This window comes from Bombus vosnesenskii, unplaced genomic scaffold, assembly GCF_011952255.1.
Source record: "Bombus vosnesenskii isolate JDL3184/JDL3185 unplaced genomic scaffold, Bvos_JDL3184-5_v1.1 scf7180000013991, whole genome shotgun sequence".
NCBI lineage: Eukaryota > Metazoa > Arthropoda > Insecta > Hymenoptera > Apidae > Bombus > Bombus vosnesenskii.
This window is the reverse complement of record NW_022883317.1, coordinates 598,710-670,798: the sequence shown is the minus strand read 5'-3', so window position 1 is coordinate 670,798 and position 72,089 is coordinate 598,710. Positions and strand designations below refer to the sequence as shown.

Here is a 72,089-nt window from a genome sequence, read left to right as displayed (position 1 = left end):
CGTCTGCACGCTTCGGCACTCCGTAGCGAACTGAAATAAGAAACTTGAAGGAGAAAAAAGCAACGGGAGGAGATGGTTTGGAAAACGAGGTATGGAAGTATGCGCCGAAGGAAGTGGTGGGGGGCGTTATGGGAGATGTTAAGGAAAATATGGAATGGAGAGGGGATACCCGAAGATTGGAGAAAAGGCGTAATATGTCCGATTTACAAGAGGGGAGACAAGGGAGCAGTGAAGAGCTACAGAGGGGTCACGTTAATGGACACGGCATATAAGATTTATGCAGGTATACTGGACGAGTGGCTGAATGTAGAGATCGAAGACAAGCTGGGAGAGAGCCAATTCGGGTTTAGGAAAGGAAGAGGAGTGATAGACGCAGTGTATGTATTGAACCACATAATAGACAAACAATTGAGCGGGGGAAGAGGGAAGCTATAGGCATGCTTCGCGGATTTAAAGGCAACATTTGATAGGGTTAGCAGGAAAAAGCTGGGGGAGATAATGAGGAGAATGGGGGTTAACGAGAAGTTAACCAGAAGGATAGAGGAGATATACGAGGAAACAAGGAACGTAGTGAGGACCAGGAACCATAACACAAAAGAGTTTTGGACAGTAAGGGGAGTAAGATAAGGGTGCCCGTTGAGCCTGACACTATTTATCATCTATGTGGGAGGGTTGGAAGAGGAAATAAGGAAAGCTCAAATGGGAGGCATAGTGGTAGGAGACAATAAGGTATGGTCACTATGACATGCGGATGACATCGTATTGATAGCGGACAGAGAAGAGGAGTTAAAGGAAACGATGAAGAGATTTAAGACATTTTTAAAGGATGTGGAACTGGAATTGAGCACGGAAAAGACGAAAGTAGTAGTGTTTGAAAAGAGAAGGAATATGAGGAGGTAAAGGAAATGGAGATGGGGTGAGCAAGAACTAGATGAAAATAGGTATCTAGGGTACATACTGCAGAAAAATGGGAGCGACGAGAAGCATATTCAAGACAGGAAAAAGAGGACAGCAATTGCGATGAAGGAGACATGGAGCGTAGGAGAAAGGATATTTAAAAGGGACTACAAGAGGAGAATGAGGATGTTTGGAGCACTGGTAGAGAGTGTAGCGTTATTTGGAGCGGAGGTGTGGGGATGGAACATAGAGGAGAGACTGGACAGGGTAAAAAGGAGATACTTGAGATGGATTCTAGGTGTTACGTCGGGCGACATTCTACATAGACCAGGCCACACACCGCAGACAGGATGGCAACCAGATGTCCGAACGCCTTCACTGCGTACCTTCAATAGTCTTAAGAGCCGATCATAAATCTTAGGAATTTCTAAGGTCCTTCAGACCGAACCAAACATCTGCACTAAGTCACTGTCTAAAGGTTATTGTTTATTACGGAAAGAGAGGAGAAGTTCGTTTTTCTCATGTACGATGTTTCACACTAGCAACTTTCTCTCGGGGGGCGGTTAACACCCTTCCTCCACCCTTCCACACCAATCCAGAAAATTAACCAATTACCAGAGAAGTACTTCCCTCACTCTCCCAACAAGAACTTGGTCTTAACAAATCAGCTTTTCTCGCATCATTAGACCCACTCATCGGACAAGTGTCCTCCGCTGCATCATCGTTACAGAAAGTCAGTCTTTATACGTTTCTTGAATCTTCAATATCTAAGCGTGCGTCGCGTACAACACCTTGTTACTCTAGCTATCGAATTTAATTGTATATTTCTAGTCAAGAAGTTGTTAGAATCAACATTAATTATATCCGTTAATTCAGTGTAAAGTCAATACAACCAGCCCTATTATCGCAACAGAAATCAGGGGATCGATCATTTCGTGGCGTCGATTATCCAATCGTAGTGGGAATTTACGACTCCCGTTGACGTGCTTCCTCGCGGTCACATCTCCCCGCGAATGGTCGAAACACTAGGCTTAGACACAACAACGCCAAACTACATTTTGAAAGAGGAGTGCAAGATAGAGGAAATAAGAGAAAAGGCACTGAAAAGAGCAGTAAGGTGTGAGGAGAAAGCCTTGGAATCGAAGAAGGAATTAGTAAAGGAATGTATAAAGGAGAGAGAAAGGAATTGGGGAAAGGTTCAGGAAGGGGAACGAGCAAGGAAAAGAAAGATGAGGTTAGAGGAGGCGAGAGAGGGAAGGACACAAGGGGAGGCAGGAGATAGACAAAAAAGGATGACGGCTAACCAAATCATAGAAGAAAGAAGGAAAAGAGAAACAGAGGAGAGAGAGAGAAAAGGATGAGGGAATCCAAATACAACGGATACTACAGAAACATAGCAAAAGAAGGACTACCAAAGTATCTAGAAGGAAGGATGAAATGGGAGGACAGAAGTATGTTAACAAGATTTAGATGTGGTAACGAAACCAGGGCAAGGGAACACTGGAAAGAGGAAGGAGAAAGAGGATGCACATTATGCAAAAAAGGAGAGGAGGACCTGAAGCACGCAGTAGAGGAATGTGAGATAACAGGAGGAGCAAGGAGAATTGTAGAAGTGCTGGTGTAGAAGTGAGACTGGAGGAGGACTGGCAGAACTGAAAGCGATAATAGCAGCAGTGGAGGGGGAGGAACGAGACGGAGGGAGCACAGCAATGAAGCAAAAGCCAAAGAAGGATAAGCGTTAGAAGGCGTGAGGGCATTAGAAGAGATGTAATCCGGAAGTCGTCCAAAGCCGAAAGGCACGGACTAAGAATAAATAAATAAAAATAAAATATTTATGTATTTGCTATAGAAGTAAAAATTTTTAATGTCCTTGATGTTTTTTCGATTCTTCTCAATTATATTTTTTTGTATTATCCGCGAATATTAATGTTATGGTCATCCGTCACTTCTTCTTCCATATTTTTGTTTATAGTGTGGCGGATGAAAAGAGAGTTTTACGTTTCGTCCCGGGACTACCGATACTCGTCAGTAAGGCTATGCCCGGTAGTCCCTGCCTTAGCCGTAGAGGGAGTCTCGCTAGGTGTGGTATTTGTATCGTTCGCCCGTATATTCGACCGCTAGCGAGGTAAGACAAACTCGTTGTCGTCGTAGCCCTCTGGTGTTGGCGGTTGGTACCCGCGGATCGCCCGGGAGGTGCTGGGCCGCGTTGATGCCTCGACCTGTCGGCGTCCTGTTGGTACCGATCCGCCACAATACATTCAAGAACGTTTATATGCTTCTTATAAATCATTGTGTAGCAAATAAGCATAATTTCTTAAACATTATACACAGAACTGTGAGCTATAATTTGGGAACTGTGTAACAGATATAGCGCATCTGTTACGTCGCGTAACACTCTACCTAGCCCAGGCCACACACCGCGGGCAAGATGGCAACCAGATGTCTTCGGATACTCACTGCGTACCCTCAATAGTCTCAAGTATCTTCCAGAAATCTCAGGAATTTCCTAGTAAAGGTCCTTTAAACCAAACAAACGTCTGTTTCCGAAGAATTTCTAAAGACTATTGTCTACCACGGCTTGACAAGGGAAAGTTAGTTTTTCTCACGTATGCTGCAACTTTCCTCCCACTAAGCACTTTCTCTCGAGGGCGGTTAAGACCCTTCGTTTAACCAATTAACAACGAAGCCTACTCCCTCACTCTCCTAACTAAAATCGTCACCAACAAATTCGATGGTCCCGTGCGCTAGACACACCCATCCTTAGCTTTCCTCCGACGCAGCATCGTCATTCAACTTCACTTCTTCTACATCGTTGGAAAAGTCAACTACTAAGTCTAAAAACTAACGCCTAACGCGGCAGTCCACACATAGCGCGAGAGTCACATACTTCACGCAAACCTTTTGTCGGTTCTCGCTGTTGTCGAACATACATCTCCCCTCCTAAATATATTATAGTGCTACGTCCATTAATACATTAACTTCCATTATAAGAGCCCTGCTCTAGCGTACATATCTATCGCATTTTCGTGCGACAAGTTGTTATCTATTTATCTCTCTTCGACAGTGTAATCTAAGTGTTGGAAATATATAATTTATAATTCTGTGAATCACAGTGTTATACAAACTCAATCACCCCTATTATCTCAACGGAAATCAGGGGATCGATCAATTCGTGGTGTCGATTGTTATAATCGTAACAGGAATTTACGACTCCCGTTAACGTCTCTCCTCGCGATTACGTCTCTCCGCAATTGGTCGAACAAACAGCATCATTAAAAGAAAATCATGCCTATGTTCTGTTTTAAAGTAGTGTATAAGATAATTTGAATAAGTTTTAAGCAAAAATTGATGCGTATAATAGAATTAGTTAGAGAAATAAAAATGCTATAGAACAAACAGAACTAGATTTCAAGCGTTTTATTAATATACGAACCTTTGGTATTGTTACATATTGTTATCGACATTGCAGCCCTTTATTCGTTTGCTTGGTGTCTTCTTTGACATGTGGCGTTCGTTGCGATATTTATAAATTTGAATGCCTTGTGAAAATAATATCCTGATACAGGAAAGGCAATGACAGATGCTCTTCGGCTTGAAGTTAGAGGATATGGTTATATCGCAAAAATTCTAAATCGATGCAAGAATGCAATTGCTGATTATATCAAAGAAGACGTAATCATGGAGAAAAAAGGGGCTAGGTCGGCCGAGAAAAGTATTTCCACGAGACGAACAATTGATGCTGAGAATAATATCTACTTCATCTGCGCTTGATAGATATTAACACTTTAAGTACTATGGACACATATATGCGAAAGCTATCTATGTCAACTGAGGATGCATGTATGCGTTTATCAATTTTTTCGACCTGCCTCGCGTTTGAGATACTTCCATCAGCGTATGAAATGGCACATGCGTACTCGTTAGCAACGGCAATAAACAAAAAGAATGAAAGTCCGTTCATCGTAATTCCTATCACACCGCGAGAGTTGCGATTGCGAATAATATTATAATAGTTGTTGAAGTGGTCACCACTTCTAAGAAAACTCTACATCTGGTCTTTTTAGTTTTCTCAAGCACTGAAGCCATCGACAGCGCGTAGACAAAAGACTGCGACGAAGTCAGGCCATATACGGTAGACAGGCGACATTGACTTCGGGGTTCTCAGTTATTGGGTAACAGAGCTAGTGTGCGGATCTGGACCAGCTCAAATTGTATTCTTACTTATTACACTTGTATTTAAATATATCTTCTGCCTTACAATTTATCCACGTGTTTTCTCTGTTTACACATCGAATAACCTCAACAGTTCGGATTTCTCGAAATCCATGGATGGGCCTTGATGACTCGGCGCTGAGGGCACGTTATCCTCTCGGAGGATGACGATTGTGCCTTCCTGGATGCTGTGTCCACCCATGTTCCCATTTACTACGGTTGATCAACTCGTTCAGATATTCCTTTGCCAGCGGTTCCAAAAATGCTGTTTGAGTGGTTCAAGATACTGCCATCTAGAGAGGCGGCTGGATGGAGTGTCCCTGAAATCTGGCTCACGCAAACTCATTAATGAATCGCCAATGAGGAAATGGCCAAGAGTGAGGACTAGGAGACCGTTTGTATCAGTGGATATTAGCGTTAGCGGTCGTGAATTGAGGATTGATTCTATTTCGATGATGAGGATGTTAAATTGTTTAAAGGTGAGTAACTCGTTGCCGACAACGCGTCTAAGGTGGCGTTTAAATGACTTCACCGCTGCTTTCCATAGCTCACCGAAATGCGGGGAATGAGGGGGGATGGAGTGCTAATTCGATTTGCTTATCTGCTAGCAATGCGTTTACTTTTTTCTTGTGCTCGTTCGACTGTAGTAGGTTATGAAGCTCCTTCAATTCGTTGTTTGAGCCAATGAAACTTATGCCGTTATCGGAGTGGATGGTTGAGCAAAACTCTTGCCGAGCGATGAATCTGCAAAGAGCGGCGATGAAGGTTTCGCTCGTGAGATCTCCAACGAGCTCAATATGTACCTCCTTAACTGCTAGGCGTACGAAGATGGTTACGTATACTTGATCTGACGCAGGTGACGATCTCGTTTCTCTTTGTTGCGAAATGCAATCGACGCCGACGTTTGTGAATGGGGGAGATTCCGTTACTCGAGCTTCCGGCAAATCACCCATTATGTAATCCACCGGTAGTGGTTGAGCGCGACAGCAATGGACGCAATCTTTTATGGTACGCCTGACTTGACTTCGGCCGTCGACGGGCCAATATCGTTGTCTTATTGCATATAACGTTTGTTTTTTATTATTTAATTTGTACTTTACAATTTGTCCAACTGGATATTTGGTAAATGTTTCTAACTTAATTGCTAAATAACATGTGGATGGCTACCCCCAGTGGCATACCATCTTCGAATTTGATTATTTTATTTCTTTAGTGATGTGAGTGTTTGTTTGTTAGGTTATGTCCTTTGTGAGATCTGTTGGGTGTTTCCTTTTTAATCTTCTTTTTATGCTTGATGTGTCGACCGTTTCCGCTGCCAGCCGGTTCGGGTGCGTTGCTATTCTTACTCTGTACCTTCTTGCAAATCTGCTAATCTCTTCCTTGGTCGTTGGTATTCCAAGGTCTTTCCGTATGTCCTCGTTTCTAACGTACCATGGCGCTTTTACTATTGTTCCAAGAATTTTAGCTTGCATTGCCTCTATTTTGGTTATATGGCTCATTGCTGCTGTTCCCCATAGTGGTATTCCGTATATTCAGATTGGTTTTATGATCATTTTATATATTTTTAGTTTCCTTTCTATACTTAGTTTGGATTTTCGACGTGTTAGCCAATACATTTGTCTCCTTGCTATCTGTTTTTTGTCTATTATTGATTTAATATGCTGTTTCCATGTGAATCGTGTATCTAAGTGGAGTCCTAGGTATTTGACTTGCCTTGCTTGTATTATGTGTATGCCGTTTAATATAATGTTTGGTGGTTTCTGTTTTCGCAGTGTGAATGTAATGTGTTTGATTTTATCGGGGTTTGCTTTAATTTGTTTTACTTGGAGCCACTTTTCTATTTTTGTGACATGTTCTTGTAGTAATGTAACAGCTGTTGCAGGGTTAGTGTGCCTGACTAGTACAGCTGTGTCATCCGCGAATGTCAGTATTTTGCTATTGTTAGTGGTTGGTATGTTGGCTGCGTATAATGTGTATGGAATTGGTCCTAAGACGCTTCCTTGCGGATCCCCTGCCTTGATGTCTTTAACTTCAGAGTATGTGTCTTTAATTTTTACGAAGGTTCTGGTGCTTAAGTAAGATTTAATTAAATGGTATATCTGCTCCGGAAATTGCTTTCTGATTGATTGAAGTAGGCTATTGTGGTTTATCTTGTCAAATGCTTTCTCGATGCCCATAAAGAGGGCTGTGCAGTATTATTTGTTTTTTAGTGCTAGTCTTATTTCATTGACCAGTCCGTGCATTTGCTCTATAGCGGAGTGTTTGTTTCTGAATCCGAATTGGCGATTCAATATTAATTTTTCCATCTGTATTATTGGTTTTATGCGGTCGTAAATTACTTTGTCTAGTATTTTAGAGAACGCAGGAAGTAATGAAATTGGTCTATATGATTTAGTTTCGTGTGGGTCTTTGCCTGATTTAGGTAACATTATGATCTGTGCCAGTTTTCATACATTTGGAAAGTATTGTATTCTCAGTATTGCGTTAACTATTATTGTCATTTGTCTTATCGCTTTTGGCGGAAGGTTTTTCAAGGTTTTGCCATTAATTAGGTCGATTCCTGGTGCTTTATTATTATTTGTTTTCTCGATTATATTTCTAATTTCTTGTGCTGTTGTTTTGGGTATGGTGTAGTGTTTGTCAGTTGATGTACTACTGGTTAGCGCATCCTCGACCGTATGCCTATTGTGGTTGCTGTTGTTGATATTATGTGGTGTAAATGTGTTGTAAAGATGGTTGGAAAATTCTTCAGCTAGCTCTTAGTTGCTTCTTGCACATGTGCAGTCTGCCTTTCTGATTGCTGGGACTAGTTTTGTTGGCTTCTTTATTTTTTTCGTGGCTTCCCATAGGGAATAGGTGAAGTTTTCGTGTGCAGAGAGTGACTCTATGAATTTTGTGAATTCGATATTGTTGTGCTCCTTTATTTTGTTTCTTATTTCCTTCGCAAGTTTGTTTAGGTGTTTTTTGTTTTCTTTTGTTCTATGTTTTTGCCATTTTGCTTTCGCTTTTCTTTCTTTCTCTAATTTTTTCGAGGATGTCTAATGGAATTATTTTTGTTTGTCTATTGGTTGATTCAGGTATAGTGGTTGCCCTTGCTGCTTCTTGAATAGTTTCTGTGAATGTTGTTACTGCTTGATCGATGTGTTCAGATGTTTTCAATGGGATGTTGCAGTTGAATTTGTTCTCAATTATTTCTTTAAATGTTTGCCATTTGGTGGTTTTATTACATAGCGTCTCTGAATTGCTGTAAAGTATTGGTTTGTTTCTGTATGTAATTATTATGGGTGTATGGTCGGAGGTAATCTCGAGGCTGGGTGCTGTGTTTAGTTTATTTGCATTTAATCCCTTTGTAACTGCAAAATCAAGTAGGTCAGGTATTTTGCTCAGGTCTGTCGGCCAGTATGTCGCTCTTCCCGTGGATAATATATTGAGGTTATTGTTTCTAGTGTAGTTTTCCAAAGTTCTACCTCGTGGTGCTGTGATTCTTGATCCCCATAGTGTGTGCTTTGAGTTGTAGTCACCAGCTGCAATATACTTGTCACCTAAGTGTCGAAAGTACTCTTCCCACATTTGTGATGAGATTTTGTGTCGCGGTGGTACATATACTGCTGACAACTGTAAATGGTTCCTGCTAGTTTGTACAGTAACGGTGGTTGCTTGTATATGTTCCTTAGTAACCTGGATGTGTAAGTGATGTTTAATGTCGTTTTTTATTACTATTTCGGCCCCTCCGTGTGCTTTTCCTGAGGGATGCTTGGTGTCATATATGGTGTAGTACGGTATTTTTATGTAACTTTTTGTAGTAAAGTGTGTTTCTGATACGAGTATTATGTCTATATTATTGTTGTACAGGAATGTTTTAGTTTCTAGGGCCCTTTGTTGTAGGCCGTTATAGTTCCAGGCGGCTATTTTAAACATGTCCATTTTTATTTTTTGCTCAGCATGTTAGTAAGTAGTTGTAGCATGACTGTTATTTGTTGTGTTTGCTTTCTGAGGACTGCGTTTTGTTCGCTTATCATTTTTGTAAGTATTTGGGTGTTTTTTATGGATTGTTTTAGTAGTTCTTTGATTTCTGTAGTGTCGTTGCTATGATTGTTCTGATTTTGATTGTCTGAGGGTGGCGACTGGTTGACTACTTGCGCGTAGCTTCGGCTACCACCGGTGTTGGTGTTACTGTGGTTATTGTTCATTACGTGCTGTGGATTTGATGTTGTCATAGATTCTGTGTTATCCTGTTACGTGTGGAAATTGTTGTGTGTCCTGTTTCGATGCGGCGGAAGAAATTTGAAGTTGTTTTCTGACTAAACAGCCTTTGTAGCTACCTGGGCGATTTCCACCGCAATTGTAACATTTTATATCATTTATTTTTCCCGTGTGTGGACAGTTCATTGTTAGATGCTTTCCTGCGCATTTGATGCACGCCGGGTTTCTGTTGCAGTAATTTTTTGTGTGTCCATATTGTTAAAACCATACATTGCGGTATGTTTTTTTTGTGTCTGGGTGGCTCGACTGTAATTATTGTATTTAGAACTTTTTCAAGTTCGAAAATTTCCTTGTTATTATTGTTAGGTTCAAGCTCTATTAAAAATAGCGGTAATGGTTGTTTAGTATCAAATCTGGTTATATTATTTATTGTTCTTACCTGATGTCCGATCTTGGCTAATTCCTCGCATATGTTAGTTGTATTTGCCTTAGGGTGTAAACCTCTGATTACTGCTTTGTAGCTTTTATCAGTTTTGGGTTGGTAAGTATGATACCCAACGTTTCTTTCTTTTAGTGCTTTTGTCACTTTCCTATAAATTTCTGGGGTATTAGTTTGTACTTTTACCTGATCCAATCTAAGTTGCTTAATGGTGTTATTTTCTTTTCCTGCAGTGCTGTTTAGCAGATCAATGAGGGGGTCTATTATTTTAGCATCTATGTAGATTGGTGGTGGTTTGGGAATGTGTGTTATTGGTTTTACAGCTGGGTCTGAATCCATCTCTTCTGGCAGTGAGCTGAAAGAGTTTTGTAGAGGAATTTCCTATAGCCATTGTTGTCTTTCTGTTTCTATAGCCCTCCTAGCATTTGTGTTTGTAGTTAGTTTTCATTTTCTGCTGGGAGTTAGTCTTTCAGCTTTCGTTCTGATGTGGTAGATCATTGTTGATATTATTCTTTTCGTCATTATTTTGTGTAATTTCCATTTCTATTTCATTTATAGCTGAGCAATCCTGAACTTCGCTTGTTGGTTTATTTGGATTTGTTTTGTCTACAGCTCTGTTTATAGAATATGTTTCGCCTTTATTTAGAATTTTTATTGGTGGTATTTTTTTGCATGTTTTCCATCATTTAGCGATTGGTTCTATTATAAGCCACTTTGTTTTCCCATTTGTCGCATTTACGGAGGCGCTGGTTCTCACGTCCGCATAGATCGACTGCTCGGGTAGAACTGCATATAACGTGGAGTGTGTTCCGGAGTGCATGTGGACCTTGTGTTCATGTTCGATAATGCGTGCTGTAACGGATGACTTGAGTAATATTACAGGATGTTTCTGAGTGAAAGTCATCGACGACTGACTGAGTCGACCCCCTACTCGCAGTATTCCTTCCTTATCTATGAAAGGGTTGAGTCGCGTAAGCATCCCCTTTTACGTCGTATTTCGATCCCTTCGGAGTTTACGGACTTCCTCGGAGAAGTGGATGCTTTGTAATAGTCTTATCAGCTTGTCGTACGTTATGTTTAATTCTTTGTTCTTCTTATGTTTAATACTTTTGCAATAGGCTGTAATCGACGGGAGCCGCGGACAGACGAATCGCCCTTTTCTGTCCTATTAATTCCATTTGTGTTGTTAGTATCCATGTCAGCCAGCAGTCTTTCGACTGTTGCAGCCATTCAGGACCGTGCTGCCAAATGGTCGGGCGTAGAAACTCTTCAGGTATTTGGCCTTTGAGGGTGTTGAGCTCGTCGAACTTCTTCTCCAGGGCATCGATACGCGCACTGTCGCTTTTACCCTCCCGCGGAGGACGGCCGGGCACGGACGCCGGGCCAATGTACTGCGGGCACTCGTGAGCGCAAGCAGCCCTTCTAGATAATTCTTGGCGAAGGGCTGCGTTTTCCTCCTCCAACGCTGACAGCCTTGTTGCTTCCACGAACCTCGTGGCTCCGGTGTTGCTGCTGTGCACTGGTCCTGTCCTTTTCGGCGATTCGTTCTTCCATGCGGCGGTGATATAACTCACCGCGTCCTTCAAGGCTTTTATATACGTCCCCTTGAGGTTGGACGATGCCGTCGCAATCCGCATAATCTCGGAGACGTACCTTGTTAGCCCGGCGCTGACATCCGTGGCCGAGCTCGTCCTTATTTGGATGGTCAGTTCCTCGGAAACGTCCGGGGTTGTGCTCATAATCCTCTTCTTCTTTCTCCTGAACGCTGTCGAAACCAGCGATTAGCGCGACGCGAACGAAGCAACCGACTCTTCGTCGTCGGACCTCTCTCGCGTCCGCAATCCTCCCGCTATCGATGACGTGGCATCGGCTACCATGGCCGGAGCGAGAAAAACACTCTCTGCGAACCCCTCGTAGTTCTCCTTGGAGGCTCTTTGTCCTCCTCTGATACCTCCACCCTGCTGTTTACCGCCTCGCCAAGCGCAGAAACGCGTCGGGCGGCTTAGTGGTCCACCCTCGAACGGCCGTGGTCATGAGATGACTCAGTGGGGTCCACTGGACTACCCACAACTGCGCCGGTACTGCGGTCTCCCTCCCCTGCACCGTAAACGTGCTTCTTTTTGTAGACTGAATCCATCACTTTTATGTAATTGTTTGTCGCCAAGTCGTCAACAAAAATTTTCATCCTGGTGCCACTCACTCTTTCGCACCTTACCCCGGTCAAGGCCGGTGCGGGGTGACAGGGAGCTCCACGAGAATGCGAGGTGAGTGGTCTTGACAGTTATGGGCCCACCAACTTCTCCGAAATTCTCCGCACCGGATCAGCGAACTGACGGGTGCCAAAGGCACCGACCAGCCGCCATCCGACTATAGGAGAATATCAGGTCCATCGGGGTTTCCCAGGGCGTGGGACCTGAGGAAACCAGGATTTCCTACGCCCTGAGAACCCATACCCGCCTCCTACTCCCCAGTGGGGTGTGTACCTGCACATTTAACGCAGCGGAAATTGTGATTGCAGTATTTTTGCGTATGACCGTACCTTTGGCACATTTTACATTGCACTATCTCATTTTTTATTAAAGGAGATTTTTACCACCGAGTTCATTAGTCGAGTTATGTTATAGATTTGTTTGTTATTAGATTTTTGTTTTAAGTCGATGAAGAATAGGATTAGTGGGTTTTTTGAGATTCTGTGTCTTATGTTGCTGATGTTAATTACTTCATGACCAAGTTTAAGGAGTTCGAATTTCAGTTCGTCTAAGTTAACCGAGTGGTGGATGTTGCGTAGTACCACACGATAGGGTCTTTCTTGTTTAAGTTGGTAGGTGTGATAGCATGTGGCGGAGGTGTAATTGCTGCCAAGTGAAAAGAGAATGCGCGTTTCGTCCCGGGACTACCAGTGGACTCGTCAGTAAGGCTATACGCGATAGTCCCTGCCTTTGACGTAGAGGGAGTCTCGCTAGGTGCGGTATTTGTATATTCGACCGCTAGCGAGACAGACAGACTCGTTGTCGTCGTAGTAGTCCTCCGGTGTTGGCGGTTGGTACCCGAGGATTGCCCGGGAGGTGTTACGACCGCGTTGATGCCTCGACCTGTCGGCGTCCTGTTGGTACCGATCCGCCACAGGCCTCGCGATATTAGATCCGCTGGATTGTTGTTGGTAGGAACATGACGCCAATTGCGGATGCTGATTTTTCTTTGGATCTCGGAGACTTTATTAGCAACAAATGTTTTAAGTGTGTGGTAACCTCCTCCAATGGAGGTCGATGGTGCAGTCGGTCCAATGGACAGTGCGAGTTATATTGTGTAATAAAGCCTACTGTATTGTCGACATCAGGGACATAAGTAGGAGGGCTCCGCTCAGCTGGTGCCGAGGGATGGTTCGGGATTTAAGCGGGGCTCCCTCTGATTTCGCGGTTAGCAGCTGTGTCCATACGCGGCCGTCAGGGTTAACGGGTCGGAGATAAATACAGGCGCCGTAGGCCTTCTCGCTGGCGTATCAGAAACCATGCATTTCGATCTCCATTGCTGACTCAATCATTGCCTTGTGTGGGAACGTGATATTGTTTAAGAGTGACAATTGAGAATAATACCTGTTCCATTCTGAGTGTAAATCTGAGGGGAGAGACTCATCCCAATCGACTTTCAATGCCCAGACTCGTTCAAGCAAGATTTTTGCTCGAACGGTCACTGGCGAACCCCAGAGGATCGTGGATTCTAGCGATTACGGAGTTGATCGATCGCTTCGTAACGCGAGAAATGTCAGTTTTGGCTTCGACCAAGTGTTTTTAAAGGTTGAGACTCACCCAGTTGTAAATTCTGGTTTATATCATGTTCAGATTATCCGTTAAGTAGTTCCCGGCTCTTGGATGCCCATTTTCTTATTTTTAGACCGGCCAGTTGGAAAAGTTCGGTGAGTTCTGTTCGGATGGTCAGCGCTCCGATATCGTGTCAGCCCCGGTGAGGGCGTCGCCGACGTAGAAATCTCGTTGCAATACTGATGAAGCTCGCGGTAATCGGTGTCCTTCGTCGGCTGCTAATTGTTTGAGATACCGGATAGCTAGATAGGATGCCGCTGACAGTTCAAACGTAACAGTGTTGATTTGATATGTTTCCAACTCGCCGTTGGAATTGCGCCATAAAATTTACTGATACTTTCGATCTTCCGGCCGCATGAGGAATTGTCGATACATTTTCTCGATATCGGCGATGAAAACGTATTGGTGAGATCGGAATCTCAAGAGGATATCGAACAAATCCTCTTGCAATTTCGGGCCTGTATAAAGGGTGTCGTTTACACCCACACACACAACGCGAAGTTTTGTAGATGTGCTCGAGTCTTTGATTACGCCGTGATGTGGCAGGTAGTATTCGTTATCCGATTGGTGGTGTGATGCGACCTTACTCATGTGGCCCAATTCCAAATATTCCTGAATGATCGCCCGATACGCTGTTTCAAATCGTTGATCTCGTTGGAATTGGTGATGGAGAGAGGCGTGTCGTTTCATCGCAGTTGTTTTAGATGATCTGAGTGAAGAAAGTATTTCGTTAAAGGGGAGTGCGACGATGTATCGCCCTTCGCTGGTGCGTTGGACGTGATTTTGAAAATGTTCCTCAAATCGTCGATCCACCTCTGATATATGTTTTGTCCGTAATCCCTCGTTGAGTTCCCAAAAGTAGGTGAGGTCCGTTTCTAGATCCGTTGTGGAGGCATGGAAGACCCTTGCAGTTAATGGGAAAGGTGGGCTCCCCCCGATAACCCATCCGAATCGCGTTATTGCAGGCGCAGATCGGGACCTGTTTATGGATTAAGGTTGATTTGACCGACACACAATGAAGCAACTGTGGGCCCTGAGTTCAACAAAATATCAATGGAGGCTGGTAGATGGAATGCTGGATCGGCTAGCTGGATATTTTTAGGTATCGGGATTGCGGATCAATCTGTGGGTTGATCTGAGATTGATGTCGAAATTGTTGGTATGATCAGGAACGTCAATGTGCGTTGGTAGGTTTTGTTAGTGGATGTGATCATGGCTGTAATAGAACGGTTTGAAGTTATTGATAAGTTAAATATATCTGATGTTCGACTACTGGAGCCAAAAATAATCTATTTCTCTTACTCGGGATACTACTGTCACCTACTGTGAAGATTTTAAGATCACTGATGTCGAGTATAAACTGAAAATGTTTGATTTTCGCAGAGATTGCGGTGTTGTACATCTGGTTGCCTATTGCCTTGGCGTAGTTTTCTATAAATTCATCGGGGTCGAGTATTTGTGGACTAATTATTCCCTGTTTGTCGTCTAGTGCCGCCGTTACGCCTTCGGACTTAGAGTCCTCGTTCGTATAACAATACGCCGCTGGACTTGGCCTCTGCGATCGTGAAACAGTTGCTGCCGAACTGAAAAATGCCATCAACGTATAAGAACACACGTTCTCTTCGTACACAAAACCTACCGCACGCTTTATGGCTAAAATAACAGCTTAGATCATCTAGTTGTAAAAACGACAGTAAACTCCACCTTTCTGTCACTCTATCTACTCTTAAGCACTCCGCTCACGTCGCCGTATGAATCTAATAAAATCTTCTGTAGAAAGGTGTTGAGGTGGTCACCACTTATAAAAAAACTCTTTTTAGTTTTCTCAAGCACTGAAGCCATCGACAGCGCGTAGACAAAAGACTGCGACGAAGTCAGACCATAAACGGTAGACTGGCGACGTTGGCTTCGGGGTTTTCAGTTATTGGGTAACAGCTAGCGTGCGGATCTAGACCAGCTCAAATTGTATTCTTACTTATAATTACACTTCTATTTAAATATATTTTCTGCCTTACAATTTATCCACGTGTTTTCTCTGTTTACACATCGAATAACCTCAACAAAACGAAATCTTCGGAAGAAAATCTTCATGTACATGTTTTACGATATCCCCTGGTTAATTAATTAGCATAAAATGTTATATTGAGTAGCTTTCATTTCCTAAATGATATTACTACTATCTTTGAAAGATAGTTCCAACCGTTTACAGTCTTGCAGGATTTTAACTGCTTGAAACACTACAAAGTTGGTGGTTGAACGCTTTGTTCAAGAAGAAACATTCACGATTTCTGTTGCCAATGATCTTATGATCAGATGGATTATTATTACCAGATGGATTTTTTAAATAATTCGTTACTAGCAGGACGCCCTTGCTATCTTTAGTTCTGCACAATATTCTGAAATACTTAGGTATTTCATCATAACAATTTTACATCGCCAGGTATTGCCTGTTCGAACTATTTGCCGATTTATTTAGTTTATTGCGCTGCATAATTATTTCAGCTCTGAAAACTGAAGATATTATTACATTCTGACAATTTTAGATATCACGTAAATAACATCATACAATCATAGTAATCGCGTTCCTCTGCTCACTGTGCTCACTCCATTGTACTGCATTGTCACGTAAATCTTTCACTACATATAATTAAAAAATACGTGCTTTGTAATTTGTCCAGCTAGACACTCGGTAGATTCTTCTAGCTTTATTGCTAATTAACATGTGGATGGCTACCCCAAGCGGGATACTGTTTTTCAGTTGCTCTATTTTATCTCTTCAGTGAGGTCAATGAGGTGTTTTCTCTTTAGTATCCTTTTTGTGAGAGTTTTGCTCGCTTCAATAGCCAGCTGGTTTGGATTTGTTGCCGTCCTTTCCTTATATTTTTTTACATGTCTGTCGATTTCTTCTTTGACCGTTGATATTTTTAGGTCTTTGAAATTCGTTTCGAGAAGCTCTCGATACAGGAAGTTTTCTGTAACGCATTATTTTTTCGTTAATAGTATACTACGTTATTTCCTAACATTTGAGATCATATTTAAAATAATTAAAAATAATATTTAGTTTCGGTAAAGTGCAGCACATTGCTTCTATTTTCATATTCAAAACTGGCAATCCTCTTCTCTCACTTTCTCAACTCTCACGCACAGAAAATGGTTTTCTGCCGAATTTCATTCCCCGACAAAGATACGCAGGAATGAAATTAGGAACGTGTTTATCAGAAAGACATCCGACTATATATGGCAATAAGTTTTGAAATGACGTGGGAGAAGAAAGGTGAGTTAGTCGCACCTCGTGTTTCAGATAGTACTGTGGCAGCACTTGATAGCACAAATACCATCACTCGACACTAACTAACACCGGACAACGGCAGCGCAGTGGTTAGCGCCTTTGTTTCTATTACTATTCTTTTTTATCTCCAATCAGTCGAAACTCGTGCTTAGTAAACAACAGTGGTGTAACCGATATCGTAACGTTTTATAGCATATAAAAAAGTATTAACTTATTTACGTCGAAAAATTGTTAATTTAGATTATACCTTACGTTTAATTTGTCGTATGAAAGATAAACATAGAACACGAAGCGGCATTGTGTTTACGCTGGAACAAACGAAAGACAAGAAGAACGTAAACACAAAAGTACCGTTTCGCGTCCTTATCTAGCTTTTATACGACGAATTCAAGTTAAGATATCTGGTGAGCTAACAGTACTTTTTAATTTTTTGATAACGAATACAAAGATAGATTAATGAATGTATTAAACAAAATATGGTTCCATTTGCAAAAATGAAGTTGAAATGGAACCCTACTACTGATCTACAAAAAAGTAATTTGTACCGTATGTGATGTCTTCTTTCGAACTAAACAATTTTTGTTAAAACTTTTTCCGATAATATAAATCTCACGTGAGATATTCTACCGCTTATTGTTTCGCCATTGGTTAAATATTGAGGTTAGGTTTCTATGTATAATAAAATATCTACATATAAAATACATATAAGAATTGAAAATTTTAGACGATTTTGTAGATATCAGACCCGGTACATTATTCAAATCATATCCATATCTAATTGTAATGACATGCAACAGAATCTGAGAACTGGGGTTTGTTTTTTTACATTCATAATTTTAGGTTGATAAATAGGAAAGATAACGAATGAATATACTGAATCATTTTTCTTAAATGAAACAATGAATTTTGCGATCAAAATGCAGACATTATAGCAAATAATACAGCAATAGTAGATAATCAAAAATAAGTAGGGAAAAAAACTTACCATAACAGCATGGAAAGGAATTTATGAAGAATTGTGTTACTGGCAGAAGCTTCTTTGTGTATCACGAAGTGGATCAGGGGAGGATTCTTAAACAAATTTCGTAAAAAATTACTATCTGTCAAATAAATACAATACGAGATTCGAAGAATAATTAATATTAACGAAAACATCATTATTTTATATGAATATTCAATTATAGAAATATTTATACGTTAAGTTCTGTTATTAGTAACCATTATCGATGACCGACTTTATTTTTGGTTCTGAATAAGCATTATCTTTGACGAAAACATTTTATAGCGAGAGAAAATAAAATAGGAAGAACGATCTAACATTTATATAAAAAATTACAATCAATATGTTTAATTAAAACTAAAATATAACTATGTATAACAACACTCTTGCGTTAATATAAATGTATGAATGCAAGTAGTACATGAGAGACGAAAAATATAATAAAAATAACAAAAAAGAAAAATAAATAAGAAAACTGTATTGGTTTCTACGACTTACTTTCACATGTGGAATAATCTATCTGGTTGCCGTGTGACCCACCCTAGAGACAGAACAAAGTTATTAGATTAAAATAATTCACAGAAAGTTTTTAATTCATAAAATTTACAAGTATAAAGTATTTATCCTGAATAAATCCTTTTTATAGAAAATTTGCAAGTCAACTTTCGAATAACCAGGTTTTATATTTTATATAGCAACTAGCACTTCTTACCAATTGCTCAAACACTTGCCAAACACAAAAATTGTAACGTTTAAATAGGTAATTATTCCGTAGCATGACCGCATTACCGCGTCCCAAATATGAAAGACTGTCGAACAATACCGTCCCCAATAAAGACAAATTCGTACTGCTTGTTCATTGGCTACGCTTCTGGACTATAAGCGAATCCTATACGCTGCGCAAATGTCTCTACGCCGATTATATTCAATTTTACTACAATACAATAACGACTTTACATCTTGAAAATTGTCACTATTACGCTGCTGATTTTTATATAAATATTATATATCAATGTGCATAAAATATGTAAGTGCAAAATATATTCAAACTATGTAACAATTGTACAATATTTTACATTGTAAATACGATCTTAATTGTTCATCATGATCTTCTATTATAGTTTGTTTACTGACTGTCAAATTCAATGTAAATAAAAATCTCAATTATTCGTAGGCCTTTGTTCCTCTTTTTAGTATGACATGCTGGTGGTGATGCCCATGAACTTTGCAATGGCTACATCATTCCTGGCTTGGTCATCGTCTCGTATCCAGTCACCGGCTTGCGTGAGTCGGCGGTGAGGTGTCGAGTTTTGCTAAAGGAAGGACCGAAGATGTCGCTGCTGGGGTAGTGTTATTTTTGTTCTAATTTAGATGCGTGGAAGAAAAATAGGATTACGGGCGCGGGATTCGAACCCGTTCGTAACCTAAGACGTTAACCACTGCGCTACCGTCGTCCGGTAGAAGTTAGTGTCGAGTGGCGGTATTTGTTGTCGAGTGCCGCCACACATCCAATGTAATAGTCTTTTAAACAAAGTTATTCTTATGCTGCTATAAATAATTTGAAAATTTTGAAAAATCCACGACCAACAAAGACAGTTTAATTCTATGGATATACGTATATGCTGTCCTTTTCTGCGCGCGCGCGAACAGGAGAAAATGCATTAGATATAGAGGCCCGCACCTCTGGGTTATGTTAGGCTCGGCAAGATGGTAGCGCCATATCTACTAAAAACCCGTTACCCGTTACAGGAGGGGTAATTGGGGTAATTTCAACCCTGGGACTATCATGCGGCATTACTTCAGGGTTGTCCTCTACATAAGCGTACGTAAAGATTACCAGATGGAGGGCTCTATAAAGACGAATAAAAAGTTTCTCTATAATGTATCGAACACAGTTATTTAAAAAAAAACGGACGAAAAAATGTTTTTTCTGAAGAAAACATTAATGAATAATGAATAAGAATAAGAATAAAATTTTAGATAATAAATTATTTAACCCCTTCCCGTACTTTATCGAGTCAAACTCGCGATGAAGATTTTGGCTCAAACATGAATATCGCGAGTCTGACTCGCGACCAGATACTTGGGCCAAACGTGAACATAACAAGCTGAGCTCGCGGACTGTTTTTTTGCCTGTTACGATCGTGTCTGAATGTTAGTTCTTGTTTACGAGCATGAGTCTGGTCTGTTTAGCGCGCGTCGATGTCGACCGCTTTGGCCCGAGTTTCGTCGAACTAAATGGCACGGGAAGGGGTTAAGAAGTTGCCGGCAGTTTGAATTTCCATGATATGCTGTAGAAATCAACATTTTCTACGTCTTCATCCTTGGCAGTTTACCGCCGCACGGTTTTAGTTTCCGAAATATTCGTAAAAAATTGTCGGTAACACTACATGTATATCTCTAACACAGTCACAAGCATAGCTGCACGCTCGCCGCTGTGTTCGGCGTGTTGCTTGGCGATTTGTTTATTTACATCCATTAGACATTGAGGTTTTTGTCTTTGAACTATACTTTCCGCATCTAATTATAAGTAATTATTTACAACTGCTTATTCGAGACTGTAAGAATCATTGCTGGTATTGGCTAAAATGTATTTAACTTGAAATAATGACAATAACATATAAAACTTAATATAAACACTAATTATGTTATTATTTATTACACAAACCTGGTCAGCCTCCTCACGATAGCCGGATTTAAAAGACTTAGATTATTCTAAACTTAACTCATACGATTGATGACAATAATGTTTATTACGCAGTTCTGCAAGCGGCTATAATTTGAACGATCCGTGAAATGCCCAAGTTCGTCCAATATTCGTTTATATATTTCATGCCGGCCTGCCCCGAAGAAAGAAACAGGAGGATCCACGGTCGAAAGTGGCAACGAAAAGGGCTCGCCTTTGCAGGGAACCCCCGACCCTAAGCCCGGGAGCAAGGAGGTTAGCACGGAGGAAGCCGTGGAAGCAATGACCTTAGGTGATTGAGAAAATGCGTATCCTTCAGACCATTTGGGACGGTCAGGACGAGCGCAAGACCTGCTCTACCAAACCATTCGGGAGAGCACGGTCGCCCTAGCGGTGGTGGCCGAACCATACAGAGTTCAAGGTGCTCCGGACTTGGCCGGAGTTTCGGACGAAATGGTCGCTGTCACCTGGACATCAACGCCGGCCGCGCAAAATAGTTGACAAACAATGTGAAATTATACGGTGCTACACACACAAATTATATGTATCATTCACTGTAGTGGTGGTACCGACAGATTTTCGCAAAGATCTCGCAAAGTAAGGCCGAGTAGTGATAATATACAAAGGAAAAAGTTGTTCAAAACGTCGATTTCTCTGACATGGTGAAAAATCAGCGAAACCCACGTTCTCGGCAGTTTTCTATATAATAACTAGATTTTATTCGTTATTCCTTATTCGGCAGACTACCGATTTTAGGATTCTGATATACAGAGTATCCGAATTTAGCCTATAAATGCACATTGCTCGTAAACTGCTTGCCGTGTAAGAAAAATGTTGAGACAGGAATTTAATGGTTTCGCTGTAATTAGTCTTTCTGTAAATAGACGCATAGGAATCATATGAAGGTAATGTGCGTTTCCTTAAATAGAATTATATAATTTTTAATGCGCTAGTTGATTCGTTTCGACATTTCTTATGAAAAATGAATATCCTATACATATTGAAAAATTATTCATTCAATAGATATTTTAACTTTCATTTTGTAAAATGTATTGTATAGAGAGCAAGGAAAACAAATATGTAGATCGTGCCTTACGTCTTCTCTTGTATTTTAAGCGATAGATTTTACAAAATAAAAGTTGAAATACTTGCAAACCTAATTAGATACGAATTGATTAATAATTTTTAGCGCATTAAAAATTATATGATTCCATTTAAGAAAACATGTTACCTTCATATGTCCCGTATGCGTCTATTTACAAAAAAAAAAAAAAAAACAAATTACATCCGCGAAACCATTAAATTCCTATCTCAACATTTTTCTTACACGGCAAGCAGATTACTAGTAATTCGCATTTATAAGTTAAAATCAGATACCTGTGTACGTAGTTCGCGTTAGATATCCATATCGTATTGGCACTTGATGAGAAGGGAAATCATTCCGAGTTTTTTAGAACTGTACTTTTTTAAAAGTATTGTGTTTCTAATGCTATAAACGCAATGTAACGTATGGTTTTCACATATAAAATCCTATTCCTAAGCTATATACAATACATGTTGACAATGCGTGACAGAACCGCGAGGCACGGGACGAACCAGCGGTACTCGGTTTTTTAGTGGGTCAAGGACGCCTCTATGTATGGACGATTCTATGTGTTATTCTATGTATTGTGAGATTATTTGTCCATAAAGCACAACGTAGAATATACGGGAATTCTCATTTAATCTCTTAGGTACGATGCGCCATTATGATGGCTTTCGCGAATGTTATCTTATATTACGACGCGACACTATAGTGACTCACTTTACTGACTCATTTGCTCACCGTTTGAACTATATGACCTTTTTCTTGCTTCGCACTTTTTTTGTCTTCGCAATGTTTTATAATAGTGTTAACAATATACAGACAGAATATGCAGTCTTTGTTTTTGATACGCTAGTGTCAGATATCAATTGTTGCTTTCCGTTGAAATAAATATACCATTATTAGATGCTCTTCTTAACATGCTGACCCATATCCTTATAATTTTTTAATATCTTCAACCTCAAAATATCACTTCAAAATAGAAAGCGAAGATCAATTTAGAAAACATTATTGCGCTATGAATGTGAAAATTGTGACGTGGGTTTATGCGTCGTACCGTGCTTTAAGATATATCGCACTCGATTGTATTATTAATTATTAAACTAAATTATTAAAGTTAATAAAATGGTACTACACAGTACGCTTTAACAATGCTCTAAACAACACATATTTCCCCAGAAAATGGAAAAACGCTAAATTGATAGCTATTACAAAAAAAGATAAAGACGGCTCATTACCCGCAAACCTACGACCCATAAGTCTCCTTCCCCAACATAAGCAAAGTATTTGAAATAATCATAAACAACCCCCTAACCTCCTTCTGCACAAAAAATGACATAATCCCAGAGAATCAATTCGGCTTCCGGCACAAACATTCCACAATTCACGCAATAAACAAACATACGTCGGACATCTGCTGGGCTCTAAACGCAAAACAACGAGTAGCCGCCTGCTTAATAGACCTCGAAAAAGCTTTCGACACAATCTGGATTCCAGGTCTCATATACAAATTGATCAAGAAAAATTTTCCTAAATACCTGATTAAAATAATATGGGACATGATCACAAGCAGAACATTCGTAATGACTGAAGGTTCACACTCATCAAGCAAAGAATTCTCCATAAAAAACGGTCTATAACAAGGTACAGTAAATTCCCCGTTACTTTTCAGTATTTACAACAGTGACTTATTAAATCTCTTTAATCTCAATACATCCACCCATAAATGCTCCATAGCCTTCGCAGATGACCTAATCATCTACGTAACAGGCCGCAGAACCAAAACAATGAAAACGGAACTCCAAGAACTTTTTGAGAAAATAAACGACTATTACCACGCATGGAAACTAAAAATCAACATAAGCAAATGCGAAACCATACTGTTTAGACCCAAGTCAAGTGAAATCGGCCCAATAGAAAGAGCATACTGCAAAAAATTCCAACTAAGAGAAAAAACAGACAAAGTGGCACTCATACCACACAAAAACTGCGTAAAATACCTAGGAGTAAGCATAAACTATAAATTAAACTACAAGCAGCACACCGAAATTCAACTTACTAAGGCCAATAAAGCATTCTGGAAAATAAAAAAACTATTCTACTCCAAACATCTCGACAGCAAAGTAAAAATACTATGCTATCACTAATCAGACCGATCATAACCTACGGCTGCCCAATCTGGTACAACATATCAGCCTCCCAAATGGAAAAAATTCGCATATTCGAAAGAAAATGCATCAGGGCTTGCTTGAGTACTTACAGATCCGAACACAGCGGATTCAAAAAATATGTAAAAAACAAAATAATATACGACCTAGCCAACATTCACCGCATAGACTGTCACATTCTAAAGCTAATAAGAAACCACTTCGCGCAAGCGGCAAAGATAAAAGAAAACGGTTTAATCTTCAGTTGCTTATTTCCAAACGACGCATGTTACAAAAACACTCTGACAACAGGCTACATCTCCCCAAAAGCTTTCCTATACTTGGACGAAAAAAACTACCTCCAGAACTAAATAATATTCCAATAATCTATCACATAAAAAGAAAAATAGGGTTCAAAATTATACTTTACGAAGAAAACCTAAATGGACAGACCGTAGACACTAGGTGGGGATACAACATGGCCCTCCCTCTGAAAGACACTAAAGACAAACATAGAAAAAACACAAAAAAATATTGGTGGATACTGAATCCATAATAAAATAAGAGAGAAAATCCATTAAACCGATAAAACTCAATTCTGCCCCCGTACAACACAGGTGCAAACATTGTAATTATTGTAATTCTCTTTCTTTTAAAAGAAACCTATTTAACATCCCCCTCCCCCTCCCCCTCATCCCGCCCCTCCCCAAAATTTCACAGCACCCAAAAATATACTATCGAAGCGTCCTGTTTTGCGTCCAAGTTTTCGGGACAGAAAAAACAAATAAAAACAAAATCACATAGAAGCTCCGCTCCCCCAGCGGCTTAAACCCAAAAATTATATTAAACACGAAAAATGTAAAGCGCCGACACATATTATAGCATGGCTACGTCGTACCGTTGCGTATCGGTACCTTTGCCTAAAACATCATTACAAAAATTCACCGTTTATTGTGAATACCAAAATGTATTTAAAATTTTATCTTGGGTTTAATAAACATCTTTAAAAAAAAAAGTACTCGTTCTCGTCCGATCACGAAAGTTAAGCAACGCTAGGCACGGATAGTACTTAGATGGGTGACCGCATGGGAACTCCGTGTGGTGTGTTGGCTTTTTTAAATTTTTTCCAATTCTTCCTATTTTTCTTAATAATTTATGGTCATGTTCATCGTGTTAAAAATATACTTTTAGTATTACAGCGTATGTCAATGTAGTGGTTATTCGTTATACATCGAAGTACGCTTGTTTGAAAGTCAATAGACTATTGCTGAATCACGTACTACTTATAAATTGTTGTCTAGCACGTAAGTGTAATGTCATGTACATTATACACCAGTACTGTGCGCTATAATTCATGAACTGCACAATAGATTTAACGCACCAATTATCTATGCATCTATTACACTGATTCCTGCAGTAGTTTTTACTTTCGACACGCTATGGCCGCCGTTTGCACAAAACGGCTATTTATATTTATTCCAATTTTTATTCCACGGATGACGACATAATAAATTTGTTAACATATAGCAAACTCGATACCGAATATTCATTACATACGTCTAATCCATTATGCCATTCGTGGTTTAAGTGAATATTTAAATACTTCCACGTTAAAAAGATAAAGAAGGTAAAACTATACTAATTATTGTACGTTTTAGTTGTTGTAAAATTTTTTGGATGGAAAAAACATAAATAGCTTGATTTCCTTTTCCTAATCAAATCTAGTTTCTTTTTAGGATAACGCGACTGAAATCACAGAAAACAACGAATATAACATAGCTGATTAAATAAACTAGTAACACCATAAATTAATTATACGCATAAAACTGATATTACTTGTCTACCAACCAACTAACCAAACAGCACAAGTTATGTGATATAAACAACCTAATGAGATAATCTTTCAAACACAAGTCCAAAATCACTCCCAAAAAATCAATCACAAGTTCGGACATTTTTCCTTGCACGTTGGATTTCTTTTTTTCCTTCAAAACGCAAAAATGAAAATTCGATACCTGAGAACTATTGCCGCTTATGATTTAATTCCGATGAAGTGAACCCAGTAATTAATGCAATGCAAGGAAAGGAACGTTAAAAATACCACGGTCTATTTCTTCTTGTACACGCACAACGCACGCAATCGTAATATGTAACTACATCAATCTGTGTTATTAGTTTATGGTAGAAGAATTCGAAAAATTGGAGAGTTTTTATTAAAAAGAACAGGAAGTATGTACTAAGTTTTCCTAGCCGTTGCATATTTGTTTTTATCGTTTGTTTTGGTGCACTCCGGAGTCGGTTCATATTTTGAAAGAAATTGTTTTATTTAACGTTGAGGAAAGGTGCTATGAAAGGGACAATTCGTCTGATGTATAGATACTTAAAACATAGGTATATTAATATATATTATATTATTATATATGTCGGTGTCAGGTTGGCATTTTGGGGCGATCTATGAACCTTTACTTACTTTACCGTCACGAATGTAGCTAATATTTATCAGTACGAATGTGGACACTACAAGAGGCTACGAGTACTCGCCATAGGGAGTTCGAGATGATGGTGACAACGAATTCAGGTTCGATAACGAATCCACGGTCCACGGGAGGACAAGTATCAACGTACTACTCGATTCGGGTAACTTCTCGACAACTCAATCAGTAATTCGTCCAACAACTAACTAACCAACTCGTAATCCAAATGAAACTGCCCTTATATATTCCTGTGCCCACTTCTCGAGACAATCTTTGCTTTTAAGGAGAGTCATATAATCATTCCATACCTCTGTCAGGTACACGTCCCTCCCTCCTAACTTCATTGTTCATCAAACTTATTATTCATTAGACTTATTATTGATCAAGGAATATTTCCAGTCGGAGAATGATTCAGACAAATTGAGCATTGAGCATGATTATGTACCATTCAGATTTTTATATAACATAACAACACTAAAAAACATAAAGGCGGAGGAACTGATTAAACACCGTATGAATTTGGACATTATTTTAGAAGATGAAAATCATCGTAATATAGATAGAAGCGACTTGCTTAAAGAAATAAAAATATTTTGTGATATATACAGTAAAAATTTGTCGTACATAACACCAATGCAATATGATACATGAAATTAAGGATTTATTTTCCAATTTTATGTTACTTTAATTATTTCAATCGTTTCTGCGGAGCGTACTTTCTCTAGATTAAAATTAATTAAAGATTATATACATACTACTATGTATCAGGAAAGACTATCTAATCGATTATTTAATTTGAACATATTATGTGAAAATTGAAATTACAAAGATATAATTATTGATTTTACACGAAACAAAGCAAGAATAATAAACTTTATGAAATAATTCTACTTCACTAAGTTTTAAAATAATAAACATATCGGATACAGGTATTTTTGTTAATATCAATCTGTTAAAACTCAATCATCAAGTCATTATTTTGTTATTGTTATAATTAACAATTTTGTAATTAGAATAGGAATATATTTTCGTCAAAGAAAGTTATGAGCTACAGAGATACATGTCTTTTCCGTTTCTAATTTGTAATACTATACATCTGTGTAATAATATTATTTTGTTAGAGAGAGACTTGTTCCGCGCTCCGCAGTCTCTAGTGGCGGCTGTGATTTTAAAAATAAGATTTTGTTTACAAAATCGGTTTATTATGGGACTAGAAACATTCTCGGGGATGTAAAGTTCTAAACAAATGTTTTTCTATGTTATTGAATGTCAGAGATAGGGATACCTAACACGAAATATCAAGGTCTAATATCGACAGTCAATAAGGAATAACGAATAAAATTTTATTAGCTATTAGATTTTCATACATTACTCATTTTTCTTTGTTTAGGAAAGACATTTAATCTTCCGTTTTGGTTCAAAATTGATATTTGCAATTCATTTTAGAGAAAAACCTTCCATTAGCCTATTTGCAGTAAAAAGATCCTTCCCTTATGAATTTTACGAATCGATTTGCAATTGACAACTAAATTGTAATAAAAGAACATAATGAACGATTAAAATCAAATTCGTAATCTAAAATATTGTATAACTGTTACGGATTTTGAATGTAGATACACATACATGTAATATATTTTGCATATGCACACATTTATATATTTTATTTTACATATTTTAACATACTATATACACATAAAATTTCGCACTATAATAATCGTTATTTTCGGTATTAAAATCATTATTAAATATTTGTTTAATTAATCCTAAAATTGAAGTACAATTATTAAAATGTTAACAAAAGAATTGCGTTTAGATTTCATAAACATATCGCAAAGTGACCAGTTTACCCAACGATCGTACACAGGTGTCACTTATAGTCCTGAAGCATAACCAATCAGCAAGCGACGCTACCTCATCGTCGTCATTATATCACGCTAGCACATCGTCATAGAGTTCAGTACTGTTGAATCGTCTTTCGTATTTGAGTCAAGGTAGAGTGTACATCGCATAAAAATTTACTGAACGTTATAATTTTTTAATTTAACAAGCATCACTTGGTAATGAGTACTAAGTGGAGAATTAAATTTGATTAGAAACTTGATCTGCAAAGTTTCTGTAAAAAGAGATTTAGCGAAGGTAAATATTTTAAACATACAATTTTATAAAATTAAAAGATTCGTATACATATTAGTTTTGTATAAATAATTTTTACCTAAAAGTTTGTTCTAGGATGGATGGGGTAGTACAGTAATTGGAAAGGAAATTATTCTACATGTAAAAGTAAGTCGTAATATCAAATACAGTTTTCTTCTTTTATGTTTTTTGTATTTTCATTACATTTTTGATTTTCATATACATAACCGTCTTTCATTTAAAGAAGAATTTACTTTCTCAAGGACTTTTCATACAAATTTGAATAGTAACTGCTATTTTTGATTTCTTATTTTAACCTTTGTTTTTGTTTGTTTGGGCTACTGTATCGCTTATTTCCTTTTAATGTACTAATTTGCGCGCTGTACTAATTCCATGCGAATAATCTAGAAATATATGAGGTTTGGCAAATGAAATGGCTTGATATAGAAAATTCTTAATTTTCATAAAATAGTTCTGAACTGCCATGACTGGGTGGAAACGAAGAAGCTCGGAAATGAAATATAAAATAAACCGCTTCGCAAATATATGTTGAGAGAATAGATTACATGTTTCATGTAATATTAGTTGCTTTTTGTACTTTTATTTCACTTATCTGCTCGGCCAAAATTTTTTAGGAATAAATTTTTATGAATATCTTCTTTGTTAAAGTTATTTTTTCTTTTTTACTTCGTCTTTTATTACAGACTGTCACATTTCAATAAAAAATGCTATTTATTTAATATTATTTATGTGTATTTCTACACAAAATTATTTGTAGCATATTTATTCTTAGGTTAAAAGTCTTTAAATTTGTTGGTTACTACAAAACAAACATAACAAAGTTTTTAAGTTGTTCTTAGATTATTACAATTTATGTATTTGTCTGAATTGCTATTCCTCCATGGTAAAATGATCTTAGCTTAATGCTGCTTTTAATTTTTGATAAAATTTGTCAGTCCTCATAACTATTTTTCTTTGCCTGAAAAGGAAATAACCATCCTATTGTAGTTTTTTCATGAATTTTGTTGTAAATTCTGAATACTCTATCCAATTTATTCTTCTTACACATATTTGTTACGCCGAGCGACTCTCTGCCTGGCTTAGGTCACACACCGCGGGCCAGACGAACACCAGATGTCCGCTCTTCCGTACGGCGTACCCTCAATAGCCGTAAGCACCTGTCATAAACACGAGTAACTTACCTGCTAAGGTCCTTCAGACCCAACAAATGTCTTTTTCTAAATCAGTTTCTAAAGACTATTGTTTACTACGGCTTGACACGGGAAAGTTAGTTTTTCTCATGCACGATGCTTCCTACTAGCAACTTTCTATCGAGGGCGGTTAAGACCCTTCCTAGTCCACCAACCTTCGTATATCCAATCCGAAGCAATGTATACTGCCCTCACTTCCTGACCTAAAATGGCATGAACAAATCCGATGGTCCCGTGCGCTAGACACACCCATCACTAGCTTTCCTCCGACACAGCATCGTCATTCAACTTCACTTCTTCTACATCGCTGGAAAAGTCAACTACTATGTCTAACGCTAATGCCCATCGGGACAATCTAAGCATAACGCGAAAGTCGGTCTCGGTATTGTCGAGCATACATTTCTTCTCCTAAATATCTTATAGTGCTACGTCCACTAATACATTAAATCCAATTATAAGAGCCCTGCTCCAACGTGTATATATATCTTATCTTCGTGCGATAAGTGATTATCTATCTATCTATGCTCATCAGTGTAATCTAAGTATTGAAAATATATAATTTATAATTCTGTGAATCACAGTGTTATACAAACTCAATCACCCCTATTATCTCAACGGAAATCAGGGGATCGATCAACTCGTGGTGTCGATTGTTATAATCGTAACGGGAATTTACGACTCCCGTTGACGTCTCTCCTAGCGACTACGTCTCCCCGCGATTGGTCGAATTAACATATTACACATTTTGTTTTCATTTGTGTTGTATTTTATGCTGTTTTCTGCATTCACTGATCGTTTTTGTCTCCCTGCTACTTTAACTTTGACTATTCTTTTAGTTATTACTAGCAGTGTCATATCTAAGTAAGTAAATTTAATTATTTTTCTATATTTTTAGCATATTTATATACTTCACTATAGGTAGATTATTCTATCCTTTCTTTCTTTTCTCCAGAAAGTATCTTTGCTATTTCTTCTATTATTGTTCAGTTCAAATTTATTATTATTTCTGTATCATTGGCTTCATAACTCCAGGGCCGGCGTAACCTTTTGCGGAGCCGGGTTCAAAAATCTTGCGGGGCCTGAATACACATTCAAATCCTACACTTAAATTTTACAACGAGGAATTATTTATCTACGAATGCTGTTATATATTATATATCTTTTATAAGACGAATATTAAACAATATTGCAATCTCTATCTTTTAAGGAATTTTTTAAACAAATCCAAGTAATATTTTTTCGCATCCATAATTCGTTTTCAAGGGGCAAAAAAATTCAATGAAAGTACAAAATCTGTAATTATGTATGACTTTTGCAATAAACTATTGATGTAGTTTAATTTCTCTAAAAAGTACATTTCTCTGAAAACGCCTGGATTTTTTTTATCTAAAGTAGTTTCCAGGATATGAGGACTTTATGGAGTTACACTGAATTTTGATGAATTTTCTCACTCCTTTAAACTGAATCATCACTACTAAAGTAAGGTCTTGCATCTGTTAATGATATCATCATTCTGTATAAAGTTAATCAAAATCGGCGTTTTTTAATTGGGTAATTTTCGTAGACCGCGGACCCGCTCAAAACGCGGAGCCGGGTTCTGGCGAACGTGCCGAACCTGCCTAACGCCGGCCCAGCATAACTCTATTTGAGTTTATCATGTGTGTATAACTTTTTCCAATGTTTTCCTGTCTACTAAGTGTTCTCCCATGTTTGTCAGTTTTAACATATGCCTCATTTATGCCTCATTTTATTATTTTGCGTTCCAAGTCTATTCTTCTTGCTTCTAATCACATAATCTGGCATTACATGGTATTTCACCATGTATAATATTCTTTTCTGGGAATGTGTTTGTGTTTTATCTATCCTTATTTAGTAGTGAAAACCCCATACTCCTATGCCATATAGCTATATATTGTGTATAGTTCACTTTGTCCTTATGTCACATTACCTTTAAAGCATTAATTTCTATCAACACTATAGATGTTTTAGATATAGTATTGGTTGGGCTATATATATTTTTCTTCCTGTTCAAAATACCAAAAATTGGCTTTGCCAACTCAATTTATATATTGATCATTACTAGTGAAACAATGAATCGCTAAACTCAAAACTGTTATTTTTCATTTTCATATTCATCTTCATATTCATGAAATAACATTAGAAGGTACAAACAATAACCAGAAAAGAGTGATGCCCTGAAACAAAGTTTAACCTATTCATGTTCAAGATCATTTTGGGTTCTTCTATCTCTTGGGTTCATATCGCTTATTTATAATTTTTTTATAATAATAGTTTTGTAGTGTCGTGGAAATTAAAATATAAATTTTTTCCCGATTAGTTACAATTTATTAATAATGAATTGAATGTACAGGTATTAATTGGACAGAAAACGATGTTTGTTTAACTGAAACTAAATGCGATACTCGTATCTATCTCAAATAACTTTACAGTTATTTGGCAACTCTCGTCACAACGAATCTAACACACTCTCTCTCTCTCTCTCTTTCTCTCTCACTCTCCCTCTCTCTCACTAGCAACTTAAATGACTTTGCAACACTGACAACTCGATCAACTCCAACGACTCTACTCTTCGACGACTCGATTAGCTCTCTCAACTCTACTCATCGATGTCTCGATCAACTCTGACTCTCGCAACACACTCAATTTTCGACTCGCATACTCTGACCTCTCGGTTATCGCTCCTTGAACCCGTAACCGTTCTTCTGCTCTAGGGCTCTTTATTGTTTTTCTCGTATCTTTGCACGCTCATGTTTTGCAAGAACTAGGTGACTTTAGTCACATAGGCGCTCTTCAATATAAACTAACTACCGATAGACGATGACACGGTTTTTTCTATTTTCAACCGATCTCTAATCAAACTCTTTTCTTTTACGATACTACATTCGGCCTTTCCTGACAATCACATCTGCCCTCAGATGTGCTCATCATCGCTACTCGCACTTACATCACTATCGTCAACATTCCACCGTTTCATGTGATCGACTGCCGTGGTAGTTGTACGTGGCCCTTCGTGCTTGCCCTCTCACTGCACTATCTATCGGTCATTTCGCAGGAATCTTACCACCCGATACGGTCCAAGAAGCTTCGGATGCAGCTTCAGCCCGGGACAGCCCTGCGTCCTCTCGATCGCCACTAGATCTCCCGTCCTGTATGCTGTCGCCTTCTTGCATCTCTTGTTATACGTCCGCTTGATTCGGGCTTGGATCTCCTCGACCCGTCTCTTTGCGTCTGCACGAAACTGATCTCGTTCCTCTTGGAACACCGCGGCCTGTTCGTCCTCGATTAGCTGCCTGATCTGTAGATCGTCTCGCATCCTTATTCGTGTTCCGAATAACAACTGGAACGGACCAGCGTTCGTACTTACATTGAGAGTTGCATTTAAATACCTGTGCGCTGTCTCCAGGTGTTTGAACCACTTGTGCGGCGTTGGCGCAGATAGCTTCGTCAGCAGTGGAATAAGCGTCCGGTTCACTCTTTCTACTTGACCGTTTGCCCGCGGGATCCCAATTGTAGTCCCAACGTGCTGTATGCCTTCCTAATTGCAGAAGTCTTCAAAGGCGCCGGCCGTGAATGCTGTCCCGCGATCGGAGATGATTCTCCTCGGATAGCCAAAATTCGCAGACTGCTTCCTCAAGCGACTAATAACCTCGGCAGAACCCGTCGACTTGGTGGGATACAACTAGACGAACTTTGTGAACGCGTCCACCCATACAAAGATATGTCGATAACTTTTTTTTGTAGAGGGTCCAAGGTGGTCGACGTGGTAGGTGTCGAGCGGCAATTCTCCCTTGTCGATGGTATTTAGCAACCCCTCCTGTTTTCCTTGCTTTCTCTCCGCGAGAATACAATCGATGCAACTCCGCACTACCTTTTCCACTTTCTCGCGCATTCCTCTGAACCAATAATCCCTCCTTAACAACGCTTCTGTTTTAGTGGTGCCAAAGTGACCGCGTTCGTGAGCTCGTCGAACCACCTGAGTTTGCATCGACTTTGGCACGACCAATAACGGTGTATCCCTTATATCTAGGTATAAAATACCGTTCTTTAGGTTGTACCCGTCGGCCTCATGTTGTTCGATGGTGTCTCGGATCTGCCGCAGGTCGTCTTCTTGCAGCTGCGCGCTCCTTAGCCGTGCAACGATCCCTCGCTCGTCCTCGTGTATCAGCGTGACCTCGGGTAGCGGATTCCGACTCAACGCATCAACATGCATCATACTACTCCCCGGTCTATGCTCCACCTTGTAGTCGAATTCCTCTAAAAGGATCGCCTACCTCGCAACACGTACGCACAAGTCCATTTTCTCCATTGTTAATGCAAATGCCTGATAATCTGTAACGATTTTGAACGGAATACCGAGCAGGTAAACACGGAATTTCTTTAACGCTTTCACGATGGCCAGAACTTCAAGCTCATAGCTGGTGTATTTCTCCTCAGCCGGCGAAGTCTTTCCACTCGAATAATACACAGGGTGAAAAGCGCCGTCCTCACTGTCGCGTTGCAATAAAATTGCACCGCATCCCACACTACACGCATCTGTATGCAGCTGAGTCTCCGCCCCCACGCAGTGCAGCTTCAACACCGGTTTCTCGCTCAGCGCTGCTTTCAGCCTTACAAAGGCTTCTCGCTCGCGCAACTCGAACCTGAACAGAACATCTTTTCTTAGCAGATTCGACAATGGTCTCGCAATGATAGAATATCGGGGCACAAACTTTCTAAAATATCCCGTTAAACCAAGGAAACTCTGAACATCTCTAGCGGACCGAGGCTCCGAAAAATTAGCGACAGCCCTGGTTTTGCATTCCGATGGCTGAATGTTACCGCCTTCGACAATGTAGCCCAAATATTCTATCCTTGTCTGTAGAAATCGACACCTATTCTAGTTTATGAGTAGTTCGTGTTCGCTAGCGACATGCAATACCGATCTTAGCTTTTCAATTCCACTCGAAAGGTCAGTCGACGGCACAGTCAGATCGTCCATGTACGTTAGAACAACCCCCGTCGCAATCAACTCTTTAAAAACCGCATTTATAAATTTCTGAAAGACGGCTGACAAATTACATAATCCAAATGGTATCTTAAGGAATTCATCCTGGCCCGTGGGGACTACGAATGCCGTATGCTTTCTACTACTTTCCCCAACAGGAATATGAAAGAATCCGTTCTTGAGACCCAGAATGCTGAATACCCTCGAGCAGCGCAACGAATCTAATTAGTCTTCGTTCAAGGGCAGCGGGTATCTGTCCTTCACTACTTTTCGATTTAGCTGTCTGTAATCGATACAGATTCTAGTCGAGCCATCTTTCTTTTTGACTAAAATGATCGGACTGGCATAATCGCAATGTGACTGGCGTATTATTCCGTCTTCCAGCCACATTTTGATTTGTTTATCGACTTCGACCTTGTCTTGTGGAGATAGTCTTCGCGGCCTTTCGTAAACTGGAAGATCATCTTGTAATAACACGTTCATTTCGATTCCTACTTCGCGTGTTTTCTGTGGCCTATAATCTCGGATCAGATTTTCCATTGCCTGCCTATGTTGCATGTCCGTAACGTGGGTCAAATCTGCCTCACTCGCCTGTGTCTCTACATCTATTTTGAGGACTTCCGGACACTCATCGGGATTTACTATACTTATTTTAACAGTGTCCAAAAAGTCTGCGCCAATAATAAACGAATGTTGCATCACTGTGTCTGGAACTACGTGTATCGTTATACAGCACGACTCATTGTCTATAACAATATTCGTCGAAAATTTCCCGAGCGTAAAATTTCTTCCGGAACCGACACCGCGAAATACAATGATTTCCCGACTTAATCCGGGCGCTCCGATTTTTCCATGTTGATCTGCTCGCATTAGAGTCAATTCACTACCAGTGTCTATCAGCGCGCTCAGTTCGAAATTTTCGATTTTGACATCCTTACCACGCCTTGTTTGTAACAATCGAAACACGCTACAAATTTTTTTTTGAAAACTCACCCAGATTGTCGCACTTTGATGCGACGTGTCCGTACTCCCTACATTTGAAGCACTTAGGTCCTCTCGATTTACTCGGACTCTCTGCACACACGTGCTCCGCACCACCGCAATTGTAGCGTCGCGCCTTCCTCGCATTTCCAGATCGACTGGGTTCCTTGTTCCTTTCGGTTTTGGTCAGCTTTGCCATCGACTTCACTCTACTATTTTTCGGCTCCTCGAATTTCGTCCTCACCTCCATATATCTTTTTATCGACTCGTAGCGCTTAAAACGCTATTTTAGTTGTTCAATGTTCCTAGCTCCGTATAACACAGTCTTATTCGCGGCCTCGTCGGGAATACCTTGAATAATGTAGTCTATTAAGGATTGTGTATCAACCCCTCCTTCTTTTGCAATCCCGCACATATGATACATATATTGCTGCAGACTCTCATCTGCTTTTTTCTTTCTACGCGATAGCTCGCGATATATCTACTGGTCACTTACTACATTCTCAAATTCATCCTTCAGCGCCTTTTTTAGCTCTGCCCAGGACTTCGTGCATCGTTCTTGTCGCACGAAGGCTTGAGCGGAGCCTGCGAGTTATTTCTTGGCGTAGGCCACCATGTGGGCGTCTGACCAACCCCACACTTCTGCCATTTCTTCGAAGTCTTCTACACACTGATTTACAGCAACAGATCATCCCCGCTGAATTTCTCTAATGATTTCTCTACGTCTTTGAGACTCAATATTGAACCAACGCATACCTTTTGATGATACTCATCGCGGTTCTGATAAACCGCCTCTCCTGTATTCTCGCACGCCTTTTTTATCTTCCCCGTCTTCGCTTTCGTCGTCGTATTCTTCATCTAACGATACATCGTTTCCTTCTAGGGTCGTCTGTAGCCGTGCGCGTAGTTCGGATTTTCTTCCCGTTACTTTTAACCCCAAGCTAACGAGGCGCGCTCTCAACTCTTTCGTCCTCAGCTTCTCGAGGTCTTCCTTTCCCTCTTGACTGCGTTCGGCTCTCTGCCTGCTCCTTAGGTCTTAGGTTGTTGGTTCTTGGCCACACTTCGATTCCTAAGGAGTAGAGCGGCCAGCCCTACACGCTCTCTTCAGCCTGGCAACCAACACTGACCTCGCACCAGATATAGGCAAATTCATCTGTGCGAGCTTACTCCTCAGCTCCTCCAGCGTTAAACCCTCCTCACCCGACAATCGTTCGTCTTCAACGTTCGCCCTTTTTATTCTTTTTTTACTGTAGCACGAATAGCTCCGTTAACACGTGTCGTTCTCTGTCTTATTCAATCCCGGACGAGCCCCCACTTGTAGTGTCGTAGAAATTAAAATATAAATTTTTTGCCGATTACTTACAATTTATTAATAATGAATTGAATATACAGGTATTAATTGGACGGAAAACGATGTTTGTTTAACTGAAACTAAATGCGATACTCGTATCTATCTCAAATAACTTTACAGTTATTTGGCAACTCTCGTCACAACGAATCTAACACACTCTCTCTCTCTCTCTCTCTCTTTCTCTCTCACTCTCCCTCTCTCTCACTAGCAACTTAAATGACTTTGCAACACTGACAACTCGATCAACTCCAACGACTCTACTCTTCGACGACTCGATTAGCTCTCTCAACTCTACTCTTCGATGTCTCGATCAACTCTGACTCTCGCAACGCACCCACTTTTCAACTCGCATACTCTGACCTCTCGGTCATCGCTCCTTGAACCCGAAACCGTCCTTCTGCTCTAGCGTTCTTTATTGTTTTTCTCGTATCTCTGCACGCTCATGTTTTTCAAGAACTAGGTGCTTGCTGTTGCTTTAGTAACTAAGTCGTGTATTTCTTTCGAGAATGCCATTTTTTGAAGCATGCCTACGATTCTCTTGCTTGCCTGCTGTAGTTCTTCTACAGGTAGGTCTTCCCTGCGTTTTGACTGCTGTCTAGTGTTGTTATAAAATCTGAGGCAATAGGCTATGACTCGTTTGAGTAGTGGGAGCGAGGAAAATCTTTCCAGTATCTGACTTTGGGTTGATGTAGTTGTTTTTAGCGTTGTTACCTTTCGTTTCTCTGGTACTTCTATCGGCTGTAAGTCATCAGCTGGCCATGTGGTTTCGACTTGAGTTAACCAATGCGGACCACGATATCACATATTATGTTGTACGGGGTCTTCCATGTCTACTCCTCGAGATAAGATGTCCACCGCATTGTCCTTTGATGATACATGTCGCCACTGAGTTACGTTACTACTTTGAAGAATTTCGGTGACTTTACTTGCAACAAACGGTTTAAGCGAGTGAGGTGGAGTGTTTATCCAATGTAATACTATTGTTGAATCCGACCAAAAGATGCTTGATTGAACTGCAAGATGTAAGGCCTAGGTGACGCTGCTGAATAACTGTATGAGTAACACCGCCGCTCAAAACTCCAATCTGGGTAAGGATTGCGTTTTCAGCGGTGCTACTCTGGACTTTGAGCATAATAAATGGCTCCAATGCTTGTTTTGGTTGTCTGTGCTACGGAGATACATGCATGCTCCGTAAGCTCGCTCATTGGCATCGGCGATTCCGTGTATTTGTAACATGATACTCTTCTCTATAGTGACCCGTGTAGGAATGGTAACTTGGTGAATTTTTCGTAGCTGCTCTTGGAATTTTAACCATGCTACCCGAATGTTGTGTGGTACAGCATTGTCCCACTCTACTTGACATTTCCGCAACTCTTGCAATATCAATTTTGCCTGGACTATTACCGGTCCTAGTAGACCTAATGGGTCGAAAAGTTGAGCTACTCCCGAGAGTATTGTCCGTTTTGTTACCTTGTGCACATTTGCTTCTTGTTTTAAGGAGTAGCCTAGAGTATCTTGTGTAGCTTTCCACTGTAGTCCCAATGTCTTCTTGCTGTCCTTGTCGTCTAGCAAGAGGTGTTCCGACGCATCTGATGTCATGCGTATTGACTGTATTAATTTTTGTTCCTCTGATACCCACTGTCTGAGCTCGAATCCTCCTTTCATGGTTATGTTAATGAGTTAATCCCGTAACAAAGTTGCCTTCTCGAGAGTGTTTTCCCGGTTAGCAGATCGTCGACATAAAAATCCCCTTTCAAGGCCCGTGCCCCTATCGGATAGTTCTGTTCTTCGTCTTGTGCCAGCTGTTGTAGAGTACGTATTGCCAGGTATGGTGCGGATGCGGTACCGTATGTCACTGTATTTAATTTGTACGTTTTTATTGGGTCGTTTATGTTTTCCCTCCAAAGAATTTTATGATAGCTCCGATCCTCCGGGTGAATGTTTATTTGCCGGTACATTTTCGCTATATTGGCAGCGAGTACGTATTTGTATGTCCGAAATCTTATAATCAAGGTGAATAAATCGTCTGGGATGGTAGGGGCTATCATTAACAAATCATTTAACGATTTTCCTGATGATGGTCGGGCAGAAGCATCGAAGACTACGCGCACCTTGGTCGTGACACTGTCCGCCCTGATGACTGGATGACGAGGTAAATAACAGCCATCTCTTGGATAATTTGGAATTTCAGACATGTGGCCCAATTGTTTGTATTCGCCCAAAAATTCTTGATATTGTGCTCTGTATGTAGGTTTCTGATGAAGCGAGCGTTCTAATGAAGGAAACCTCTTTAGAGCTAACCCGTATGTGTCACCTAGCTGATTTTAAATGACAAGCAGACATTGTATCGTCCAATCTCGAGTGGTGTGATTCGCGTAATTCAGTTCACAGGCTTTTGCCTCTGGAGATAAAATTTTATTTGAAGAGACTTCTTCTACGTTCCAGAATTTGTTCACTTCTTCGTAAAGAATCTTCAGTATCGCATTGCAAGTTGCTTTGGATGGTTGCTTCCTTGTGCCTGTATCGCCCGTGACGATCCAACCTAATGCTGTATTTCGCAACTGCATGTTTTTGTCTGCTAGATCGAGTCTTCCTTCGTGAAGGAGGCCCTAAAATAGTTGTGCTCCAATGAAACCGTCTACCTCAACTGCTCGGTGGAACTGTGGATCGGCTAATGCAATGTTACCTGGTATATCTATCTTGTTTCGATCAATATTTTCTGATGGCACTGCTTCTGATCGCACCACAGAGAGGTATATTGACTCTTTTGGTGGTTAACCCTAGTCGCTTACATGCATCGGTTGTCAGGAAATGTGCCTGAGAGCAGGAGTCCAACAGGACTCTGCAATTTTGCAGTTTCTTGGTTTGATCATTGATATTTATAACCGCTGTGGATAAAATGATATCCGGTAACATACCTAGTGAGCGACATGCTAAATTAGTCTGATTTGGCTGTCTGTTCTGTTTCGTAACTCTCTCAATTAAGTCCACAACGTCTGCTTTGCATTGCAAGAAGTATTTATACTTTATGGCCATGCGTACATCTTGTGCTTGACCCTCGTCTGTATCGTCTAGTTCGCTCTGATTTTTACTATAGGTGGCATACTCTGTTTCTAAGTCGTTCAAACGGTATTGCATGAAGGTTACTGGCCCTCCTTTCTCGTAATTATCAAGTAACGCTTGAACATTAGCTAATTCTTCAGTGAATGCTACCCGTTTCTGCTTTAATTGTTTCATGCGTTCCTCCTGATTGGGCGCAATGGTGTATGTGTAGTTCGATGCTTTTACGCTTTTTATGAGAGGAGAGGTGACTCCACAAATATATGAACTTACGTTTGGATGTTTAGTCGAATGGATGTTGTATCTGCTGCTCTTCGCTGTGCAGCGATGTGTTTAGCGGTGTACTTATCGTCGAAGGCGTTTTCTTCCCGAAGGTGTCCCGGCTGTTTGTCGACGCAGGTCACTGTGCAGCGGGATGTTAGCGGTGTACTTCGCGTCGATGTTTCCAAAGGTGGCACTCGCTTAAATGTGTTTTGTCTAACACTCTTGTTTTTCTCCGGACTGATGCTTCCTCCAACGGCATAGGATCCAGCTCGAAGGACCAATATGTTGCGTATTATCGACTAAAGAGCAACCGGTCAGGTCAAACCGATCGGTCGATATCGCGTACCTCGAATGACTTAACGTTCAAGGTGGAGGAGATGAAATAATTCGAGTGTTAGATTTAGACGGCATTTTATTTGTATTAGTTGTAGCACCTAACCGATCTAAGTGAGGACTACTGTCGTCCTGCGTCTGTACTCTTCGATGTTGGAGATGAACTAAGTGAGAATTCTGTCGTCCTGAGTCTGTACTCTTCGATGGTTTGAGATGAACTAAGTGAGGACTCTGTCGTCCTGAGTCTGTACTCTTCGATGATTGGAGATGAACTAAGTGAGGACTCTGTCGTCCTGAGTCTGTACTCTTCCCCGATGGATTTCTTTTGCCCACCGTGTCCTTCCGGCTGGTCCTTTCCTGGGTTTTTCCTGGCCTCGAGTCATTACGTTTACCGCCCTGGGAAGACATGTAATTCGGAATTTCCTAACGAGAGGAATGGGCCTGCCCGTGTCATAAACGGACAGCCACTCAAATTCCGAATTACAGCCCTGGGGGGGATCGGTAATTCGGAATTCCATAATGAGGGAAATGGGCCTGTCCGTGCCATTAACGGACGCTCTCCTAAAATTTCGAACAGTTGTCTCGATGGATACTATCGCAATTTAAGTTTGTTTTTGCCGTAACGGAAAATTAGGAATACATAATGAAATAATATGAAGTAATCATAATTCTGCTCTTCTAATTAAATTTCTATGAACACTTTCTAACATATTCGATTGTTTTAAAGTATGAATGGTAACAATAATCTTCTCTTTCAATTGCTAGCAACCTGCGATTTCTTCAGAATAGACAATTGATTTAATATGGCTCCATAAATAAAAGTCAAGCGGAGTTAAGTCAGGAGAGCGTGGTGGCCAAGTTATTGTTCCAGCACTACTAATCCAGCCTTGGTAATTGTAAGTTCGACCAATTGCGGGGAGACGTAATCGCGAGGAGAGACGTCAACGGGGGTCGTAAATCCCCGTTACGATTATAACAATCGACACCACGAATTGATCGATCCCCTGATTTCCGTTGAGATAATAGGGGTGATTGAGTTTGTATAACACTGTGATTCACAGAATTATAAATTATATATTTCCAACACTTAGATTACACTGACGTAGAGAAATAAATAGTTAACAACTTGTCGCACGAAGATGCGATAGATATGTACGCGAGAGCAGGGCTCTTATAATGGAAAGTAATGTATTAATGGACTTAGCACTATAATATATTTAGGAGAGAAGATGTATGTTCGACAACACCGAGAACCGACAAAAGATTTGCGTGAAGTATGCGACTCTCGCGCTATGTGTAGACTGCCGCGTTAGGCGTTAGTTTTTCGACTGTCTGTCGCTCTTTTTCTAATACGGAAGAAAAGTTCGATGTGGGTGTGCCCCTGTGCCTAAAGAACGCGGATTCGTTGTTTCCACTTTCGTTAGGAAAAGTGAGGGTAACGAACCGCGGTGTCGATTGGTCATGACCTGCACTACTGCTCGAAAGGATGAGTAGGGAGTCTCCTACCATCGTGGTGGATAGATGATTGTGTGCGTGAGAAAAACCTAGCTTGTTTTATTACAGGGCTATTCGGATTTTCCTAATGGGTGCATACCCGCTTTCTCCGTGTTTTAAGTGCGACTAATAAACCCAAGGACCTCTCTAAAAACCGACTGTGTTTCGAGAATATTTTTAAGCTTTAGAAATTCTTCAAGACAAACGGATTGAAGACACATGGCGAAACAATACAGGGAAGTGAAAGTTATGGTGGGTCCTTAGGTTTATTGAGGGTCGAAGTGACGTTACGCAGGTCGGTTGTTGTCCGGTCGCGCGGGCTGGCGTGCAGATGTTTTAGGCGACGTAACAGTAATGTTGGTTTAAAGAATCTCTCACATGACGACTTAAATGTGGTGGTGCACCGTCTTGTTGAAAAATTAAACTTTCTCTAGTTCTCAGCATCTTCTAATAATTCCAGTATTTTGTTTTGTAAGAAATCAAAATATGCTACTGATGTTACATTTCCTTTGGAAAAATTTGACCAAATAATTATAGATGTCCGATTATGCCAGCCCGGACGTTTACGTTCCATCTTACTTGAAAATGTGTTTCAAAAATAGAGTGAGGATTCTCATTTTGCCAATTATGCATGTTATGGACAATGAACATGCCGTCCCTTGTAAATTTCGCTTCATCGGTCCATAACATTTTTAACAGAAATTCTGCATCGTTGGCACGCTGTTGAAGCAACCAATGACAAAATGCCTTTCGCAAAATCTTATCATGAGGCATGAGTCCTTGTACTCTGATGATATGATAAGCATGTAAGTTGTTTTCATGCAGAATCTGAAGAATCGTGAAGCAACTAAGATTATACCGCAAAGAAAGGTTTCTTGCACTTATGTCAGGATGGTCCAAAACGTCCTTTAGTATTTGCTTTTCAACATTTACACTAACGCGTCGTCGACGACCACCATGTCGTCTAAGTTTTTCAAAAGAACCATATTCGTCGAGGGTTCGTTCTGCTCTTTGAATAACACATCTGTCAGGATGTCGACGATTGGAATACCGGTGTCTGTAATGATCAGCTGCGGCTGATGCGTTACCACCACACGCACCTAACGGAAGTATCATGTGCATATATTCCCGATTGCTGTAAGTAGACATGATGGTACAGTAATAGGTACTGATAGTGGATAGCGATGAAAGTCGGATAGTAAGTTAATAGGTAGGAAAACACTTCGGTCACATTGGACGTGTTTGTCAACATAACGTCAATCGAGACAACGATTTACAGCGAGACCCGTTATAACGAGACGTGATAAAGAAAATTCAAGGTCGACTTTCTCGAAAACAAAGCCTCAAACGAAAAATGTTTATTCTATATTTTCGACTTTTTTTTCGCGTAGAATCAGCCCCTTTCCACTTGTACCATCAGTTACCAACCATCCTATATTTAGTTTATTCATTACGCTTAATTTAGATTTTCTATTGTTTAACCAGTACATCTGCTTCCTTTTTTCACGTATTCTGTTTATTATTGATTTTATGTGATGCTTCCATGTAAGGTGTGTGTCTAAATGTATTCCTAGATATTTGACTTGCTTTGTTTGTGCTATGCGGGCACCGTTCAGTTGGATATCTAGTGTTTTTCCACTTACTGGTGTTTGCTTTTATTTGTTTGTTTTGCAGCTACTTTTCTATTTTTGTAATGTGTTCTTGTAGTAGTGCGGCAGCCGTTTCTGGATTTGCGTGCCTCATTATTATGGCCGTATCTTCCGCGAACGTTAGTATTTTGCTGTTGACAGTTGGTATGTCTGCCGTATATGGTGTGTATAGTATTGGTCCTAGGATGCTTCCTTGCGGTACTCCTGCCTTGATATCCTTAATTTCAGAATATGCATTACTTATTTTTACTACAAAGGTTCTACTGTTTAAGTACGATTTGAGTAGTTTGTAGATTTGTTCTGGAAATTGCTTTTTGAATGTCTGAAGAAGTTTTTCATGGTTAACTTTGTCAAATGCTTTTTCGATGTCAATATTTTGTCTTGCATGAACCCCCAAAGAGAATAGTTTACCGCACGACGTTTATGAGATTGAAATTCTGAAGGTACGTCTCTTTTATCTTTTCTTATGGTTCTTACAACAGAGACTTTCGGATTTTAACTTGTAAACAAGTTCGCTTAATGTGCGATTTATAAACACTTGCATAGAATTGTCCGGTCAATAAGGTTATTTTCTTCCTGAAAGTACAAACTGGCACGGTCGAATTACGATTATTTTTTTTTTTTTTTTTTTATGCAATTTGCTATTTCAGAAGTTAATTGCTGTAGATCCGTTAAAGTAACTCCAAATAATGTTTCTTCCGAGATTAGTATCTAATTTACTAATACTTTTTCTTGGGTTTCCGATGAAACTGCCCTGTAATCATTAAATTTTTTTCGAGCAGCTTCTGAAGCAGATGAAGCTTTTTTCACTATATCTTCCGAAGTAGACTGAAGCACAGTTTTAGAAAAGTTCTAAAATTCGCTGAATGAAAAACTGTGTTGTCTCTGCTTTACGATTGATCTCGTGATGGCGCAACATTCGTTAAAACGTAACACCACTTATTGTTTGCATATAGCAGCTGTTATTTTAGAAGAACAATAATATAATAATAAAGCCGTTCAAGGCGTTGAGCTTTACAACATAGAAAAGTCATTGATATCGGAGAGGACTTTTCTACAATTTCACCTTTATTTCATATTTATTATTAATGGCTGGTAGAACGATATTAAAGCTTCTAATGAGATCGTCATCTATATTGGTTATGTTCAATGGTAACTTAGAAATTGAAAAAGATTTTTGCCACTGTTGCCACCGTTTGTTGTTCCATATTCCGACTTTGGAATGTCGATTACATTGTTCAATAAATTCTAACATTTTGTCGATTTTGCTTCCAACTTGTAATCTTTTATCAGCTAAACAACAATCTGCAAAAGATCAATTTGAAAAAAGATAGCAAATTTTTAAGTTTGAAAATGTTTTGAGTTCTTATAGTAACAGCTATCGAAAAAGTGCATTTCTAACATTTTACATACCGGTTGTTTACATACTTATACCAATTCTTCTATGATTTGAACGTAATATAATGATCGATATGATGCAAGAAAATTGCAATACGCATATTTAGACCCACATCTATTTCTTCTATGGATACCATTTTATTTTCAATTTCTATGTATTGTGTTAATTGATGAACATATAGGCCTATAAAAACTTCTACTTTTATTTTTGCTTCTCGTAAAACTGGATCTTTTAACTTTAAATATTTGAAGGTTGCACCGCTTTTACCTTTCTTTTTTTTTTTTTTTTTTTGCGTGAAGAGGGGAAAATACATTAGGCATACTCACTCCATGAGTATGGGACCCGTGTCACTGAATTATGTGGGATTCGGCAAGATGGTAACGCCATACCTACTAAAAACCTCTCCTCTCCGCTCCTCTTTTGTGGTAGCATCAACTCCAGAACCGCCTTACGGCATTACTTCAGGGTTGCGCTTAACTACGCACCGCTCTCTCATTCTTGAATCCCACACCTTCTTCTTGTTTCTCTAATTCTCCTCCTCTCTACAAATTTCTCTTGCGTCATTCTTGCTAACATAATTCTCCTGCACAAGGCCTGAAACCTTGCCCAGTCGTCCTCCTTCTTCGCCACTAGCTCAATTAAATTCTCCGTTGATAGTGGTGTGCCAACGTAATTTTCTAGTTCAGTCCTCTCACGTATCCACCTTGGGCAGTGGAAAAGCGCATGTTCCGCGTCATCACCTTCAGCATTGCAATCCCAACATCTGGACTGTTCCTCCTTATTTTCGTTTTTCGATATACATTACAAATTCCATACCCTGTCAGGATCTGCATGGCGAAGTGATCAATATTCCTCCTATACTTTCTAAATAAATATGCATCCGCTACCAATCGTTTCTTCCAATTGTCTTCTCTGTCAAATCGTCGCTCCATCTACTTCTCCATGATACGCTCCTCCACTGCCATAATCCTCTCTTGATAGACCGAGGCGGCTCCAGCTCTTGAACGGGTGTTGTACTACTCCTGCTGATCCACCTCTTTAATACGATACTTTTCCGCCCGCAGCTCTGCTTTAAAATATATCGGCATAGCGCTCGTAAGCACGCACAGTGCCGAGCACATACGATAATTTTTACGAAGTTTTTCGTGACTTTCAATTTAATATGTAGCAAAGACAGATATGTACTATTGCTATCTGTTAAAGTAGGATTCTATATCTTTTTTCGTTCAGCTCAAAACTTTGTCTTAATAGCCAAGTGTTGATGTTGCACATAGCAAGAATATTTCGTATACCCACTTCGAAGAATCATGAACAAAGATATAACTTTTAGATCTTCACATATATTTCAATTACATCTTCCGTAATTAATCTTTTGAAAAAACATTTTGAAAATTTCGAACGTTCATTTTTGTTTTTTATTGCCTGCAGTTGGTGTCGATGGGTTTAAATACCTGTTATCTAGTCGAGATAGTCATCTCCATCTCTTGTCCTTCAAACAAATTGATGTCCTCCATCCAGGTGCATCGGTATCGACACGCGTTGCTTGTTGTCTCCCGATTCCAGTAGTTCTGCCGTTATTTTTAAGGATCAAACTACGTTATGTTTCGTTTCTCCGTAATGTTGGTTTGCTAGCCTGAGCGCTTGGTGTTTTCTTGATAATTTCGTATTTTTATTTTGTTCACCCGCAGCTTGTAAATAAAGTCCCACGGGACCTGATTACTTCTGTGATCACGAAGCTTCGTGTAGTAATTCAGGCCATGCCAAGTCGTAAATACGAACAAAGTAGCCGCGTACGACGGAATACATTCCATCAATGCTTGGTCTCTTCAAAGCGCACATATACTTGACAGAAATTAAAATTCGATTTTCTTGGACCCAGGACTTCGGATGAACAAATCTCATCCTTTCTTTGTGACGTATTTTTGAATGAAAAATAACCTTTTAGCGGCTTGTACTACAATTTTCTGGATACCCTGTGTGATGCTGAAGTTACCTGTAAGATCACATATCAACACATTTAATAGTTTTTTTCTGTTCCAACACAATGTGTGCAACTTTTAAAAATATTTGCTTCATAGAAACAATTTATTGATCGAAGGGAATAATAGTCTCATTTTCTCGGCTATTTTACACAAGCTGTGTGTTATACGTATTACGCGTAACATGTTAGGATAAAATAATTTTAAACTTCTTCCAGCTTCGAACATATACAAAATCAAATTAGTTACGAACAATAGTTTGCAGCAAATAGACATAAAAAATAACACATTTTTTGCGGAATTTACAAATCGTGCAACAGTCGTATGATTTTGTTTCCTTTGCAATTCTTTATAAACAAATGAATGAGGCGTTGAAGACTGCCCTTTCACATAATGTTTACCCATTACGTTTACTTATGTAACTACCGGTTTTATCCAACGATTATTTGATCAATTGAAATCCAAGTATATCTTCCCCTAGCGTTGACTTGCTAAGAATATTTCTATTTGCATATTTTTTCAAAAAATTTACCGGTATCACACAGTTTAATGTACTAGTCACCATTACTTTGCATAAATCAGTATAAACGTTATTTTTCCTTTCCTTGAAATACTGTTATACCATGTGTCACTGCATACATTTTCTGATTTTACTTCAGCATTTCTGTTGTATACAACAGTATTGGTGTGCTGTTTTAATCGAGATTTTAGTTCACGTGGAACCTAAATCACAAGATTAATAAAAAAAGGAAGACGTTACTTGCTTCCGGATACGTCGAAATAAACCAGTACTTTTATGGCGTTTACGGCCCCAAGTTGGAAAATGTGGACGAATTTTGGATCTATGTTATTATCGTTTTTGGCTGAAGTTTTGGGATTCAGTGGTACAAAGTCGTATTTATGTAAAATTTGTATGGTATTTTACGCTTTACTTTGGCAATAAATTGGATTCTGGATCTTTCAATGAGTAGAGTTTCTGGAGTCACTGACTGCACGTGGATGGTGATCATTTTGGCCTATTGAGTCAAACGTGTTTGGTTACATGTTGCTCAACATTATCGGTGAGATCCACCTTGAAGAACAGTAAAAACTTCTCTCTTCGACTCGATCACATATCTTTTTTTTTAAGCTAGAAAAATTTACCGAATGTCCAGCTGGTCAATTATAAAGTACAGTACCGTAAAGTAAGTAAAGTAAAGTACAAATATAATAATAAAAAAAAAACATCTTTTTGACTTTTACTTTCGAGAGCTTACATTTTCCAGGCATTGCAGACAAGGAATATCCTTTTTTTCTCCGCTGAGAGATTCTCAATCTCTATAGTTCTCTTAGTTCTCTACTTCTTACCATATCCAATAAAATATTAGCAATTATTATTCCAAGATAGATTATAAATACTGATGAAAGTAGCGCAAGTGTTCTAATATATTTAAAAACAGTTTCACAATAAATATTGCAATATTTATTTACAAAAAACAAAGATTTATGCAATCGTTGACTTATCTTCCGACGATGGAACTCGTTCTTTCTAAATTTTTAACATTACAAGCATAAAAATTTTTTGCCAAAACAAATGAAATATATAGTATCGTCCAATACTGATTAATTGATATAAATTATCTTACACTTTTATTTGCAATATTTTATACATAACAATATTTCTCGCATTATATCGTACAATTTTAAATTACTCCCAGTGTTATAAATCACTCTGTGTGATGATTATGTAATTTCATTCTAATCGGTTGTAATTAGGTTATTGTTCGGTTATAGGTTGTGTTGCTTTAAACAAGTGACATCCTACCTTTTTACATTGGTTACTTGTATTTTCCATTTCTTCCAGTAATATTCTTATTCGTTGTAGTGCGATCTGACACTACATTTAATGCAGACTACATCAGGATGCATGTTAAGGACTCCAAGGGGAAACGTTAACATGCTCTACAAGGGAAAATGTTACATATATTTTATAAATTATATATATTACGCACTGGGAAAATCGCTGTCATATGTTATAGAATATTATATGATTAATATTATATGAGATTTATGGAGGAAAACCTAATAGAATCTTGTTATATCTCTTATTAATTGCTATTGACGTGTTTTGATAATAGAGTAATAAAGTATAATTCTACTCAATATTTTATTGTTTTATTCCTTAATGAATTTTGGAAAAAAGTCTTCCTTCAGGGAAAAGTTTTAAATAATAATGAAATTGACAGAATCCTGGTATTACAGTAAACAAGTAATTATACCGTCATAAAAGTTACAAAATTTGTTAGTAGAAATAGAAAGATAACAGTACAATTGCTTAGAAGTTCTATAAAATATAACACAAGTAAGATCAGAGAGCAATCGCATTGCCAAAAATGGATTTGCTAAAATAGTAGATCTTGCGATAAACCGTTCACCGCATTTTGCAGCGATGTAAACGTTTGGAACATCCGACACTGCAACGTCGAATATTATTCACATCTCAACGTAAAGAAAAGCGTATAGAATTCACGAAGATAGTGCACAATATGCAGTGTAGGAAACATTAAAAAAATGTTTTCCTTAGCGATGAAAAAGCAATCCGTCTAGATGGACGGAATTGTAGAATATACAAGAAGTTTCTAACCAACAGTAACAGTACTATATACTATATTGTAATTTGTGGTATGTCAACATATATTGGAAAAGCTATAACAAATCAGATTGGCCAATGACACAGCAACGTTTTGAGCTTGTAATATCTATTTATACGATGGGGAATTTGAATAATTTGAAAAACTCGTACTCAGAGTAATCAGACAATAAAAATAAATGGTGCAGTACAGAACGATTATTAGTAAAAAAAAAAGAAAGAAAAGAAAACGCAAAAGCGAAAATATTAGGAACGATAAACTTGCGTTTTAAAGTTTGAGACGGAAACGGAAGAAGATGCACGTGATATGCTTAAAACGTGCAAAAGAGAATATTATGATAGTTCCAATCTTTCGCTCGTGTACTCAAAACAGATCACCACGTGAACAATTTCTGAAGGAAATGTATCCAATTATTGCTGTCAGATATACAGTGCAGTGCACATCAATTTTCTAATTATGAAGAGGAGATTTTCATTATTTCAATGGAAAAGGTTGTAAGATGCAAAAGCTTCTGGAAGAGAGTTGGTGAACTTCTCAAAAACATTCGAAAACTGGATATCTTAAACACGTCCGCACATTTATCTAGAAGTAGATAGTTCATGATACATTTATTACAAGCGTATTTGCATTTTGTTGCACAGAAAAATGCAATTCGCATAATTTAATCTGCAGTTGCTGAACACGAGCACAAAATTTTACCGCTTTAGCTACAAACGACACACTCCGTAATTACAATACTTTTCGTACCGTTGAATGCTATCTATAATAACATTATAGGTGGCAATAGAATCAATACGATACAATGCAACAGTACGTCCCAAGCGCAACCGTGGATGCTTTGCCAACAGCTACGTTTTTCACTACACACAGATGTCAAATCAAATTATATAGTAAATGTCAGTATTATTTTACAAATAATGTAAATAATAAAAATAAAAAATAAATAGTTCTTAAAAGTTAATAATTGAATAATACAAGTATCTAATGCTTCTTTCTTCTCGGGCTGTTAGCGATAATTTTATTCATAAATTCTTCGAGATCTGCAAATATAAAATTATTGTACTCAAGACTGTCAGTAGACAACATGCAATCTGCAAATATGAAATTATTGTACTCAAGACTGTCAGTAGACAACATACAAAGAAAACCTTGAAGACACACAATCAAAAAAAAATTGACAGTCAACACAAACAAAAAGATCATTTAAGTAAAGACATATTTAGCGTTTTCACTCAAGGATGAATTTCTTGTATAAAAATTACAACTCTGCTTATAAGTGCAATTTCAACTTGGATTTAAGGATCCTGTAAAATATCCTTTTTAACATCTGAGTCTATTGAACAATCGTCCCATAAAAACTTCCTTATAATATATGAAGCATATTATCCTGAATATCGAGAAGCTTTTTGTGAAATGTTCTACCAATTTCTTAAACTCAACTCAGTTTGTGAATCTACTTAAGCAAATGTTGCATTGCATTACGCTAGTAAATTTAGATGCCAAAAATTTGATCTATATAAACGTTTCCTGAACTCGATGTATTTATTGCCGTTATGAAATATCTACATGCTCTAATAGGAATACTCTTGAGATAACGATACTTAAAGGAAAATGTACCAGAATTTCTTAAATCTATTTAATGACCGAGTGGCGAGTACGTATTGAAATCGTGTACAAGTTTCCGCAAAAGTGACGACACGTTTGGACAAGATTGCTCGATGGGAATCAGTGAAAAAGATGAGGCTCTAAGTAGATGGGAAAAGAAGAGGGAATAGATAGAATACAAAAATCAAATATCACAGTCATCTGTGTTGGGTGACGATTAACTATACCGTCCTTGAAGAACATCGTAACAGATTCTAGTGTATTTGACCATATTGTATTTCGATGCATACTATTTCACCAACACTTATTCGTATAAGTACAGACAAAAGAACAGATACTTATCGTGATCTAAACTTCAGAAAGGAAGAACTTACTGTGATATATTTTCGGAGCGGGAACATATATGAACCTGGGCCATGACCTCTCCATTGTTAGATTAAACAACGTTTAATCCAAACGAATTTTATATTTGAAAACGTGGCAAGTTAGATAAGGATGAAACAAAACGCAATTTTTAGAAAAAGATGTTAATTTAAGCAGTGAATAGAATTAGTAATGATATAGTGTTATAAACAGTCATAGATATATCAGTTTAATAAAATGGAAGATAAGAAAAGCATGTGAAGAGCATAAGAAATGTTCGATACAGTTAAATTTACTGAAACTATTATCTGTCTAAAAATATTCAAACCCTGAATTGGTTCGCACATTTATCAGATCTGAGTATTACAGGAAGTGTTCGGATAGAGTCAGTCAGGAGTGTTTTCACAGAAGGAAGTCAATCATTTCAAACAGTAAGATTAAATTAAATTATAAAGTTCTGGGAAAATAATACAATTTAGCAGAAAAATATTCGAAAACTGAGTATATAATCGAAATATAATAAATATCTTACAAGGGAAATAAAACATGAAATATTATAAATAACGAATAATATATTCGTTCTACAACATATATTGAATAATGTTTTATATAATTTTGTTACTTCCGGCTTACATTCTATTTATATTTTCCTCTATAATTTTCACAATGAATTTATGAATTAAATATATTCTCAGAATCTATGTCCTACTAGCGATTTTCCATATGTTCAATTAGGTGTGCAATATTGAAAATATATTAAAAATATATATGTTTTATTTATCTACAGCTACAAACTAGAGTATCGAGCGTGTTATCTCTTTCCTACGGATTGCAAAATGATAAATTATAATTGATGAATTGATAAATTGTAAAAGCATCACGACTAATTTCACCAGTATAGCATCTATTCAAGATTTGTCAATCTTCGAACGTGCGGGATGTAACATCAATCACATCTCAACCTCCATCAGAGATAAGACATCGACCCCCGACTTTTGGACTCCTTTGAACACATCACCACCTTATCATCATAGCCTACACCAAGGCTGTGACGCACCTTAGTCCACATCAGAGATAGAATATCGACCTCCGACCTTCTCCACATCACTTTTCCACATCATAACTTACACCGAGCCCCTCAACATCCTCAAACCAAAACGTATATAAACCGAGACTTCACCCAACTCGGGTAGTTCTTGTTCTTGTTCTAGTTGCTGTTCTTGTACAACACCCTTGTTATGGTTCAGTGTTATTCTATTATTGTAAGTGCCAAAAATTCTAATAAAGTTCGATAACAGAAAATTAATAGTTGGGTTACGACTCAGCTTTCTTTTCTCTTACAACCCAAGTATGCAGACGAACTGTTACGGTAGCGAACATGCGATAATAGAATGCCTGAGCGAGAAACACCCCAGCTTAATATTTACTTTATTGTGGATCCAATCTTCATCGGTCCCATTTATATAGATCTCGATCGTTCTGGATTACCTGTAACGTAGTGTAACGTTAAATAACGTCCATACAGGTTATTGTGTCTGTTATTGGTAACATCAGTCCCCAAAAGTTGGACATGTTCAAGAACACTATGTGCCAAATTTTTATGACCGTTGCTCGGTAATACCGGTAATTCAGGTTCTCAGACCCACGAATTTTATCGCACGAATCTAAATAATCCGACTAAAGTCGTGTCATAATGATATAATAAAAAATATGAAAAAATGATATTTTTCTTAACCTGGTAATTCACTATCAGTTGGATGATGTCAAAAGGTGATCATTGGGGTTTTTATTATTATATTATATTATTTATATGGGGTGTATTAAGGGACACCTTTATGTGTTTTATCTTCGGAGGGATCAGTTTTTATTACTTTACATATATATATGTCGGGTTTACATTAGAATTAGGGTTAGAGGCGTGAAACGAATCTTCGTTTGGATTACACGTTGTCGTTATGCAATAGAGAAGACATTGTTCTCGCACGTTCGCGGGGAGACACGATCTCGAAGAAGTGCGCCAACGGGAGTCGTAAATTCCCGTTACGATTTGCTAATCGACGCCGTGAATCGTTCGATCCTTTATTTCTTTTCGGATAATAAGGGTAGTTAAATGACAGATAACGCTGCTGCTAACAGGTTATTATATATTTTCACAAACCAACAACTTTGGTGTAACACAAAATGAATATTTGCTATGAGATGACTACGAATGAGTGGGACCTGAGTCTCTAGTCGGATTATCGCGTATAATGATGGATTTGTCGACTCACTGTATTCGAACTGTTGACTGCTTGACGAGATGCTTGATTGAGACTGACTGATCTTCGGGTGTAAACCCGGTCGAAGGATAGAAAATCAGTGATGTTCGGCATGGTATGATTTTAGATATTCATATTTAGATATTCCGCTTGCATGTTGAACTGCTCGTATTTGTCGATGCCTTCCCTTGTGAGCTTTAGGATGCCTTGGAACAGTTTTTCGCATTCTCTACGTATGCTGTTGGCCTTTGCTGGGGTCGGCATGATTAGTAATACAGTTAGATTGTAGTTGTTCAACCTTTATTGTCCAGCCTTATTGTCTAACCTTATTGTTGAATGTCCAGCTACGGCGGGACGCTGCTTGGGAGCGTGTCTCAACCGATGGGTTATGCCTCTGTGGCGGATCGGTACCAACAGGATGTCGACAGGTCGAGGCATCAACGCGGTCGTAACACCTCCCGGGCGATCCGCGGGTACCAACCATCAACACCAGAGGGCTACTAAGACGACAACGAGTCTGTCTGTCTCGCTAGCGGTCGAATATACGGGCGCATGATACAAATACCGCACCTAGCGAGACTTCCTCTACGTCTAAGGCAGGGATTACCGGGCATAACCTTACTGACGAGTCCATCGGTAGTCCCGGGACGAAACGCGCATTCCCTTTTCACACGGCAGGGCCACAACTACCGACAAACCTCTTCGAAGATGACGTTCCTGGCGTCACTGACTTCAATGAAGTGATAACGCTTCCAATGCTGGTTTGATTTAAACACGTGGCACTATATGGTCACTGGTAAGTGCACCTTTCACTGGCACGTAATCCGGCTCGAAAGACCATGTATTTTAGACCATTTTCGGGGAGACGCAATCGCGAGAAAACACGTCAACGGGAGTCGTAAATTCCCGTTAGGATTATAATAATCGACGCCTCAAAAAGATCGATCCCCTGATTTCCGTGGAGATAATAGGGGTGGTTAAGATAGTATAACGCTGCGATTAACAGGGTTATAAACATTATATTTCCAACACTTAAGAGGTACACTGATGAGTATGTCTAAATCGTAGACGATGATTTGGCGATTTGGACTCTTGCACTGTTATAACCGGCACTGATCCCACTTCTGATGTCGGGTTCGAATTAGGATTAGGATCAGGGGTGTGAAACGAATCTTCATTTGGATTACATATTGTTGTTATGCAATAGAGAAAACATTGACTATTGCAAATATCATTATTAGTACTGTGTGGATATTCCAGAATTGACAAGTAACCGCAGTGACTAGACACTAATGACAATGGTCTTAGGGTGGAAAACGAATCCGCGGTCAACGGGATAATAAATGTACTTTCTTCCAGAGTCTAAGTTGGACTCGATTTACTTGTCTACGATACAAGTATTACTAAACCAGCTCTTTGTTAAAACGTAAAATATTCACCGAGCGTAATGACGCTATGTAACTCGCTAATGAGACCTCACGAGAGAATGACTTTCCGTCGCGATGATGCTGTAGAGGAAAACTATGATGGGGTGTATTTAAGGACACTAGATCATCGGATTCATGGAGACATGTCTTCGTTCGGAAAATGTGGGAAATTGACGTTGCCGTTAATTGGACAATTTCCATGTTGGTGGTTAGAGAAGGATGCTAGCCGCCCTCGAGGACAGCTTGCTAGCGGGAGGCGTCGTTCGTGAGAAAAAATAAAGTTCCTCTATCTTCCCGTAGTTGGAACAAAGACTGTTTGTCTGTTTAAAGGACATAAGTTAACTAAGTCTTAAGATTTGTAACGGGTCCTCGGGCTAGCTGAACATGTACCGTGGAGATGCGTTGACATCTGGTGATCGTCTTGCCTGAAGAGTAGGGTCTGCGTGTGGCGAGTCACAGGACAGAAACCGTTGGAATGTTTACTGTCGAGTGCAGCTACAACTATTTCTTTTTAAGGAGAGCTATACTATTACCCCATACCTTTGTTAGACAAAACGTTTATCCCCTTGACCGCGGTACGTTCGACGACTGGTTGTCCCCTCGAGCCGAAGCTCACTATTACGAATATTGAACAAATATAATCGGATTGACTAAAGAATCTAGATTATAATTTTAAGAGTTTTTCCCAAAGTTCCAAAGGGGAGGCTCTGATGTCCTTTCATCTCCGATATATATAATTATATAATGACGTAGCAAGTACCCGCCTTGACCAAAGGATAGATCCCGGACTACTCAAAGAGTCACTGGACGAAACAAACAGCTTTTCTTACAAAAGGTTTCAATGCTTTTATTATATTCATTACGTTCTAAGCACTGATGTAAACGTGCTTCCTGATACAGACTCGTTTTAATTGAATTTAATAATGCATTTAAGAAAAAATGCTTATTTAAAAAAAATAACAATTGTTATTTTATATTCGGATATGATTTTCTACTTTCATAAATACTTTTATAAATATATTCCTACTTTTATAAATTATTGACGTCCTACTACAGGTACCCTACCTGTTGATGAGGTATTAGCCTTCTTTTTTTCGTTTCTTTTTTCTTTTCTTTTAATAAATGAAATTTTGTTCGTTATTCATAATTATTTTTAAGAAATCTGTTTCCTGTATAGCCAAGGTTGACCATTTCAAAGATACTTTAAGTTTCCTTAAATTTTTTAGAAAAAATATGCATTTGATCCCATATTCTTCATGGAAAAATACGCAGTCGTTTGTATTTCTTTTGGCATTAAATTTTTCAATATTGATTGTAAATCTTTATTTTTATGAAAATCTGACATGTTCTCAAAATACAATCAAAATAAATAAAATCTCGATAGGAAGGAAAGAAATATTAAAAAATAATTCATATAGTAAATCTTAAAGCGTTTTTGCATTTACCAACGAAAAGTAAAATAGATTCTGTTATTTAGAAGAATAAACAAGAAAATAAATAAATATGCTATCAACTGGAATAAAGTATAGAGTAAAATAAATTATGACAAATGAAAACTAAGAAAGGAGAACTGAGCGAAGTCAAAACTTGTAACTACACACACAAACACACATGTGTACGCATCTAAACATATTTGTATGAACAGAGTGTTCGGTTTAAGTAAGTACCGTGGAAGAACTCAGAAAGGATTGAATTTATAAAAACAATGTTCTCATAAAAATTGTTTCATATTATTATATCAATATGGGTAATGTGACACTTACAACTGTACTTGGGCGGTACAACTCACTAAAGTCACTCCTATTATCCAAATATGAAGAACAGATTGTCCCATTGTAACAGACAGACTTGTATATGTAGACAACTATAGGAGGAGTAACTATTATATTAGCACTGTAGGTGAATACGAACACTGTAACGAACACTGTTTGTTTTGGCATTTCCTTCACCGATTTTATGTACATTACAGATACCACGAGAAGCTATTAATTGCTTTAATATTGGGCATACTATAAAAGAAGTTTGGAGGCCACCAGAGGCTGCTCTGAGGTAGGTAATGTACAACCATGAATAAATAAAGATGTGGCAAAACGAAACCGCTTTCAAATTCCTTTAGAATTACGTAACAAAATTAGAAAAATATCTATCTATGCTGAGGGCCATAAGTATTAAGTCTATTTGTCATATGTTTCATAGGAAATTGTAACAAATATTACTTTATTTAGTGTTTTTCGTTACAAAGCATGTGTGATGAATTTATAATAAAATTACTAGAAAGTAAAAGCATGTAAAGTTATAATTTTGAGTTATAGCCCTGGACGCTGGAAAATAAAGTGTACAATTTATTTACCTTAGTATCTGCCTGAGCATTCTAAACCGCGAAGAAGGGACCCGATACCAACTCCTTAATTTCCTCGTCGATTGGCGACTCATGCACTACTTTTTGTTAGTTAAACAATCGACTAACATACGCATTTGCCGCTGCAATTAACTCCTTAAGGATTCCTTCCGGGCAAAAGACATTCCTTTATACTGACTAATTTCATATTAACAGTACAAAAGTTCAAAAGTCACCTATATCAATCGTTGCTGAGTAAATCCCCGACTAAATCCCCCCACAGTGGATCTGATACTCAACAGGGATACCCTGGGACCTCTTTCAAATTGTTGCTCTTTCGAATTGTAGTGCAAGTCCGAAGAAATCCCGGAACCTTCTCGGCGTGACGACCTCTATGACCACCTAAGGCGGCGCAAGGCCGACCTTCGGCGCAGAACCCTACAAGGGTGAGAATTGCGAGCATTACTTCTTCGCAATAGGAGCGGACTGCAAGGAACACCTGTTGTCCCCTCAGCATTGCTTCCACAACTGACGAGAGGCCCAAGCTCTCGCCAATCGCTAGTCGCAGGATACGGCTGAGGGCCTCCTACGCCGGACAAAACTCCAGCGATTACTGCGTCGTGTCCTCGTCCTCTCCGCAGTGGTGACAAGAGTTTGTCACCTATCCTTCAATTTTCTGCATGTATTCCTCGAATACTCCGTGCCGGCCAGCACCTGCATCATCGAGAAGGATAACGGGAGTCCTCCGCGGCCCCTCCAAGCCACACAGTTCTATTTAGCGGCGCGGTAACCAGGGACCTGATCTTCGGCGAGTAGGTCGGAGCGCCACTGCTCCTATACCTCTCGCCTAGCTTCCCTCCGAACATCTCGAGTCACCTGCCCAGTGGGGGAGGAGTCCCTGTCCAAGCCCAGGCCCCTCAGGTTTTCGTACACTAATCGGAGTGCCAAGGCCTGCAACTCGATCGGAGGAGACATCGCCAGGACAGACGCCGACGCATAAGATATCGTCCGGTATCTCCTTATGATTCTAATGGCGATCGTCCTATGTAACCTCCTCAACAAAGGCAGACTGCGACGACTCGCCATCAGATCTCGTGTTGACACCGGAGCCCCGTACAGGACTCGGGAATGAACAACTTCCTCATATACACAAAGCACTCCGACCCCGGCCCCACCGATATTTGGCAGCAAGCCACATAAGGCGTTCGCTGCCGCCGCCACTTTGGAGACCAAGACCAAGTGCGGACCGAACGTCCATTGACTATCAATAGTGAGACCCAGCTATTTCATCTGAAGCCCCCCTCGATATCCTCCCCGTTTATATCCAGACACAGGCCCCTACGCCGCCAGTAGTAAAACCATATAGCCACCGACTTGGCTGGGGACACCCTCAGGCCCAGCCTGCGTATAGTACGTACGGCGCAAGCGACATTGAATAATCAATCTAGGTACTCATTCCCCGTTGCAACGTACTCTCTGAAAGTTTTTACCAGGTAAACTCTTTCTCTTCTTGCTGGTCAATTTCCTCGTCATCCCTGATAGAGATTAACTAGATATCGACGCTCCTTAGTCCAGAGCGTACACGTTGAAGATACCTATAAATGCACTAAGTTCATGATTATTTTTATATACTTTCATATGGACTGATCCGCTTTTAGGTCTATAACGGACACTGCTCACATCGTGCATCACTATACTAATATTACTGATGAGATAAATTGAAAGAAAAAAATAAACACATTAATTTTAATACTAAATTCATGGAGTTGGGTAATGAATATTAATTGTTATAGAAAAGAACGTATAAATATATTTCCTTATCATTCGGTATATTATTTCCTAAACATAATAAATTTTCACGTTTCTGGTTGCCCACTTAAACCTATTCCATGTCCGATAAACTAGTGTATACTGATACAATACTTATACAAAGTAATTTTTCGAGGTTTCGTTATCACTGATAGATCTCTTTCTACACTCATCCACTTATCATACTGCATCTTTTTTCAATTTATGTGTTCATACTATTCGTTACTTCATTGATAATAATCTGCATCGATTCTGCTAAAGTCGTTAAATTAATTCTGCGCGTATTCAGAAGTACATTATCGGAGCATTATTGATTATAACTCGTTTATCCTATTTTGAAGTATCTTATTTAATAAGTAAAGAATGAAAAGACATACAGGGAAAAGATTTTCCTATTGCCAAAATTCATTAATCAAATAATTCATTAACGGAAAATAAGAGAGAATGGATGCTTATATAATTAATATTGATAAGCAAGTAATGGTATCATAAATAATGTTAGTTTAAGAAGTACTTTACTGAAACACGCGATACTTATATTATTTTTAGAAGATGAATGCTGAATTTAATAATCTTTTTTACTTTTGTTTTTACAGATGATACATGTTATTTGATGTATAAACAGAGAAACTCGTGGATCAATTGTAAGGTACCAAATATATTTTAATACAGAAGTATAATTATAAGTAAGAATACAATTTTAACTGGTCCAGATCCACACGCTAGCGGTATTACCCTATAACTGAAAACCCCGAAGCCAATGTCACGTAAAAAATAACTCTCGTGGTGATATATATAAAACACTTTATTTCTCAAGAGTCCCAGGCTCTTTGAGTACCAATATTACAATACTCAAGTATCGGCTTGCAATTCAGACTGGCTTGGCCGTCATTATTCGGAGTCTAAATACTAAGCGAGAACAATGGAAATGGTGGAGGGGATATTATTCTTGGAAGTTCTTTATCAGGGTGGCGAGGTATCAACTGTCCGGAGGATATCTAGAGGTGGTCACCTAAGGTGACGTCAGGGTAAAAGATTTTGGGGTTACACTCCCCCCTCCTTAGAATGAACTTAGTCCTCGAAGTTCCTTCTCCTCTTTAAGATGGATGAGTTGGAATTTTGGTTACGTGTGAATCGTTGCTGGTGCTGGGCACAGGTACCACCGGGGTGTATATGTTAATAGGTGCCGGGTTGATTGGCATCAGAGCGCTGGCTGGTGGACTGTTATTTGTCATATTTCGCTTGATTTTACAGCAGAATAAATGGAAACACAATTTTGGCATTCCTATTTTGTTGAGGAAGTATAAGCATATGAGAGCAATGGATAAATACCCTATAATTTGTAATATAGATATTCCCCATGATGTAACTTGATCGATTCTATGAGCAAAAGTTAGTTGATTCGTTCGATCATTGATTTTATCCAAAGTGCTTTTATATCCGTAATTATCGTTAATAAGTTTCGAAATTTTCTCTGGTTTATTTAGTAAAATAGTCCAATCTGAATCATTGATTATATTGACTGTTTTGATTTTAATCTCGTAAGAAATTTCCTTGCTACTACCACTGATTCTCATATGATTATTCTTGTACAATATGTTTACAGTTTTATTGGTTTGTAACAAAGATGGTTTCTCTAGACTAACAATTCGATGTGTCTTTTCCTCTAAAATGCTCAGGTCTATCGGTCTTTCTGGTATAGCCATAAAATGATTCTCAGCATTTAATGGAATGTGAAAGATATAACTTCAATGTTATAAACTACTACTTTATAGAATTTGACAGTGTTTTCTACGCTTAAAATTTCAGAGTTACAATAGTGCTTTTCTCGACGGTCGTGTATCGGCTGAATTTGTTTGCAAATGTAAAAATCAGATATAGAACGGCACTGCTTATCCAAGTAGTTTTGATTGGCATTGATGTAATTTAGTCCTGACGTTAAGAATATCGGATGAACTACTAAAGGTGCTAAAAACACTTTGTTCGTGAGAGATGGTATGGGGTATATCTGCTCTATATCCCATTCCATGTCTATAATTGTTTGTACCGAAATTAAAAAAAAAACTTTCTTTTGTCGAGTAAGCAATGTGAGTTCTGAGATATCTAAAATATTTTGGAAATCTTCTTCCTTTGGTATAAAAGCGTTTCCTACTGTTTTGCTACCTAGTACTTGGACGTAATTGTTAATAAAAGTTCTGTGGTCAATAATCTGTGGGTTTATTATTCCTTGTTTTCCTAAGATGATTAAATTGAATATTTCGTCGATTTGGAAATGTAAGTCTGAGAGTGAGCTTTCTAAAGCTATGACTTTCATTACGGTGATTTCGTTTTTGTTAAGCGTTATAAGTTCGTTTGTTATACCTGTGTCTACTTGTTTCAGTTATTGGATGACGTCGTTATTTAAAATTCGTTTAATCAAAGCTGTCTGATCGGTTATTATGGCTTTTAGACTGTTACCTTCTTCAAAGAGTTTGTATATATTTTTGTTAATTTCATCCAGATCGTTTGAGTCTAGAGTTCCAAAAAGAGTTTCACTAATAGATCCGATAGATATACTTCTGAGCTAAGGATCGTAATTTGATGCTAAGTGTTCTGACGATATTTAGTTTTGCTTGCAAAGAGCGTATTTCTGGTTTCGCAATGACTCCTAACTTCGGCTACTCCCTTTTCAGTATATCTTACTTGTTCCAATACAGTACTAATATCTATTCCTATAATAACGTTCGCTATAAAGATATGCTTTGGATATTTTTTCATGAAATATTCCATTATTATCAATAGGCATTATTTTTAGTCCGTTAAGGGTGGTAATGCCGATGGCAAGGGAGATTGTCCTGAAAAATAAGGTTTTATTCTGTTACGGTGGATTTTCTTAACTCGGTCTCTAATAAGAATCTCATAATACGGTGTCTTGACTGACTTAATGATGTAGGGTCCTAACCATTCGTTGTCTCACTTCTGACACCACAAGTGGGGGCTCGTCCGGGATTGAATAAGACAGAGAACGACACGTGTTAACGGAGCTATTCGTGCTACAGTAAAAAAAGAATAAAAAGGGCGAACGTTGAAGACGAACGATTGTCGGGTGAGGAGGGTTTAACGCTGGAGGAGCTGAGGAGTAAGCTCGCACAGATGAATTTGCCTATATCTGGTGCGAGGTCAGTGTTGGTTGCCAGGCTGAAGAGAGCGTGTAGGGCTGGCCGATCTACTCCTTAGGAATCGAAGTGTGGCCAAGAACCAACAACCTAAGACCTAAGGAGCAGGCAGAGAGCCGAACGCAGTCAAGAGGGAAAGGAAGACCTCGAGAAGCTGAGGACGAAAGAGTTGAGAGCGCGCCTCGTTAGCTTGGGGTTAAAAGTAACGGGAAGAAAATCCGAACTACGCGCACGGCTACAGACGACCCTAGAAGGAAACGATGTATCGTTAGATGAAGAATACGACGACGAAAGCGAAGACGGGGAAGATAAAAAAGGCGTGCGAGAATACAGGAGAGGCGGTTTATCAGAACCGCGATGAGTATCATCAAAAGGTATGCGTTGGTTCAATATTGAGTCTCAAAGACGTAGAGAAATCATTAGAGAAATTCAGCGGGGATGATCTGTTGCTGTAAATCAGTGTGTAGAAGACTTCGAAGAAATGGCAGAAGTGTGGGGTTGGTCAGACGCCCACATGGTGGCCTACGCCAAGAAATAACTCGCAGGCTCCGCTCAAGCCTTCGTGCGACAAGAACGATGCACGAAGTCCTGGGCAGAGCTAAAAAAGGCGCTGAAGGATGAATTTGAGAATGTAGTAAGTGACCAGTAGATATATCGCGAGCTATCGCGTAGAAAGAAAAAAGCAGATGAGAGTCTGCAGCAATATATGTATCATATGTGCGGGATTGCAAAAGAAGGAGGGGTTGATACACAATCCTTAATAGACTACATTATTCAAGGTATTCCCGACGAGGCCGCGAATAAGACTGTGTTATACGGAGCTAGGAACATTGAACAACTAAAATAGCGTTTTAAGCGCTACGAGTCGATAAAAAGATATATGGAGGTGAGGACGAAATTCGAGGAGCCGAAAAATAGTAGAGTGAAGTCGATGGCAAAGCTGACCAAAACCGAAAGGAACAAGGAACCCAGTCGATCTGGAAATGCGAGGAAGGCGCGACGCTACAATTGCGGTGGTGCGGAGCACGTGTGTGCAGAGAGTCCGAGTAAATCGAGAGGACCTAAGTGCTTCAAATGTAGGGAGTACGGACACGTCGCATCAAAGTGCGACAATCTGGGTGAGTTTTCAAAAAAAAATTTGTAGCGTGTTTCGATTGTTACAAACAAGGCGTGGTAAGGATGTCAAAATCGAAAATTTCGAACTGAGCGCGCTGATAGACACTGGTAGTGAATTGACTCTAATGCGAGCAGATCAACATGGAAAAATCGGAGCGCCCGGATTAAGTCGGGAAATCATTGTATTTCGCGGTGTCGGTTCCGGAAGAAATTTTACGCTCGGGAAATTTTCGACGAATATTGTTATAGACAATGAGTCGTGCTGTATAACGATACACGTAGTTCCAGACACAGTGATGCAACATTCGTTTATTATTGGCGCAGACTTTTTGGACACTGTTAAAATAAGTATAGTAAATCCCGATGAGTGTCCGGAAGTCCTCAAAATAGATGTAGAGACACAGGCGAGTGAGGCAGATTTGACCCACGTTACGGACATGCAACATAGGCAGGCAATGGAAAATCTGATCCGAGATTATAGGCCACAGAAAACACGCGAAGTAGGAATCGAAATGAACGTGTTATTACAAGATGATCTTCCAGTTTACGAAAGGCCGCGAAGACTATCTCCACAAGACAAGGTCGAAGTCGATAAACAAATCAAAATGTGGCTGGAAGACGGAATAATACGCCAGTCACATTGCGATTATGCCAGTCCGATCATTTTAGTCAAAAAGAAAGATGGCTCGACTAGAATCTGTATCGATTACAGACAGCTAAATCGAAAAGTAGTGAAGGACAGATACCCGCTGCCCTTGAACGAAGACTAATTAGATTCGTTGCGCTGCTCGAGGGTATTCAGCATTCTGGGTCTCAAGAACGGATTCTTTCATATTCCTGTTGGGGAAAGTAGTAGAAAGCATACGGCATTCGTAGTCCCCACGGGCCAGGATGAATTCCTTAAGATACCATTTGGATTATGTAATTTGTCAGCCGTCTTTCAGAAATTTATAAATGCGGTTTTTAAAGAGTTGATTGCGACGGGGGTTGTTCTAACGTACATGGACGATCTGACTGTGCCGTCGACTGACCTTTCGAGTGGAATTGAAAAGCTAAGATCGGTATTGCATGTCGCTAGCGAACACGAACTACTCATAAACTAGAATAGGTGTCGATTTCTACAGACAAGGATAGAATATTTGGGCTACATTGTCGAAGGCGGTAACATTCAGCCATCGGAATGCAAAACCAGGGCTGTCGCTAATTTTTCGGAGCCTCGGTCCGCTAGAGATGTTCAGAGTTTCCTTGGTTTAACGGGATATTTTAGAAAGTTTGTGCCCCGATATTCTATCATTGCGAGACCATTGTCGAATCTGCTAAGAAAAGATGTTCTGTTCAGGTTCGAGTTGCGCGAGCGAGAAGCCTTTGTAAGGCTGAAAGCAGCGCTGAGCGAGAAACCGGTGTTGAAGCTGCACTGCGTGGGGGCGGAGACTCAGCTGCATACAGATGCGTGTAGTGTGGGATGCGGTGCAATTTTATTGCAACGCGACAGTGAGGACGGCGCTTTTCACCCTGTGTATTATTCGAGTGGAAAGACTTCGCCGGCTGAGGAGAAATACACCAGCTATGAGCTTGAAGTTCTGGCCATCGTGAAAGCGTTAAAGAAATTCCGTGTTTACCTGCTCGGTATTCCGTTCAAAATCGTTACAGATTATCAGGCATTTGCATTAACAATGGAGAAAATGGACTTGTGCGTACGTGTTGCGAGGTAGGCGATCCTTTTAGAGGAATTCGACTACAAGGTGGAGCATAGACCGGGGAGTAGTATGATGCATGTTGATGCGTTGAGTCGGAATCCGCTACCCGAGGTCACGCTGATACACGAGGACGAGCGAGGGATCGTTGCACGGCTAAGGAGCGCGCAGCTGCAAGAAGACGACCTGCGGCAGATCCGAGACACCATCGAACAACATGAGGCCGACGGGTACAACCTAAAGAACGGTATTTTATACCTAGATATAAGGGATACACCGTTATTGGTCGTGCCAAAGTCGATGCAAACTCAGGTGGTTCGACGAGCTCACGAACGCGGTCACTTTGGCACCACTAAAACAGAAGCGTTGTTAAGGAGGGATTATTGGTTCAGAGGAATGCGCGAGAAAGTGGAAAAGGTAGTGCGGAGTTGCATCGATTGTATTCTCGCGGAGAGAAAGCAAGGAAAACAGGAGGGGTTGCTAAATACCATCGACAAGGGAGAATTGCCGCTCGACACCTACCACGTCGACCACCTTGGACCCTCTACAAAAAAAAGTTATCGACATATCTTTGTATGGGTGGACGCGTTCACAAAGTTCGTCTAGTTGTATCCCACCAAGTCGACGGGTTCTGCCGAGGTTATTAGTCGCTTGAGGAAGCAGTCTGCGAATTTTGGCTATCCGAGGAGAATCATCTCCGATCGCGGGACAGCATTCACGGCCGGCGCCTTTGAAGACTTCTGCAATTAGGAAGGCATACAGCACGTTGGGACTACAATTGGGATCCCGCGGGCAAACGGTCAAGTAGAAAGAGTGAACCGGACGCTTATTCCACTGCTGACGAAGCTATCTGCGCCAACGCCGCACAAGTGGTTCAAACACCTGGAGACAGCGCACAGGTATTTAAATGCAACTCTCAATGTAAGTACGAACGCTGGTCCGTTCCAGTTGTTATTCGGAACACGAATAAGGATGCGAGACGATCTACAGATCAGGCAGCTAATCGAGGACGAACAGGCCGCGGTGTTCCAAGAGGAACGAGATCAGTTTCGTGCAGACGCAAAGAGACGGGTCGAGGAGATCCAAGCCCGAATCAAGCGGACGTATAACAAGAGATGCAAGAAGGCGACAGCATACAGGACGGGAGATCTAGTGGCGATCGAGAGGACGCAGGGCTGTCCCGGGCTGAAGCTGCATCCGAAGCTTCTTGGACCGTATCGGGTGGTAAGATTCCTGCGAAATGACCGATAGATAGTGCAGTGAGAGGGCAAGCACGAAGGGCCACGTACAACTACCACGGCAGTCGATCACATGAAACGGTGGAATGTTGACGATAGTGATGTAAGTGCGAGTAGCGATGATGAGCACATCTGAGGGCAGATGTGATTGTCAGGAAAGGCCGAATGTAGTATCGTAAAAGAAAAGAGTTTGATTAGAGATCGGTTGAAAATAGAAAAAACCGTGTCATCGTCTATCGGTAGTTAGTTTATATTGAAGAGCGCCTATGTGACTAAAGTCACCTAGTTCTTGCAAAACATGAGCGTGCAAAGATACGAGAAAAACAATAAAGAGCCCTAGAGCAGAAGAACGGTTACGGGTTCAAGGAGCGATAACCGAGAGGTCAGAGTATGCGAGTCGAAAATTGAGTGTGTTGCGAGAGTCAGAGTTGATCGAGACATCGATGAGTAGAGTTGAGAGAGCTAATCGAGTCGTCGAAGAGTAGAGTCGTTAGAGTTGTTTGAGTTGCTAATGAGAGAGAGAGAGAGAGAGAGAGAGTGTGTGTGTTAGATTCGTTGCGACGAGAGTTGCCAAATAACTGTAAACTTATTTGAGATAGATACGAGTATCGCATTTAGTTTCAGTTAAATAAACACCGTTTTCTGTTCAAGTAATACCTGTATATTCAATTCATTATTAAATAGATTGTATGTAATCGGGAAAAAATTAATATCTTAATTTCCACGACACTACAAGTGTCTTCCGTCCGATGACGACGTGGGAGGGATTTATGATCATTGTGAAGGAGTATACGATCTCTTTCCTGAAATAAGGTTTGAGTTTTAATGTTTTTTCTTTTCTCATTTCTCCTGTCTCTCTTTATACTTTGTTCAAGAGTGTTCTTCGCTATCATTCTATATTTCTGCAATTGCTTTTGCCATAATGCAAACATTTCATCGTAGGTATATATGGAAATTCGGGATTCGGAACATGGAAGGTTAGCTTTTCTTCCAAATGTTAGTCCTTAGGGTGAAAATCCAGTTGCATCGTGTGTCACGGTATTATACCCTTAGCAAATAAAATCTAATACCTGATCCCATTCTTTATTAGGATCGCGTAGGCTTGTGCGAATCATGTTTTTTTACTGTGGCGTTTGTTCGTTCTAAGGATCCGTTAGATTGAGGATGAAAACTAGTGGTCTTTATATGTTTGATTTTAAATGCTTCTTCGAATTTTTCCATTAGCTCGCTTATAAAGTTGTGCTTGGTCTGTTAGTATTGTTTTGGGTGCTGAGAAGATGTAAATGTAGTGGTATAGTAGTGCATCGATAATTGATTCGGTTCGTTGTGTTTTCAGTGGTACTAAAACGAGATATTTCGTTAGGTCATCGTGAATCGAAAGAATATATTGATTTCCGCGTGTGGTTTTAGGCATCGGACCAATTAGATCCATGGCTATCTTTTCGTTTGGTTCTACTGGTGTCTGAGGAATTATAGGTTGTTCCTTGGGTCCGATTCTAACTAGCTTTTGTCGTTGACAAGCTTCACAATTTTTTTATAAAACCCTCTATCTTTTCCATGAGGTGTGGGATTTTGAATTGGTCTTTGATTTTACTATATGTCTTTTGAATACCTAAGTGTCCACTAATGTCGTTATGGTTTTCGCGTATAATATCTAGAGCTTGTTCATGAGTTATGGTTCGTATCGGTTCGTATGCAAAAGTTATTTCTTTAATTTGATCGTTGATAAACATGAGTGTTACTTTAATTCTATCTTTTTCGGTTTCGGTAAAACTATTGTCTCCTATTTCGATTTTCTTGTGTTTCTTGGTTACTTCAACAATTTTTCGAATCCAAGTATCTTTGTCGAATAGACCTAGTGTTTCTCTATTCAATTGATAGAATGTGTGATCGTTTGGCGTGATTTGGCGTTTTGCGTGAAGTATGTGACTCTCGCGCTATGTGTGGACTGCCGCGTTAGGCGTTAGTTTTTAGACTTAGTAGTTGACTTTTCCAGCGATGTAGAAGAAGTGAAGTTGAATGACGATGCTGTGTCGGAGGAAAGCTAGTGATGGGTGTGTCTAGCGCACGGGACCATCGGATTTGTTCATGCCATTTTAGGTCAGGAAGTGAGGGCAGTATACATTGCTTCGGATTGGATATACGAAGGTTGGTGGACTAGGAAGGGTCTTAACCGCCCTCGATAGAAAGTTGCTAGTAGGAAGCATCGTGCATGAGAAAAACTAACTTTCCCGTGTCAAGCCGTAGTAAACAATAGTCTTTAGAAACTGATTTAGAAAAAGACATTTGTTGGGTCTGAAGGACCTTAGTAGGTAAGTTACTCGTGTTTATGACAGGTGCTTACGGCTATTGAGGGTACGCCGTACGGAAGAGCGGACATCTGGTGTCCGTCTGGCCCGCGGTGTGTGACCTGGGCCAGGCAGAGAGTCGCCCGGCGTAACACTTCGTGAGATCTGTTAATTGTTTGGCAAATTTGGAAAAGTTTGTAATGAATTTTCTGTAATATCCTGCTAATCCGAGAAATGATTTTACGTCTGTTGGTGTTTTGGGAATCTTAAAGTCTTTAACTGCGGAGATCTTTTTAGGATTTGGCTTTATGCCCTCGTGTGTTATGACCTGTCCTAAGTATTCTAATTCAGGTTTTAGAAATTCGCATTTGTCGGGTTGGATTTTTAGTCCTAACTCTTATAATCTTTGTAATACTATAGCAAGGTGTTCATTATGTTGTTGAATTGTACTGCCGAATATTATTATGTCGTCAAGGTATACAAAACAGTATGTATTCAATAATCCTCGTAACGCGGTATCCATCATGTGTTGGAAGGTGTCTGGGGCGCTTTTAAAACCGAATGGCATAGGATTATAGTGAAAGTGTCCCTGAGGTGTGCTAAAGGCTGCGTATTTCTTTGAGTCGGGGTCCATAGGTATTTGATGGAATCCTGAAGATAAATCTAGAGCGGAGAAGAATTTGGCGTTGCCTAATTGTGATAAGATGTCGTCAATTGTCGGTAGTGGGTAAGCGTCTTGGTCGGTGAATTCATTTAGCTTTTGAAAGTCGGTAACTATACGCCATTTTTGTTTGCCTGATGCGTCTAATTTCTTGGGTACTACCCATACTGGACTGTTGTAAGGGGAATCTGATTCTTCAATAATATTTTTATCTAACATTTCTTTCATTTGGTTTTCGATTTCTGCTTTATGGGCTTCGGGAGGTCGGTATGATTTGGTATTGACGATTTTGTTTTTGCGTAAGGTGATGGTGTGTTTTGTTAAATTGGTACAAGGTAGGGTATCGGATTCTAGGTTAAATACGTCTATGTAGTGTAGGAGGATATTTTCAATAGGAATACGAAGTTTGTCTTCAATTTGGTCTAGTCTAATTATTTGCTTCATTTTAGCAATTTTATCGAGATCGTTTTCATAAGAAAGATCATTAGTAATTAAAGTTGGTTGCTCATCAGTATTGCAGAAACATACTCTTGTCGGAACTTTATCCAGATAAATTGTCTCGATTTTGGTTTGCCCTGGGAGAATGGTTTTCGGCTCCTGAAAAAATATTTCGTTCCCGTTTAGTTGTATTGATTCGTTGCTAATTTGGTATGAGTAGTTAGAAAGCATAGGGAAGCTAATTATTCCGGCTTCTATTAAAGGAAAATCGTCTGGTACAACGTGAAATGTGTTCATGATGTTAAAGAATTGAAAGTCTACTGTTTCGTCAGTTTGGTATTTGTCATTGCCCATGTAAAATGTTTTAGCTTCTGTCTTTTTAGGTTTGAATGTGGCACTTGACCTATTAACTAAATTTATTCCTGCACCGGTATCAATTAAATATCGTTTGATTCCTGTTCCTGATCGAACTCCAGTGGATAGAAGACTTCCTGTTGTTGCGTATATTCGCATGATGTCTCTTGAGGTTCTGGTAGTGTCGTTTCCTCTTCTTGTCCCGTATTCTCCATATTTATATTGTAGCTGCGCGAGGGCGGAAGGTTTCGCTGGCTGGCCGGTTGAAAATTTCGGCAGTAATTTGCGGTATGTCCTATTCGGTTTCATCTTCACTCTTTCTTGTAGTAGTTTCCCTTCTAACTGGTTAAATTTGCTTCCAGAGATAGCCTTATCGTTGTTTGTCTGAGCGTTTATCTGCGGACGACTAGGCGTAGTCATTGAACTGCTCCTAATTGGGGAGTTGCGCTGTGACGATACATTCCCTCGGGTGAATGACTGAGCTCTTATCTGCTGGCTTGTAAGGTGCGCGGTTTTGTACTTGATGTTCTGATTTCTATCTCGGGTCTTAGATTTAGTATGAATATTTTAGTTGCGCGTTCGTTTTCTAAGTCTATCGCGACTGCTCGTCGAATCGGATCGCGGATTTCGTGTTGCAATGCGTATATAAGTTCATTGAGACTATGTCGGAATCTTTTGACATATCAGCGTACTGATTTGTTAAAACTTTGACGAGTTCTTTGTAGTTTATCGCGTGCCCCATTTGAAGTTATATTAATTGATACGAATTTTCTCAGGTTTTCGAATAAGTCGCCATATGTCTCGATAACTGAATGTCTAGTGCTTCCTTCAGCTTCGCCGACATTACGTTGGTTAGAATTGGTCTTAATAGAGCACGTGTTTCTTTACATTCCGATCTAGCTTCTCTTACACGTTTGACGAATCCCTCCACTCCAATGTCATCTTGACCGTTGAGGACTGGGATGAACTTGATGCTGGTTTTTGCACCAGTGCCATCTGTAGTCTTGTAAATATGTAAATATGTGATATATTACCTGTAATTTTGTAAGCTTTTTCATATTAAAGATGTAAATTATATTTATCATATTGGAGCAAAGATTGTTTTATAATTGTTTTATTCAGCACAATCGTTATTTAAGACTTAGGAAAACATTTATATAGCAATCACACCACTGTGCGCATTTGTGGCGCGCGCCTCCGTACAAGGAAAGCATTTAGGACTGGACTGCCGAAGCGAAAGGATTAAAAGTCATCTTGCCGAATAACGGTAATAATCGTAAACAAGGGAACAATAATAAAAAGTTGAGAAGAAATCCGTTCCTTTGGATGGATATTGTTGACGACATGACTGGGAAGGATATGAGGTGGATACGATTGGAACCATGATTTGGGTATAAAATTAAATATCGTACAGAACAATAAAAATAGAAATAGTGAAGCCTCGAACGCAGCGCTTCTCAATCTCAAAAGCGCTGTGGCGGATATATACGCTTCGGAGGGGACCATAGTTAATGAACCAGGCACGTCCACGGACAAGATTTCAAAAATTATTGTTCCATTAATGGGGTATAAGTTTGTTTGTCCGTTCTGCGAGAAAAGGGAAGTCC

The 72,089-nt window shown here is 39.4% G+C and overlaps 2 protein-coding genes and 2 long non-coding RNA genes across 4 annotated transcripts; 2 read left to right on the top strand and 2 right to left on the bottom strand.

Moving 5' to 3' along the window:
• The first annotated feature begins 952 nt into the window (after nucleotides 1-952).
• LOC117239403 lies at nucleotides 953-2,521 on the top strand. The gene is made up of 3 exons (XM_033504904.1): nucleotides 953-1,195; nucleotides 1,927-2,131; nucleotides 2,287-2,521. The coding sequence occupies exons 1-3, from the start codon at nucleotides 1,021-1,023 to the stop codon at nucleotides 2,519-2,521; spliced, it is 615 nt and encodes a 204-aa protein (XP_033360795.1). The 5' UTR covers nucleotides 953-1,020.
• A 31,662-nt stretch (nucleotides 2,522-34,183) lies between these two features.
• LOC117239394 lies at nucleotides 34,184-35,331 on the bottom strand. The gene is made up of 3 exons (XR_004494434.1): nucleotides 35,256-35,331; nucleotides 35,007-35,012; nucleotides 34,184-34,254 (listed from the first exon to the last, which is right to left on the bottom strand). It is a non-coding gene; the product is annotated as an uncharacterized LOC117239394 (long non-coding RNA).
• Nucleotides 35,332-38,597: 3,266 nt separating this feature from the next.
• Nucleotides 38,598-39,497, bottom strand: LOC117239402. Its single transcript, XM_033504903.1, has 2 exons — nucleotides 39,330-39,497; nucleotides 38,598-39,248 (listed from the first exon to the last, which is right to left on the bottom strand). The coding sequence occupies exons 1-2, from the start codon at nucleotides 39,495-39,497 to the stop codon at nucleotides 38,598-38,600; spliced, it is 819 nt and encodes a 272-aa protein (XP_033360794.1).
• A 24,528-nt stretch (nucleotides 39,498-64,025) lies between these two features.
• On the top strand, nucleotides 64,026-65,219 carry LOC117239393. The gene is made up of 3 exons (XR_004494433.1): nucleotides 64,026-64,147; nucleotides 64,391-64,396; nucleotides 65,149-65,219. It is a non-coding gene; the product is annotated as an uncharacterized LOC117239393 (long non-coding RNA).
• Nucleotides 65,220-72,089: the final 6,870 nt, after the last annotated feature.

Bases quoted from the DNA above. Each gene is read 5' to 3' on its own strand.
- LOC117239403 (XM_033504904.1), top strand. From the start codon at position 1,021: ATGAAGGAGACATGGAGCGTAGGAGAAAGGATATTTAAAAGGGACTAC. The intron at 1,196-1,926 runs GTGTTACGTCGG...TCGAAACACTAG, and splicing joins ATACTTGAGATGGATTCTAG to GCTTAGACACAACAACGCCA. The intron at 2,132-2,286 runs GTTAGAGGAGGC...CGGATACTACAG, and splicing joins GCAAGGAAAAGAAAGATGAG to AAACATAGCAAAAGAAGGAC.
- LOC117239402 (XM_033504903.1), bottom strand. From the start codon at position 39,497: ATGCAGTTGCGAAATACAGCATTAGGTTGGATCGTCACGGGCGATACA. The intron at 39,249-39,329 runs GCAAAAGCCTGT...ATTTAAAATCAG, and splicing joins ATAAAATTTTATCTCCAGAG to CTAGGTGACACATACGGGTT.